At 50.2% G+C, this 68,093-nt stretch overlaps 1 protein-coding gene across 1 annotated transcript; it reads left to right on the top strand.

The window, feature by feature from the left end:
* The first annotated feature begins 7,781 nt into the window (after positions 1–7,781).
* On the top strand, positions 7,782–64,082 carry PTPA (protein phosphatase 2 phosphatase activator). Its single transcript, XM_038745206.1, has 10 exons — positions 7,782–7,943; positions 15,160–15,257; positions 18,979–19,065; positions 21,321–21,446; positions 30,608–30,725; positions 38,034–38,133; positions 40,199–40,323; positions 42,399–42,499; positions 55,773–55,880; positions 62,668–64,082. The coding sequence occupies exons 1-10, from the start codon at positions 7,922–7,924 to the stop codon at positions 62,740–62,742; spliced, it is 960 nt and encodes a 319-aa protein (XP_038601134.1). The 5' UTR covers positions 7,782–7,921; the 3' UTR covers positions 62,743–64,082.
* The last annotated feature ends 4,011 nt before the right edge of the window (positions 64,083–68,093 follow it).

Here is a 68,093-nt window from a genome sequence, read left to right as displayed (position 1 = left end):
ACTGGACTAAGCGCTTGGGAAGTCCAAGTCGGCAACATATAGAGACGGTCCCTTCCCAACAGTGGGCTCACAGTCTAGAAGGGGGAGACAGACAAAACAAAACATATTAACAAAATAAAATAGAATAAATATGTACATGTAAAGTAAATAAATAGAGTAATAAATATGTACAAACATATATACAAATATACAGGTGCTGTGGGGAGGGGAAGGAGGGGGAGTGGAAGGAGGGGGCTCAGTCTGGGAAGGCCTTTCAAGAGAAAACCTTTTTTTCCTACACCTTTTCTGATTCCAGTCTATTTTGACCCAGACACAAGTCCGAAACCAGCTCATACATGAATTGATGCATCCTGTTTTAAATGGAGAACTTCAACCAAAGTCCATTTTAGTCGAAGGGAGCTCACTGCTAATTGGAGCCTCAAATAGCTTGATGACAGATCATCTCTGCAGCTGTGGTTGTGAATATTCACTTTCCGTTTTCTTCCCAGAGCTTGTACAGAGCTTGTTCATTCAATCGTATTCATTCATTCATTTGAGCGTATTAATTCATTCATTCAATCGTATTTATTGAGTGCTTACTGTGTGTGCAGAGCACTGGACTAAGAGCTTGGGCCCAGACTGAGCCCCTTCCTTCCTCTCCTCCTCGTCCCCCTCTCCATCCCCCCCCATCATACCTCCTTCCCTTCCCCACAGCACCTGTATATATGTATATATGTTTGTACATATTTATTACTCTATTTATTTTACTTGTACATATCTATTCTATTTATTTTATTTTGTTAGTATGTTTGGTTTTGTTCTCTTTCTCCCCCTTTTAGACTGTGAGCCCACTGGTGGGTAGGGACTGTCTCTATATGTTGCCAACTTGTACTTCCCAAGCACTTAGTACAGTGCTCTGCACACAGTAAGTGCTCAATAAATATGATTGATTGATTGATTGACAAGTTGGCAACAATTAATAATAATAATGATGATGCCACTTATTAAGTGCTTACTATGTGCAGAGCACTGTTCTAAGCGCTGGGGAGGTTACAAGGTGATCAGGTTGTCCCACGGGGGGCTCACAGTCTTAATCCCCGTTTTCCAGATGAGGGAACTGAGGCCCAGTGAATAATAATAATAATAATGATGATAATGGCATTTTTATTAAGCGCCTACTATGCGCAAAGCACTGTTCTAAGTGCTGGGGAGATACAAGGTGATCAGGTGGTCCCACGGGGGGGCTCACAGTCTTCATCCCCATTTGACAGATGAGGTGACTGAGGCCCAGAGAAGTGAAGTGACTTGCCCAAAGTCACACAGCTGACAATTGGCAGAGCCGGGATTTGAACCCATGACCTCTGACTCCAAAGCCCGGGCTCTTTCCTACTGAGCCACACTGCTTCTCTGGTATTCATTGACCACTGTGCGCAGAGCACTGGACTAAGCGCTTGGGAAGTCCAAGTTGGCAACAGATTCATTCATTCATTTGTATTTATTGAGCGCTTACTGTGTGCAGAGCACTGGACTAAGCGCTTGGGAAGTCCAAGTCGGCCACAGATAGAGATGGTCCCTACCCAACAATTCTGTTTCTAATTCTATCTAGATTGTGAGCCCACTGTCGGCTAGGGATCGTCTCTATCTGTGGCCAACTTGGACTTCCCAAGCGCTTAGTACAGTGCTCTGCACACAGTAAGGGCTCAATAAATACGATTGAATGAATGAATTTGTTCTGACGAGTTGACACCTGTCCACGTGTTTTATTTTGTCGTCTGTCTCCCCCTTCTAGACTGGGAGCCCGCTGTTGGGTAGGGACCGTCTCTATCTGTTGCCAACTTGGACTTCCCAAGCGCTTAGTCCAGTGCTCTGCACACAGTCAGCGCTCAATAAATACGATAGAATGAATAAATGAATGAACAACAGGCTCCCAGTCTAGAAGGGGGAGACAGACAACAAAACAAAACATGGAGACAGTTGTCAAAATCGTCAGAACAAATAGAATTAATTCATTCAATCGTATTAATTGAGCGCTGACTGTGTGCAGAGCACTGGACTAAGCACTTGGAAGCTACAATTTGGCAACAGAGACAGTCCCTACAGATATATTACTCTATTTTACTTGTACATATTTACTATTCTATTTATTTTGTTAATGATGTGCATCTGGCGTGGCTCAGTGGAAAGAGCTTGGGCTTTGGAGTCAGAGGTCATGGGTTCAAATCCCGGCTCCTCCAACTGTCAGCTGTGTGACTTTGGGCAAGTCACTTCACTTCTCTGGGCCTCAGTCACCTCATCTGTAAAATTGGGGTTAAAACTGTGAGCCCCCCGTGGGACAACCTGATCACCTTGTAACCTCCCCAGCGCTTAGAACAGTGCTTTGCACAGAGTAAGAGCTTAACAAATACCATCTAGCTTTACTTCTATTTATTCTGAAGACTTGACACCCGTCCACATGTTTTGTTTTGTCGTCTGTCTCCCCCTTCTAGACTGGGAGCCTGTTGTTGGGTAGGGACCGTCTTTATATGTTGCCAACTTGGACTTCCCAAGCGCTTAGTACAGTGCTCTGCACACAGTCAGTGCTCAATAAATATGAATGAATGAATAAATGAATGAACAACGGGCTCCCAGTCTGGAATGGGGAGACAGACACCAAAACAAAACCAGCAGGCAGGCGTCAATGCCATCATTCATTTATTCATTCAGTCGTATTTATTGAACACTTACTGTGTGCAGAGCACTGTACTAAGCGCTTGGTTAGTGCAAATCGGCAACATCAAAATAGGGGGCAAAGGGATGGACATGATCCCTTTCCCTCAGGGGGCTCACCGTCTAAGATAGCTTTAGAATGGGAGTCCCACGTGGGAAAGGGACTGTGTCTGATCTAATTATATAATAATTATGGTATTTGATAAGCGCCCACCATGTGCCAAGCACTGTGTATTTATTGAGCGCTTACTGGGTGCAGAGCACTGTACTAAGGGCTTGGAAAGTACAATTTGGCAACAGGTAGAGACAATCCTTACCCCAACAATGGGCCAGTTGTCAATAGCTTAGAACAGTGCTTGGCACATAGTAAGCATTTAACAAATACCATTATATTATTATTATTATTATTATTATTAATAGCGCCCTTCCCCATCCCTCCGACGGGGTGTGTGTGTGTGTGTAGGGGGATATCATCTCCACCTCAGTTCATTCACTCAATTCATTCAATCGTATTTATTGAGCGCTTACTGTGTGCAGAGCACTGTACTAAGCGCTTGGGAAGTATAAGTTGGCAACATTCCCTCACTGTTCCAAAGAGGGAATTCCAAAGCCTTACAGAAATATGGGAGCCTAGGGCTCCTGGAGGGGAAGTCCCTACCCCCTTCCTCTCCCCACAGCACTTGTGTATATTTGTACATGTTTATTACTCTATTTTTTGTATTAATGATGTGTCTATATCTCTAATTCTATTGATCTATTTTGATTGACACCTGTCTATTTGTTTTGTTGTCTGTCTCCCCTTTCTAGACTGTGAGCCCGTTGTTGGGTAATAATAATAATATTACCCCACAGCTCCCCACAGCACCTGTATATATGTATATATGTTTGTACGTATTTATTACTCTATTTATTTATTTGTTTTATTTGTACATATTTATTCTATTTATTTTATTTTGTTAATATGTTTTGTTTTGTTCTCTGTCTCCCCCTTCTAGACTGTGAGCCCACTGTTGGGTAGGGACCGTCTCTAGATGTTGCCAACTTGTCCTTCCCAAGCTCTTAGTCCAGTGCTCTGCACACAGTAAGCGCTCCATAAATACGATTGAATGACTGAATGAATGAATAGCATTTATTAAGCGCAAGTCACTTAACTTCTCTGTGCCTCAGTTACCTCATCTGTAAAATGGGGATTAAGGCTGTGAGCCCCACCAAGGGACAACCTGATCACCTTGTAACCTCCCCAGCGCTTAGAACGGTGCTTTGCACATAGTAAGCGCTTAATAAAGGCCATTATTATTCTTATTACTATGTGTAAAGCACTGTTCTAAGCGCTGGGGAGGTTACAAGGTGATCAGGTTGTCCCACGTGGGGCTTACAGGGTAAGGACTGTCTCTGTCTGTTGCCAAACTTCCAAGTACAAGTTGGCAACATATAGAGACAGTCCCTACCCACCAGTGGGCTCACAGTCTAAAAGACTTCTAACATCTTGTAAATGGGAATTTTAACACTAACCAAACCATGGCAAACGGTTGTACTTTAACTTGGGATCTGGGAATGCCAAGGCCTCACGTAGGGCACTACTCCCGGGAATCCTTTGTGTAGCTCGGATTTGAAACCCAATAAAAGGGGAAGACAATCGGGGCTGCTTGTCACTCATACAGCCACTTTCCTTCTTTACAGCTCTATCTGAACTCATGTCTCCGAGTCATTTTTCCTATCTGCATCACTACCTTGGGTACACGAACCCTGCGGCCGATTTACACCGATTTTGCACCCTACTTGTCGATAACAATCTGTAAAATGGGGATTAAGACTGTGAGCCCCCCGAGGGACAACCTGATCACTTTGTAACCTCCCCAGCGCTTAGAACAGTGCTTTGCACATAGTAAGCGTTTAATAAAGGCCATTATTATTATTATTACTACGTGTAAAGCACTGTTCTAAGCGCTGGGGAGGTTACAAGGTGATCAGCTTGTCCCACTTGGGGCTCACAGGGTAAGGACTGTCTCTGTTGCCGAATTTCCAAGCGCTTAGTCCAGTGCTCAGCGCAGAGTCGGCGCTCAATAAATACGATTGAACAACTGACTGAACGACTGCCCGCCACCCCCCTCCATCCTCCCTCCGCCTTACCTCCTTCCCTTCCCCACAGCACCTGTATATATGTATATATGTTTGTACGTATTTATTACTCTATTTATTTTACTTGTACATATTTATTCTATTCATTTTATTTTATTAATATGTTTTGTTTTGTTCTCTGTCTCCCCCTTCTAGACTGTGAGCCCACTGTTGGGTAGGGACCGTCTCTATATGTTGCCAACGTGGACTTCCCGAGCGCTTAGTCCAGTGCTCTGCACACAGTAAGCGCTCAATAAATACGATTGAATGAATGAATAGCAGTTATTAAGCGCTTACAATTGTCAGCTGTGTGACTTTGGGCAAGTCACTTCACTTCTCTGTGCCTCAGTTCCCTCATCTGTAAAATAGGGATTAAGACTGTGAGCCCCCCCGAGGGACAACCTGATCACTTTGTAACCTCCCCAGCGCTTAGAACAGTGCTTTGCACATAGTAAGCGCTTAATAAAGGCCATTATTATTATTATTAGGGGAAGCAGCGTGGCTCAGTGGAAAGAGCCCGGGCTTTGGAGTCAGAGGTCATAGGTTCAAATCCCGGCTCCGCCACTTTGTCAGCTGTGTGACTTTGGGCAAGTCACTTAACTTCTCTGTGCCTCAGTTCCCTCATCTGTAAAACGGGGATTAAGACTGTGAGCCCGCCCCGAGGGACAACCTGATCACTTTGTAACCTCCCCAGCGCTTAGAACAGTGCTTTGCACATAGTAAGCGCTTAATAAATGCCATTATTATTATTATTATTTATTAAGCGCTTACAATTGTCAGCTGTGTGACTTTGGGCAAGTCACTTAACTTCTCTGTGCCTCAGTTCCCTCATCTGTAAAATGGGGATGAAGACTGTGAGCCCGCCCCGAGGGACAACCTGATCACTTTGTAACCTCCCTAGCGCTTAGAACAGTGCTTTGCACATAGTAAGCGCTTAATAAAGGCCATTATTATTATTATTATTATTATTATCACTTTGTAACCTCCCCAGCACTTAGAACAGTGCTTTGCACGTAGTAAGCGCTTAAGAAAGGCCATTATTCTTATTATTACTATTTGTAAAGCACTGTTCTAAGCGCTGGGGAGGTTACAGGTTGTCCCACGCGGGGACAGGGTAAAGACTGTGTCTGCTGCCGAGTTCCCAAGCGCTCAGTCCAGTGCTCAATAAATTGATTGATTGATTGATTGATTCCCTTGGCATGAATCATTTGTGTGAAAAATTTATCTTCTTTTCTGGACTTTCCTCCCTTTCATTTACCTTGGTTAATCTACCACTATTTATAACCCCATTTAGATGATCAAACTTCCCAGACTGAGCCCCCTTTTTCCTCTCCTCCTCCCCATCCCCCCACCCTCCCTCTTTCCCCTCCCCGCAGCACCTGTATATATATTTGTGCAGATTTATTACTCTATTTTACTTGAACATATTTACTATTCTATTTATTTTGCTAATGATGTGCATCTAGATTTATTTCTACTTGTTCTGATAACTTGACTTGTAGACTGTGAGCCCACTGTTGGGTAGGGACTGTCTCTCTATGTTGCCAACTTGTACTTCCCAAGCGCTTAGTAGAGTGCTCTGCACACAGTAAGCGCTCAATAAATACGATTGATTGATTGATTGACACCTGTCCACATGTTTTGTTTTGTCGTCTGTCTCCCCCCTTCTAGACTGTGAGCCCGCTGTTGAGTAGGGACCGTGTCTAGATGTTGCCAACTTGGACTTCCCAAGCGCTTAGTACAGTGCTCTGCACACAGTAAGCGCTCAATAAATACGATTGAATGAATGAATGAATACGATTGAAGGACTGACTGAACGACTGCCCTAATCCAAAATGGTCGCGGCCCTTCCCCAAGATGGCCGCCGCTGAGGCGTTTCCCGAGCGCTCTTTACCAAGATGGCCGCCCCTGAGGCGTTTCCCGAGCGCTCTTTACCAAGATGGCCGGCCCTGAGGCGTTTCCCGAGCGCTCTTTACCAAGATGGCCGGCCCTGAGGCGTTTCCCGAGCGCTCTTTAATCATCAATCATCATCATCAATCGTATTTATTGAGCGCTTACTATGTGCAGAGCACTGTACTAAGCGCTTGGGAAGTACAAATTGGCAACATACAGAGACAGTCCCTACCCAACAGTGGGCTCACAGTCTAAAAGGGGGAGACAGAGAACAAAACCAAACATACTAACAAAATAAAATAAATAGAATAGATATGTACAAGTAAAATCAATCAATCAATCGTATTTATTGAGCGCTTACTATGTGCAGAGCACTGTACTAAGCGCTTGGGAAGTACAAATTGGCAACATACAGAGACAGTCCCTACCCAACAGTGGGCTCACAGTCTAAAAGGGGGAGACAGAGAACAAAACCAAACATACTAACAAAATAAAATAAATAGAATAGATATGTACGAGTAAAATAAATAGATAAATAAATAAATATGTACAAACATATATACATATATACAGGTGCTGTGGGGAAGGGAAGGAGGTAAGATGGGGGAATAATGATGGCATAGCCCACTGTTGGGTAGGGACTGTCTCTATATGTTGCCAATTTGTACTTCCCAAGCGCTTAGTACAGTGCTCTGCACATAGTAAGCGCTCAATAAATACGATTGATGATGATGATGATTTATTAAGCGCTTACTACGTGCAAAGCACCGTTCTAAGCGCTGGGGGGTTACAAGGTGATCAGGTTGTCCCACGGGGGTCTCACAGTCAACCCCCATTTTACAGATGAGGGAACTGAGGCCCAGCGAAGTGAAGTGACTTGTCCAAGGTCACACAGCTGACAATTGGCAGGGTCGGAATTTGAACCCACGACCACCGACTCCAAAGCCCGGGCTCTTTCCGCCGAGCCACGCTGCTTCTCTTTACCAAGATGGCCGCCCCTGAGGCGTTTCCCGAACGCTCTTTACCAAGATGGCCGTCCCCCCCCGCACAAATATGGCCGCCGCGCGGGCCGTTGGGGGAAACGTGGGTCATTTTCGGTTGCCGTCGGCGGGCTCGGTTTCCCTTCGGAAGATTCCCGCCATTCCCGCGGGAAGGGACGGGAAGGAGACGGGAAAGGCGAGAGGGGAAAACGGCCGCCCTCGGCCTGACCGGCTCCAGGAGGAAGATGGCAGAGAGCCTGCCTCCAGGTAAATCAAGGGCCCGGGCCCAGGGAAGTGCCAACCTGGGGACACACCATATGCTGCCAACTTGGACTTCCCAAGCGCTTAGTACAGTGCCCTGCACACAGTAAGCGCTCAATAAATACGATTGATGATGATGATCCCCATTTTCCAGATGAGGTCACTGAGGCCCTGAGAGGTGAAGTGACTTGCCCAAAGTCACCCAGCTCTCCACCCCCCCCATCTTACCTCCTTCCCGTACATATTTATTACTCTTTATTTTACTTGTACATATCTATTCTATTTATTTTATTTTGTTAGTATGTTTGGTTTTGTTCTCCGTCTCCCCCTTTTAGACTGTGAGCCCACTGTTGGGGAGGGACTGTCTCTATAGGTTGCCAACTTGGACTTCCCAAGCGCTTAGTACAGTGCTCTGCACACAGTAAGCGCTCAATAGATACGATTGATGATGATGATCCCCATTTTCCAGATGAGGTCACTGAGGCCCTGAGAGGTGAAGTGGCTTGCCCAAAGTCACCCAGCTCTCCACCCCCCCATCTTACCTCCTTCCCTTCCCCACAGCACCTGTATATATGTTTGTACATATTTATTACTCTTTATTTTACTTGTACATATCTATTCTATTTATTTTATTTTGTTAGTATGTTTGGTTTTGTTCTCCGTCTCCCCCTTTTAGACTGTGAGCCCACTGTTGGGGAGGGACCGTCTCTATATGTTGCCAACTTGGACTTCCCAAGCGCTTAGTACAGTGCCCTGCACACAGTAAGCGCTCAATAGATACGATTGATGATGATGATCCCCATTTTCCAGATGAGGTCACTGAGGCCCTGAGAGGTGAAGTGGCTTGCCCAAAGTCACCCAGCTCTCCACCCCCCCATCTTACCTCCTTCCCTTCCCCACAGCACCTGTATATATGTTTGCACATTTTTATTACTCTATTTATTTATTTTACTTTTATCTATCTATTCTATTTATTTTATTTTGTTAGTATGTTTGGTTTTGTTCTCCGTCTCCCCCTTTTAGACTGTGAGCCCACTGTTGGGGAGGGACTGTCTCTATAGGTTGCCAACTTGGACTTCCCAAGCGCTTAGTACAGTGCTCTGCGGGTGTGTGTGTTTGTGTGTGTGTGTGTGCGTGCCTATTTTTAGACTGTGAGCCCACTCTTTTAGACTGTGAGCCCACTGTTGGGTAGGGACTGTCTCTATATGCTGCCAACTTGGACTTCCCAAGCGCTTAGTACAGTGCCCTGCACACAGTAAGCGCTCAGTAAATACGATTGATCGATTGTGGGCCCGTTTGTACTTCCCCAGCGCTTAGTCCAGTGCTCAGCACACAGTCAGCCCTCACGATTGAGTGAGTGGATGAAGAGGACGGGGGTAATAATAATAATAATGGTGGGATTTGTTAGGCGCTTACTATGTGCAACGCACTGTTCTAAGCGCTGGGGGGGATACAAGGTGATCCCACTGTGGGGCTCACTGTCTTCATCCCCCTATGTTGCCAACTTGTACTTCCCAAGCGCTTAGTACAGTGCTCTGCACACTCAATAAATACGATTGATGATGATGATCCCCATTTTCCAGATGAGGTCACTGAGGCCCTGAGAGGTGAAGTGGCTTGCCCAAAGTCACCCAGCTCTCCACCCCCCCATCTTACCTCCTTCCCTTCCCCACAGCACCTGTATATATGTTTGTACATATTTATTACTCTCTATTTTGCTTGTACATATCTATTCTATTTATTTTATTTTGTTAGTATGTTTGGTTTTGTTCTCTGTCTCCCCCTTTTAGACTGTGAGCCCACTGTTGGGGAGGGACTGTCTCTAGAGGTTGCCAACTTGGACTTCCCAAGCGCTTAGTACAGTGCTCTGCGGGTATGTGTGTGTTTGTGTGTGTGTGTGCGTGCCCATTTTTAGACTGTGAGCCTACTGTTGGGTAGGGACTGTCTCTCTATGTTGCCAACTTGGACTTCCCAAGCGCTTAGTACAGTGCCCTGCACACAGTAAGCGCTCAGTAAATACGATTGATCGATTGTGGGCCCGTTTGTACTTCCCCAGCGCTTAGTCCAGTGCTCAGCGCACAGTCAGCGCTCCCGATTGAGTGAGTGGATGAAGAGGACCGGGGTAATAATAATAATAATAATGATGGGATTTGTTAGGCGCTTACTATGTGCAACGCACTGTTCTAAGCGCTGGGGGGGATACAAGGTGATCCCACTGTGGGGCTCACAGTCTTCATCCCCCTGTGTTGCCAACTTGTACTTCCCAAGCGCTTAGTACAGTGCTCTGCACACTCAATAAATACGACTGATGATGATGACCCCCATTTTCCAGATGAGGTCACTGAGGCCCTGAGAGGTGAAGTGGCTTGCCCAAAGTCACCCAGCTCTCCACCCCACCCCATCTTACCTCCTTCCCTTCCCCACAGCACCTGTATATATGTTTGTACATATTTATTACTCTTTATTTTACTTGGACATATCTATTCTATTTATTTTATTTTGTTAGTATGTCTGGTTTTGTTCTCTGTCTCCCCCGTTTAGACTGTGAGCCCACTGTTGGGGAGGGACTGTCTCTATAGGTTGCCAACTTGTACTTCCCAAGCGCTTAGTACAGTGCTCTGCACACAGTAAGCGCTCAATAGATGCGATTGATGATGATGATCCCCATTTTCCAGATGAGGTCACTGAGGCCCTGAGAGGTGAAGTGGCTTGCCCAAAGTCACCCAGCTCTCCACCCCCCCCATCTTACCTCCTTCCCTTCCCCACAGCACCTGTATATATGTTTGTACATATTTATTACTCTTTATTTATTTTACTTGTACATAGCTATTCTATTTATTTTATTTTGTTAGTATGTTTGGTTTTGTTCTCTGTCTCCCCCCTTTAGACTGTGAGCCCACTGTTGGGGAGGGACTGTCTCTATAGGTTGCCAACTTGGACTTCCCAAGCGCTTAGTACAGTGCTCTGCGGGTATGTGTGTGTTTGTGTGTGTGTGTGCGTGCCCATTTTTAGACTGTGAGCCTACTGTTGGGTAGGGACTGTCTCTCTATGTTGCCAACTTGGACTTCCCAAGCGCTTAGTACAGTGCCCTGCACACAGTAAGCGCTCAGTAAATACGATTGATCGATTGTGGGCCCGTTTGTACTTCCCCAGCGCTTAGTCCAGTGCTCAGCGCACAGTCAGCGCTCCCGATTGAGTGAGTGGATGAAGAGGACCGGGGTAATAATAATAATAATAATGATGGGATTTGTTAGGCGCTTACTATGTGCAACGCACTGTTCTAAGCGCTGGGGGGGATACAAGGTGATCCCACTGTGGGGCTCACAGTCTTCATCCCCCTGTGTTGCCAACTTGTCCTTCCCAAGCGCTTAGTACAGTGCTCTGCACACTCAATAAATACGATTGATGATGATGATCCCCATTTTCCAGATGAGGTCACTGAGGCCCTGAGAGGTGAAGTGGCTTGCCCAAAGTCACCCAGCTCTCCACCCCCCCATCTTACCTCCTTCCCTTCCCCACAGCACCTGTATATATGTTTGTACATATTTATTACTCTTTATTTATTTTACTTGTACATATCTATTCTATTTATTTTATTTTGTTAGTATGTTTGGTTCTGTTCTCAGTCTCCCCCGTTTAGACTGTGAGCCCACTGTTGGGTAGGGACTGACTGTCTCTAGATGTTGCCAACTTGGACTTCCCAAGCGCTTAGTACAGTGCTCTGCACACAGTAAGCGCTCAATAAATATGATTGATTGATTGATTAATGGGCGGAGCCGGGATTTGAACTTCCCAAGCGCTTAGTACAGTGCTCTGCACATAGTAAGCGCTCAATAAATACGATTGATGATGATGATGATGATGATTTGAACCCATGACCTCGGACTCCAAAGCCCGAGTTCTTTCCACTGAGCCATGAGGGGTGTGTGTGTGTGTGTGTGTGAGCCCACTTTTAGACTGTGAGCCCACTCTTTTAGACTGTGAGCCCACTGTTGGGTAGGGACTGGCTCTATATGTTGCCAACTTGGATTTCCCAAGCGCTTAGTATAGTGCTCTGCACACAGTAAGCGCTCAATAAATACGATTGATTGATTGTGTGTGTGTCCACAGTCTTTGTGACTTGGCGAGGGGGAAGTTGCCCTCCCTGTCATGGAGGTGGGGGGAAGGGGTGTGTTTGTGTGTCTATGGGTGTGTTGTCTGTGTGTATGTGCTGTTATAATAAACGTTTATGGCGCGTCCACCGTGTGGGCATGATGCTCCTCGAGCCCGGGGGGTTGGCAACTTGTACTTCCCATTCATTCAATCGTATTTATTGGGCGCCTACTGTGTGCAGAGCACTGTACTAAGCGCTTGGGAAGTACAAGCACCTGTATATATGTATATATGCTGTGGGACCACCTGATCACCTTGTAACCTCCCCAGCGCTTAGAACAGTGCTTTGCACATAGTAAGCGCTTAACAAATACCATCATTATTATTATTTATTTATTTATTTATTTTGCTTGTACATATCTATTCTATTTATTTTATTTTGTTAGTATGTTTGGTTTTGTTCTCTGTCTCCCCCTTTTAGACTGTGAGCCCACTGGTGGGTAGGGACTGTCTCTAGATGTTGCCAACTTGGACTTCCCAAGCGCTTAGTACAGTGCTCTGCACACAGTAAGTGCTCAATAAATATGATTGATTGATTGATAGTCCAGTGCTCTGCACACGGTAAGCGCCCAATAAATACGATTAAATGAATAAATGAATGAATGGCAGCCTCACCCAGAGGCCCTTTGAGACAGGGCCTCGCCACCTGGCTTCGTTGCCTGCCAGCCCATCCTGCCAGGGCCGGGCCCGCCGCCCTCCCCCTCGAGCTCCAATCAATCAATCGTATTTATTGAGCGCTTACTGTGTGCAGAGCACTGTACTAAGCGCTTGGGAAGTACAAGTCGGCAACACATAGAGGCAGTCCCTACCCAACGGCGGGCTCCAGTTGTGGAGCGTTTCTGGAGAGGGGTTGCCCACTGTGTTATAAAAAGGTGGGTGGTGCCAGGAAGATCGGGTTGGGATCCCCCGCCAACCACTTAGAACAGTGCTTTGCACATAGTAAGCGCTTAATAAATGCTAAAAAAAAAAAAAAACCCATGCTATTCAGCGTACTTGCTGGGTCCAGGTTGGCGAAAATAACGTGGAACCCCTCAGAGAAGGATGGTAGGTAAAAGCGTCTTGGAGAGAGAAGAGATTTTCCCACCTCGATTCCAAATTCCTGTTGCGGGGCGGTCTGGAGGTAGGGCAAGAGCAGGTGGTACGAGGAGCTTCCCCTTTTGCCGGCTTTGTCCGAACCCCAGAAATCTGGGACGCTGCCGGGGACCCAGCAGAAAGTAACCCCACGGCTTCCGAGTTTGAGGAGCCGGTCGTAGCTGCAAAACGAGTGGTTTCTCATCATTACCTGCCCCAGTAATTGCCCGTCTCTCTGGTGATTCCCCTGTGGGTGTGAAGAGTGAGGTGTGTAGGTGTGTATGTCTGTCGGTATGTAGCTGCACCTGTCTGGGGGAGTGGGGCTGGAGCTGAGGAGATAGTTCAGGTGAAATTACTAAAAAAAAGTTACAATTACAGAGAGTTTCCTTAAGAAAGACTCACTCTCTAGCCATGAGGTGAGAAGTGCTGGGAGTAATATGGATCAATCAATCAATCAATCAATCGTATTTATTGAGCGCTTACTATGTGCAGAGCACTGTACTAAGCGCTTGGGAAGTACAAATTGGCATCACATAGAGACAGTCCCTACCCAACAGTGGATGGTCTGACTGGGGATGAAATATCCCATGCTTTGTGCACAGAATGAACTCAAGGCCCTTAAAGGGCTGTTAAGAGTAAGGTGAAAACCAGCTGGTCTGGTTTTCCCCTTCATCTCCCCCCGCCCTTTACCTCCTTCCCTTCCCCACAGCACCTGTATATATGTTTGTACATGTTTATTACTTTATTTATTTATTTTACTTGTACATATCTATTCTATTTATTTTATTTTGTTAATATGTTTGGTTTTATTCTCTGTCTCCCCCTTCTAGACTGTGAGCCCACTGTTGGGTAGGGACTGGCTCTATATGATGCCAACTTGTGCTTTCCAAGCGCTTAGTACAGTGCTCTGCACACAGTAAGCGCTCAAATACGATTGATTGATTGGTATTAATGCAGCTCCAGAAGCCCTTACGTCGGATGTTTTTATTTTAAACACCCAGTCGTACTCTTCCGCGCCATCCACCCCTGAGTCTTGTCGAGCGGAAGCGGCGTTTCGGTCTAAAGGGGCCCGGGAGGGCAGTCGATCAGTGGTATTTATTGGGCACTTACTGTGTGCAGGGCACTGTACTAAGTGCTAGGGGGAGAGTACAATGCAGCGGAGTTGATAGGCAAGTTTCCTGCCCACAGTGAGCTTACAGCCTGAAGGGAAACAATAACTTTGGGGCAGGATGGGGGTAGAGCCTCTCTTCCTCTTCCCCCACAAGAGACCCACTGTGGGTTATACCGTGGACTGTAGTATACGTCTTGTACTTCTGGATCAAGGAAGGAGAAGGCTGTGTTTGCAAGTGCCTTCACTGGCACCATACGAAGGAGAGAGGAAATTTTAAGGCTCAAATTCTGTGCCAAAGTATGTCTCGCTTACCTGGTGCCTCGTGTCTGGTGTCACGTTTGTCACACGACCTTGTGGTAGTGTCCCTTGTTGTCTTCACCAGGACTTTTAGACTGCGAGCCCACTGTTGGGTAGGGACTGTCTCTATATGTTGCCAACTTGTACTTCCCAAGCGCTTAGTACAGTGCTCTGCACACAGTAAGCGCTCAATAAATACGATTGATGGATTGACTGCAGCTGAGACGGGCCCTTTCCTATCGATGGAAGGATTCATTCATTCGGTCGTATTTGAGTGCTCCCAATGTGTAAAGCACTCAAGTGTTTGGGAGAGTACGATAGAACAGCAGACAGATTCCCTCCCCACAACGAGCTCACAGTCTAGATGCCTTGGGAGAGGAGACTCCACAAATGGAGTAGCTCTTTTTCTAGTCAGAGGAACCGATGGAAAGTGGGACGTTGGCATAAACTCTCATTTTGGGTTTGGAAGTAGGTTACCTCCCGTTTCGGGAGAGTGGGGTGGGGAGGTGGGTAGTGATGGAAGAGGAAAGGGTTGGGGGAAATGGTCCTGCTGCTGTGAAGGATGTTTACCTTTTCTTTCTCCTTGGCCAGACTCCTCTGAGGAGGCCCTTCTGGTCACTCAAAACTTCAAGATCCCAAAGAAGGAGATAAACATGGTTCCAGACATGGGGAAGTGGAAACGTTCTCAGGTATGTGACCAGCAGGCCAGGCCGCCTGCTTTTAAGCGTGCCCTGCCTTTTAGGGCTGGGAGGGGACAGGAGCAGGTCTTCTCTCCTCTGCCCTAAGAGAGTCGGGGTTTTCCTCCGGAGAGGGGTGTGACCAAAGCTGCTGAATTATTGCCAGATACAGATGTGGCCCGGTCTCCTCCTCAGCCCCTAAAGCTTCTGGGTCTCAGTCATGTCTGTGGAGCTGCAGACATCCACGCTTTAAGGAGGAAATGAGTGAGTCCGCAGTTTCCCATCTCTACAGCAAGCAGCCCTCAGTCACAGACAGATGTTTGTTTCAAACAGCCCCATTGGATTTGAGCCAAAGGTGACTACTGCTGCCTCAGAACAAGAGCGGAGATAATCTCTCGTTCTGCTGCACTCACTGGAGGACTGCGTCTTATTGAATTTTCCTATTTAATAATGATGGAGGGTCAGGCACTAAAAGCCCAGCTGTAGTCCTTGATTCTCTCCGTGGCTGTTGGCATTGAAGCAGAAGTGCCCCGAAACCTCAGTCTTAACCCAGGCAGGAATTTGAACTCTTACTAAGGCTTTCCAGGGGAAACATCCCAAAGTCTTCCTTTAAGGGAGGAGGGAGTGTTCCCTAGCTGTCAGGCCTTGGAGCACCTGAAGATCTTGGAGGAGCTGATTGATAGACAATAGGTGAGCTCAGTTCTTTGTCAATGTTTTTTGGTCCGGGTATTTAAGGACCGCTTGTTTGGAGGAAAAAAACCAAATAAGAGAAGGGTGTTTATTGTTCAGAAGGAGAAATCTCCCGGGGTGTTGAAAACAATTCTTGCATCTCCTGGTCTGATGTACTTGAGCCTGTGTTTATTGGAGCCTGTTTTCAGCTTACCCAGTACTTTAATTCTCGGCACCTACCCAACCTGTCAGCTTTTCCCTAGTCTAGGAGCCTGATTGACATGCCTCGATCCTGCTGGCATGGATTCTGATTGTCGGAGTTGACTCCAGGGCTGGTTCTTATGCTGCCGAACCCTTCGGACCAAGCAGTTCTTAAAAACTGCTCATCTCCCAGATTTGGAAAGATCGAGAGTTTGGGAGAGCAGAGAAGGAACATTTCCTTTTTTTTTTAATGGTACTTTCATGTGTCAAACTATGTCAAACACTGTTTTAAGCGCTGGGCCCGATGCAAGTTAATTAGGTTGGACACAGTCCTTCCCCTACATGGGCTTGCAGTCTTAAGTAGGAGAACTGAGGGACAGAGAAGTTGCCCAAGTAACTGGCTGAGCTGGGATTAGAACCCAGGCCCTCTGACTCCCAGATTCTTTCCACAAGGCCATGCTGCTCTTCAGCAGTGTGTGGTTGGATCTGGTCTTGTCCTTGTGTTTCTTTTCACTCTTAGTTCCCTGTCACCTTCCAGTCATCCCCGCGCTCTTTGCATCCTAAAGAGGATGTGGAGACTGAGGCCCGGCCCAGGCTGGGAACTTTCCCGGGATCACTCCTGCCAGTCAGGGAGTGAGCTAGGATCCAAGATTGCCTTTCCTCCTGAGTGTAGGCCTCCCAGGGAAGGAGGCCTGAGTAGGTTGAAAAAAGCCGGCTGCCCAGATGCGACCCGACTTGCTGCTTCTCCTTGGGGACTGTTGGAGCCGGTCTTGGGGGAGGATCCCGCAGAGGAGCACTCTGGCCACCTCCAGGGGATCGAGGTTGTCAGTTCAGTCCTGAAGGGGCGGGAGCCAGGGCAGGGACACGTGAGCTGAGAGGAGGGTCCTACAGGGTCTCAAGAACGAGGGCTTGGGATGGTAAGGCAATAAGAAGAGATGCAAAGATTATCTTGCACGCCAGAGGCTCCTCTACCCAACTCGGGGCCAGTTTGTGGGGTTGGACGGAGGACCAGGTTGCAGGACACAGCCGACGGGCAGCGGAGGCGAGGGAAAAGGGGCCTGTGTTCTGCCAAAGTTGCAGAGCCACTGGCTTTTAGTTTTTACCGGGGAAATAAGTGCCCAGCGGAATAGGAAGGGTGCGCTGATGGTAGGATCGGCGCAGTGCCTTCTCTCTCCTCCTCACCCACCATGCTCCCTGGAGCGCTTCCTGCTCCCACCTGTGCCCTTCGCCCCACTCTTTGCCCACCCCCACCTGCCGCCATCCTGCTTGCTGTTGCTCCTCCAGCTCCAGTCTTGGGAAAATTGAGGAAGAGCAGTGGCAGTGGCGGTTCGGGTGGCCGTTCGAGTGGCCAGCCCGGGGCTGATGTGGCTCCAGGCGCTTTTATATTTCAGGGTTTTTGTTTGAAATGCCCGGCTTCCCTCTGCTGTGGCTTCCGCTGCCGAGCCCTGCAGCTTGGAAGCAGTGCCGGGGTTCCCGGGGACCTGGTAGGGAAGCACAATGGCTCTGGAGGGGGAAAGCAGCGAGGGTGGTGGGGAAGGGGATCAGATCCTCCCCCACCCCCCCACGCAATACACCTGAGTGACCTGTTACTTCCCAGGTAGCAGTAATAATAATAACTGTGGTATTATTGTTAAGCACTTACTATGTGCCAAACACCATTCTAAATGCTGGGATAGATACAAGCTAATCGGGTTGGACACAATCTTTGTCCCACGTGGGGCTCACAGTCTTCACCCCCATTTTACAGATGAGGGAAATGAGGCATAGAGAAGGGAAGTGACTTGCCCAGGGTCACACAGCAGGCAAGTGGCAGAGCCGGGATTAGAATCTAGGACCTTCTGATTCCCAGGTCCGGGCTCTATCCATTAGGCCGTGCTGCTTCTCTAATAAGCCACACTGCTGTTTCTCTGGGTGTATTCATTCATTCAATCGTATTTATTGAGCACTTACTGTGTGCAGAGCACTGTGCTAAGCGCTTGGGAAGTACAGGTTTGCAACATACCCAACAGCGGGCTCACAGTCTCCGTCGGTGGCCATCCTAGTAAGGCTCGGAATAATGGAGGAGGGGGAGGGTTGGTCTTAGGGGGGATGGAAGAGGGCTATCGGAGGGGCAGGGTGAGTGTTGGGGAGGTGTGGGGCGCCGGGGTACCGACTCCACTTCTTGAGGGGGAATAGTACTGTTACCCCTGTGAAACTTAGACCCATGCCCATTTGAGGATTTCCAGGTGTTTTTTTAAAAAATGGTATTTGTTAAGCGCTTACTATGTGCCAGGCACTGTACTAAGGGCTGGGGCAGAGGCAAGATATTCAGGTTAGACCCAGCCTGGGCCTCACAGTCTTAAGCCCCGTTTTCCAGGTGAGGTAAGTGAGGCACGAGGCGGTGAAGTGACTCGCCCAGGGTCACGCAGCAGAAAAGCGGTGGAGCCGGGATTAGACGCTGGATCCTTCTGACTGTCAGCCTCATGCCCTGTGCGCTAGGCTAAGCTGCTTTTTGCCACCTGGTTCCGGGGTCATTAGGAACAGGTTTGATGGCCTGCCTCGCCTCCTCACTGCTACTAAGGCTGGCAGCTTTTGAGGGCCGGTGGTGCTTCCTGAGTAAGTTCTCTGCTGCCAGAGCAAGTCCCCGGAGAGGCTGCTATCATCATCATCATCATCATCAATCGTATTTATTGGCGCTTACTATGTGCAGAGCACTGTACTAAGCGCTTGGGAAGTACAAATTGGCAACATATAGAGACAGTCCCTACCCAACAGTGGGCTCACAGTCTAAAAGGGGGCTCACAGTCTAAAAGGGCTGGCCAGGAAGCCGGGAGTGTGGTGCTGACTGGAACTGACTCCATCTTCTTCTTCTGTTTGTTTGCAGGCCTATGCAGATTACATTGGCTTCATCCTCACCTTAAACGAAGGGGTGAAAGGGAAGAAGTTGACCTGTGATTACAAAGTCTCCGAGGTAGGCGAAGTCGCGTAAGCCCCCGCATCCCGTCAAGGGCCTCCCGACGTGGTCTTTGAGTACGTTTGTCTTTTTAGTCGGGGGGGTAGAGTGGATTGGGGATGTCCCGGAGAGCTGGTGAACAGTGAGGGGTCCCCGCGGACCTGAGCTGCCCTCCTCGCTCCGAGGCTTGGGGTCCCGGAGGCAGTTTTTCCCCGAGGGGGCCTGTCTGTTGGCCTCTGCCTCCCGCCGTCGTGTTGGGCCCTCAGCAGCCTCTCTGGTCGCGATACCCCAGTTCGGCTTCACTTGTTCAGTTCAGTTCAACTTCACTTCAGAGCACTGTACTAAGTGCTCTAAGCGCTTGGGAAGTAGGGAAGCAGCGTGATTCAGGGGAAAGAGCCCCGGCTTTGAAGTCAGAGGTCATCGGTTCAAATCCCGGCTCTGCCACTTGTCAGCTGTGTGACTTCGGGCAAGTCACTCCATCATCATCATCAATCGTATTTATTGAGGGCTTACTATGTGCAGAGCACTGTACCAAGCGCTTCACTTCTCTGGGCCTCAGTTACCTCCTCTGTAAAGTGGGGGTTAAGACTGTGAGCCCCACGTGGGACAACCTGATCACCTTGTAAATTCCCCAGCGCTTAGAACGGTGCTTGGCACATAGTAAGGGCTTAATAAATGCCAGCATTATTATTATTATTATAGGTGTCAGGCCTCTCGGGTGTTGGCAGCCGGGTCCGAGTTGAGGTTAGAACTAGCTGGCGTCACCCGACTCTGCGGCAGAGGCATTGGGCAAATCCTGCCCCTCCCTGTGGCCCAGTTTTGTGTTTTTTTTTCCCTCCTCCTCGCTTGTTCCCACAGAGAGAACAATTGCCCCTTGCTGTGGGGCGGGGTGGCCCGGCCTGATTGCCCGGCACACATGCTAAACTGTGGCAACTTTGAGTCTGGGCTGGAGTGAGAAGGGCCGGACGGGCTGCTGGGAAGCCCACCTGGGCCCATCCCGCTACCCGCTTCCATGGAAGGGCTGGTGGTGGAGGGAAGAAGCCTTTTCCACCCACCCTGGTTCAGGAGCCGGGGCCGTGGATGAAGGCCTGGAGGGGACGGTCAGAAGAGGGCTTTTGTTCTCGGTGGGCCAGGGTGGCGGTGGGGACGGGGGTTAATTAGAGGGGAGCCGTCTAATTACCCGAGCCAATCCTCGGTTACCGAAGCTCTTCCCGACTCTGTAATTGTCTCGGAAACTTCTGCGTTAGACGCTCCCGCCTACGAGGTATTTTCTTACCTCAGAATGTCCTTGAGTCTTGGCGACAGGGGCCTCCTGAGCAGGCGGAGGTGACCTGCACCCTAACTTGCACCCTCTTCCAGGTAGTTGCTCTTTAGCTTGGGGCCTTGGGTGCCCTAACCCCCTGTGCCCAGGATGGCCACAGGAGCTCCTTCCAGAGAGGGTGTCCTGGTGAAGGACTCCTTCCTGGAGTTGTCCATTTCTCCCTGCCCTCCAGGATGGGAGGACCAACCGGCTCAGGGTGAGCTCCTCTTTACGACATTGTCTAGGCTTGGAAGTGTCCGGGCTTTAGAATCCAGCCCTAATGGGCAGGTGAGGAGTAACCCACAACCTGTCACTTCTCTTCCCAAGAGCTAGTAATAGTAATAATGATTGTGATCAATCAATCAATCGTATTTATTGAGCGCTTACCGTGTGCAGAGCACTGGACTAAGCGCTTGGGAAGTACAAGCTGGCAACATATACAGTCCCTACCCAACAGTGGGCTCACAGTCTAGAAGGGGGAGACAGAGAACAAAACCAAACATACTAACAAAATAAAATAGATAGAAGAGATAGGTACAAGTAAAATAAATAGAGTAATAAATATGTACAAACATATATGCAGGTGCTGTGGGGAAGGGAAGGAGGTAAGATGCGGGGGATGGAGAGGAAGGAAGGGGCTCAGTCTGGGAAGGCCTCCTGGAGGAGATGAGCTCTCAGTAGGGCCTTGAAGGGTAGAAGAGAGGGATGGGCAGAGGGAGTGATATTCGTTAAGTGCTTACTATGCATCAGGCACTGTACTAAGCACCGGGGTAGCTACAAGGTAGTGAAGTTGGACACAGAGCTCACCACATCGTCTTACCTTTGGCCCCACTCATTCTCATAAATGCCCTAAGAAACTGAAGAGACGGTTGGGCGATGCCCCGAGGAGTCCAGGGCCCTTTGACCCGCTAGCGTCGGGGGCTGGTCTGCCGATCGCTCCCTCTCTGCTCTCTGTCTCTTCTTGCCGTCACAGTCCATCGACAAGCTGATCGCGCTTCTGAACACCCTGGACCAGTGGATCGATGAGACCCCTCCAATGGACCAGCCTTCCCGGTTCGGCAACAAGGCCTTCAGGACCTGGTATTCCAAGCTGGATCAGGTGAGGGGCCCCTGGCTCTTTTTCAGGCCTGGCGGATGGTGTCTTCTTAGCTCTGGGGGCCGGTGGCGGAAGTCGGAGGACCTGGGTTCTAATCCTGGCTCGGCTACTTGCCTGCTGCGTGACCTTAATTAAGTCACTTAACTTCTGGGCTTGGGAGTCAGAGGTCATGGGTTCAAATTTGGGCACCGCCAATTGTCAGCTGTGTGACCTTGGGCAAGTCACTTAACTTCTCTGGGCCTCAGTTACCTCATCTGTAAAGTGGGGATTAAGACTGTATATATGGTTGTACATATTTATTACTCTATTTGTTTATTTTACTTGTACATATCTATCCTATTTATTTTATTTTGTTGGTATGTTTGGTTTTGTTCTCTGTCTCCCCCTTTTAGACTGTGAGCCCACTGTTGGGTAGGGACTGTTTCTATGTGTTGCCAATTTGTACTTCCCAAGCGCTTAGTACAGTGCTCTGCACATAGTAAGTGCTCAATAAATATGATTGATGATGATGATGATGATGATGTGAGCCCCCCCCCATGGGACAACCTGATCATCTTGTAGTCTCCCCAGCACTTAAAACAGTGCTTTGCACATAGTAAGTGCTTAATAAATGCCATCATTATTATTATTCTCTGCGCTTCAGTTTCCTCATCTGTAAAATGGAGATTCAATTCTAGTTCTCCTTCTTACTTAGAGTGGGAACCCCATGTGGGATAAGGACTGTGCCTGATCCAGTTATCTTGGATCTGTCTCAGTGCGTAGGACAAGGTTTGGCACAGAGTCAGCACTTACCTCAGAGAGGCATCACGGCCTAACGGCAAGAAGAAGAATGGTATTTATTAAGCGCTCATTATGTGCTGAGCACTGTTCTAAGTGCTGGGATAATAATAATAATAATAATGTCGGCATTTGTTAAGCGCTTACTATGTGCAAAGCACTGTTCTAAGCGCTGGGGGGGATACAGAGTGATCAGGTTGTCCCACGTGGGCCTCACAGTCTTAGTCCCCACTTTACAGATGAGGTCACTGAGGCACAGGGAAGTGAAGTGACTTGCCCAAAGTCACACAGCTGACAAGTGGCTAGAGGTGGGATTAGAACCCATGACCTCTGACTCCCAAGCCCGGGCTCTTTCCACTAAGCCACGCTGTTTCTCAAGAGCACGATCTCGGGAGTCAGAAGATGTGGGTTCAGCCCCGGCTCTGGCACTTGTCCGCTTTATGACGTGGGGTAAGTCACTTAACTTGTCTGTGCCTCATTTATCTTATCTGTAAAATGGGGCTGAAGACTGCGAGCTCCACATGGGACAACCCGATTTCCCTGTATCTGCTCCCTTCATTCAGTCGTATTTATTGAGCGCTTACTGTGTGCAGAGCACTGTACTAAGCGCTTGGGAAGTACAAATCGGCAACAAATAGAGATCATCCCTACCCAACAACGGGCTCACAGTCTAGGAGAGAATAATAAGTGCAAATTCAAGTGGAAGGGTGACGCCGTAGGGAGAGGGAGAGGAGATAACAAGGGCTTAGGGAAGCCTCTTGGTGGGGACGCGCCTTCAATAGGGCTTTGAGGGTGGGGAGGGTGATCATCTGCTGGATATGGAGAGGAAGGGCGTGCCAGGCCATGGGGGGCAAGATAGATGAGTCTCAGGTACAGTGAGTACACTGATATTAGAGGAGTGAAGTGTGTAGGCAGGGTTGTAGTAGGAAAGCACCAAAGAAGAGTAGGAAGGGGCAAGATAATTGAATGGTTCAGAGCCAGTAGTAAGGAGTTTCTGTTAGGTGCACAGGTGGATGGGCAACCACTGGAGCTTCTTAAGGAATGGGGAAATTCGGATGGGATGTGTTTGCAGGAAAATGAGTGTAGTCTGGCTTACAGGCAGGGAGATTCAGCAAGGACGCCGTACGCAGCAATCAAAGTGGGAAAAGCTTGGATTAATGTGACGGCGATGGAGAGGAACAGGAGGATATTAGCCATACTGTGAAAGTTTAACCTCCAGAATTTAGTAACAGATTAAGTGGGTTAAACTTCAGAAGATTCCCGCCACTCCCGCGGGAAAGGACGGGAAGGAGAGGGGAGAGGTGAGAGGGAAAACGGCCGCCCTCGGCCTGACCGGCTCCAGGAGGAAGATGGCAGAGAGCCTGCCGCCAGGTAAATCAAGGGCTCGGGCCCAGGGAAGTGCCAACCTGGGGACACACGACTGTCTACTTGTGGTGTTGTCCGTCTCCCCCTTCTAGACTGTGTTCTGTATGCTGCCAACTTGTACTTCCCAAGCGCTTAGTACAGTGCTCTGCACACAGTAAGCGCTCAATAAACATGATTGATTGATTGAATGAGAGATGAGTAAAGGGTAACGCCAAGGTTATGGGCTTGTGAGACACGAAGGATGGTGGGGCTGTCTTCAGTGATGGGAAAGTCAAGGGGAAGACAGAGTTTGGGTGGGATGATGAGGGGTTCTGTTTTGGACACGTGAAAGTTGAGACGTCGGTGAGACATCCAACTAGAGGTAACCTGAAGGCAGGAGGAACTGTGAGACTGCAGAGCAGAAGAGCCATCAGGGCTGGAGAAGTAGATTTGGGAATCAACTGCATACAAGACGGTAATTGAAGCCATGGGAGCGGAGTGAGTTCTCCAAAAGAGTGGGTGTAAATGGAGAATAGGAATAGATTAGACTGGACTAGATAGACTACCATAGAATAGATACAGGGTGATCAGGTTGTCCCACGGGGGGCTCACAGTCTTAATCCCCATTTTCCAGATGAGGGGACTGAGGCACAGAGAAGTTAAGTGACTTGCCCAAAGTCACACAGCTGACAAGTGGCAGAGTTGGGATTTAAACCCGTGACCTCTGACTCCGAAGCCGGGCCTCTTTCCACTGAGCCACGCTACTTCTCTAAGTAAGGGATAACGTTTTTCCCTCACTGCTCGATGCTACAATTTCCCCTCAGATCCTTCCCTCCCGTCAGTGTCCCATGGATATGAGAAGCAGCGTGGCTCAGTGGGAAGAGCCCGGGCTTTGGAGTCCGAGGTCGTGGGTTCAAATCCGGGCGCCGCCAGTTGTCGGCTGTGTGACTTTGGGCAAGTCACTTCTCTGGGCCTCAGTTCCCTCATCTGGAAAATGGGGATTTACTGTGAGCCCCCCCCCCGCCCCCCCTCCCCCCCCCAGGTGGGACAACCGGATCACTTTGTAACCTCCCCAGCGCTTAGGACAGTGCTTTGCACATAGTAAGCGCTTAATAAATGCCATTATTATTATTATTATTATTATTATTATTATTATTATTCTCCACAGGAGCAGGGGAATGGAATCCCTGACAGGTCTCTGCTGCCCCCTCCTGGTCGGCACCAGTCTCTGGCTTTTGAATTTGGATAATAATAATAATCAATCAGTCAATCAATCAATCGTATTTATTGAGCGCTTACTGTGTGCAGAGCACTGTACTAAGCACTTGGGAAGTCCAAGTTGGCAACATAGAGAGACAGTCCCTACCCAACAGTGGGCTCACAGTCTAAAAAGGGGGAGACAGAGAACAAAACCAAACATACTAACAAAATAAAATAAATAGAATAGATATGTACAAGTAAAATAAATAAATAAATAGAGTAATAAATATGTACAAACACATATACATATATGCAGGTGCTGTGGGGAAGGGAAGGAGGTAAGATGGGGGGGATGGAAAGGGGGACGAGGGGGAGAGGAAGGAATAATAATAATAATGATGGTATTTGTTCAGCGCTTACTATATGCCAAGCACTGTTCCGAGCGCTAGGGTAGATGCAAGGTAATCAGGTTGTCCCACGTGGGGCTCACAGTCTTAATCCACATTTTACAGATGAGGGAACTGTCTTGCCCTAGGCCATCAGCGGGGTTTGGTCCTTCCAGTCAGGCAATTGGTGATATTTATTGAGCGCTCACTGTGTGCAGAGCACTGTACTAAGTGCTTGGAAGAGTACAATATAACAGATTTGGTAGACACGTACCCTGCCCACAACAGCTGTACAGTCCATTCACTCATTCAGTTGTATTCACCTGTATATATGTATATACGTTTGTACATATTTATTGCTCTATTTCACTTGTACATATTTATTCTATTTATTTTATTTTGTTGATATGTTTTGTTTTGTTGTCTGTCTCCCACTTCTAGACTGTGAGCTCGCTGTTGGGTAGGGACTGTCTCTAGATGTTGCCAGCTTGTACTTCCCAAGCGCTTAGTACAGTGCTCTGCACACAGTCAGTGCTCAATAAATACGATTGAGTGAATGAATGAATTTATCGAGTGCTCACTGTGTGCAAAGAACCTGTATATGTGTATATATGTTTGTACGTATTTATTACTCTATTTATTTTACTTGTACATATCTATTCTATTTATTTTATTTTGTTAATATGTTTTGTTTTGTTCTCTGTCTCCCCCTTATAGACTGTGAGCCCACTGTTGGGTAGGGACCGTCTCTATATGTTGCCAACTTGGACTTCCCAAGCGCTTAGTACGGTGCTCTGCACACAGTAAGCGCTCAATAAATACGATTGATTGATTGATTGAACCGTACAGCACAATTGAGTTGGTTGACACCCTCTCTGCCCTCAAGAAGCTTACAGTCTAGTGGGTGTTTAATCCCCATTTTACAGAAGAGGAAACCAAGACCCACAGAAGTTAGGTGACTCGCCCAAGATCACACAACAGGCAAGTGACAAACCTCCCTCCCCCCACCTGTAATTTATTATAATGTCCATTTCCTCCACTAGTTTATAAGCTCTTCGAGGGCAAGGCTCATGTCTTCTAATTTGGTTGTACTCTCCCAAGTGCTTAGTACAGTGCCCTGACCACTCAGTGAATTCATTCATTCAATCGTATTTGTTGAGCGCTTACTGAGCACTGTACTAAGCACTTGGGAAGTACAATTTGGTGATATATAGGCTCACTGTTGGGTAGGGACCGTCTCTATATGTGGCCAACTTGTACTTCCCAAGCGCTTAGTACAGTGCTCTGCACACATTAAGCGCTCAATAAATACGATTGATTGATTGATTGATATAGAGACAGTCCGTACCCAACAACGGGCTCGCAGTCTAGAAGGGGGAGACAGACAACGAAACATGTGGACAGGTGTCAAGTCGTCAGAACAAATAGAATTAAAGCTAAATGCACATCATTAACAAAATAAATAGTATAGTAAATATGTACAAGTAAAATAGAGTTGGTAAATAATACAATTGGTGGGTTGGTAATTATTTAATTTATTAAGTGCACCCAAGGTGTGAAGGTGGAATTCTGGTCAGGGGAAGGGAGTTGAGAAGGGCGTATGTCAGTCCTCCTCCCCCTGGTCTGGACTATCGATCTCCCACGACGTTTACTGTGTGTAGAGCACTGTGCTAAGCACTTGGGAGAGTACAGTACAACAGAGTTGATATATGTTGCCAGCTTGTACTTCCCAAGCGCTTAGTACAGTGCTCTGCACACAGTAAGCGCTCAATAAATACGATTGATTGATTGATAGACACGTTCCCTGCCCTCAGAAAGCTTTAACATCACCTGCGTCAATCATGCGGAAGAAGGACCGTGTAGTGAAATTTCCAAGTTCTTCCGGGTAGTGAAATTCCCTGCAGATGATAATGAGACTATAAGAAGACCTTCATAGACTACGTGGGCTGGAAAATGGCAGGCAAGCGTCAGTGTGAGAAGGGCCAAAAAAAATTCACTTTAAGAAAAATATTCCAGATCACGTCTGGAGATATCGGACTCATCTCGGGAAGGGCATTTTGGAGACATTTTTGACTTTTCAGTCATTGGTCCGAGGTGCAGCAACAGGTGCATCAAGAAGGGAATAGAAAAGAAGCAGCGTGGCTCAGTGGAAAGAGCCTGGGCTTTGGAGTCAGAGGTCATGGGTTCAAATCCCAGCTCTGCTAGTTGTCAGCTGTGTGACTTTGGGCAAGTCACTTCACTTCTCTGGGCCTCAGTTCCCTCATCTGTCAAATGGGGATGAAGAGTGTGAGCCCCCTGATTGCCTTGTAACCTCCCCAGCGCTTAGAACAGTGCTCTGCACATAGTAAGCGCTTAATAAATGCCATCGTTATTATTTTTAAAACCAAGCAAAACGCAGAGGAGTTTCACCACCGTATAAAACCACTGTTCTCCTACACCCAGAGTAGTAATAATAATAATAATAATGTTGGCATTTGTTAAGCGCTTACTATGTGCAAAGCACTGTTCTAAGCACTGGGGGGGATACAAAGTGATCAGGTCCCATGTGGGGCTCTCAGTCTTAATCCCCGTTTTACAGATGAGGTAACTGAGGCTCAGAGAAGTTAGGTGACTTGCCCAAGGTCACACAGCAGACGTGGCAGAGCCAGGATTCGAATCCATGACCTCTGACTCCAAAGCCCGTGCTCTTTCCACCGAGCCACGCTGCTTCGTTTGCAACTGCTCACGTGTGCAGCTCCTCACTTAAAAACCAAAAAATTATGGTATTAAGTATTACCATGTGTCAAACAATGTTCTAAGTGTTGGGGCAGGCCCGAGTTCATTAGGTCAAACACGGTCCCTGACCCTCATGGGGCTCACATTTTGAGTAGACGGGAGAACAGGTATTCCCGTTTTGCAGTTGAGGAAACTGAGGCACAGAGAAATGAAGCGCCTTGCCCAGGATTAGAACCCAGGTCCTCCGACTCCCGAGCCTGGACTCCTTCTGGGAGGCCACGCTGCTTCTCTGAGGAAGGGCAGCAAGTGAAGTGACCCGCATAAAGAGGGTCCAGGGAAGGGCAACGAAGGGATTGGAAAATCTTCTTGACGAGCGTAAATGGGAAGGGTCAGGAGCCTGGAAGGACACCGGCTGAGAGCGAGGGATGTGATCGAAGTCTACAAAATCAAGAAGGGGGAGGATGGGGTGAGCATGGAATCGTTCTTCACCGAACCCCCTGAAGCCAGAGAGAGGGAACGGGTGCCCTTTTATTACTGCTGGGAAGAGGGAAGTTTCCCTGGCCACGCGCGGGCTTGGCAGTCTGAGGTGGTGAGTTCTAATCCTGGCTCCGCCACTTATCGGCTGCGTGACCTCGGGCAAGTCACTTAACTTCTAACTTTACTAACTTAACTCCCATGTGGGACAACCTGATGTATCATCATCACCAATCGGATTTATTGAGCGCTTACTGTGTGCAGAGCACTGGACTAAGCGCTTGGGAAGTACAAGTTGGCAACATATACAGTCCCTACCCAACAGTGGGCTTACAGTCTAAAAGGGGGAGACAGAGAACAAAACCAGACATATTAACAAAATAAAATAAATAGAATAGATATGTACAAGTAAAATAAATAGAGTAACAAATATGTACAAACATATATACATATATGCAGGTGCTGTGGGGAAGGGAAGGAGGTAAGATGGGGAGGATGGAGAGGGGCACGAGGGGGAGAGGAAGGAAGGGGCTCAGTGTGGGAAGGCCTCCTGGAGGAGGTGAGCTCTCAGCAGGGCCTTGAAGGGAGGAAGAGAGCTAGCTTGGCGGGCATGCGGAGGGAGGGCATTCCAGGCCTGGGGGAGGACGTGGGCCGGGGGTCGATGGCGGGACAGGCGAGAGCGAGGCCTAACGGTGAGGAGATCAGCGGCAGAGGAGCGGAGGGTGCGGGCTGGGCTGGAGAAGGAGAGAAGGGAGGTGAGGTAGGAGGGGGCGAGGGGATGGACAGCCTGGAAGCCCAGGGTGAGGAGTTTCTGCCTGATGCGCAGATTGATTGGTAGCCGCCGGAGATTTTTGAGGAGGGGAGTAACATGCCCAGAGCGATTCTGGACAGAGATAATCCGGGCAGCAGCATGAAGTATGGATTGAAGTGGAGAGAGACACGAGGATGGGAGATCAGAAAGAAGGCTGATGCAGTAGTCCAGACGGGATAGGATGAGAGCTTGAATGAGCAGGGTAGCGGTTGGGATGGAGAGGAAAGGGCGGATCTTGGCGATGTTGCGGAACTGAGACCGGCAGGTTTTGGTGACGGCTTGGATGTGAGGGGTGAATGAGAGAGCGGAGTCGAGGATGACACCAAGGTTGCGGGCTTGTGAGACGGGAAGGATGGTAGTGCCGTCAACAGAGATGGGAAAGTCAGGGAGAGGGCAGGGTTTGGGAGGGAAGACAAGGAGTTCAGTCTTCGACATGTTGAGGTCGTGAGTTCTAATCCCGGCTCCGCCACTTATCGGCTGCATGACCTCAGGCAAATCACTTAACTAACTAACTTAACTTAGCTCCCATGTGGGACAACCTGATGTATCTACCCCAGCGCTTAGAACAGTGTTTGACACATAGTAAGTGCTTAACAAATACCATGATTATTATTATTGTGCAAGTGGTAGCTTCAAAGCCAACAAACAAAAAGGAAGCATTTCCCCGCACAACGGTAGCAGGCCCAAGAAGGGTTTGGATAAACTCATGGACGAACAGTCCGTGATGGGTCACCGCAGAAAATGTTAAAGGATGTCACCGCAGGAAATGTTAAGGATGTAGAGGGGAGGCTTGGGGTGTTAACTGTGGGTTCGGATGGGTTCCGGTTATTTAGTTAGCTTCAGGTCCGTCTCCCCCTCTAGACTGTAAGCTCGTTGTGGGCAGGGAATGTATCCGTTTATGGTTATATCGTACTCTCCCAAGTGCTTAGTACAGTGCTTTGCACATAGTAAGTGCTCTGTAAATTCAGTTAAATGAATGAATGCAAGTGGGGGTTCAGGAGCGCCACTGGCAGCAGAGCAGAGTACTGGTGTCATTGGTGTCACCCGGGATTGGGGGGCACACACTGCCATCCATACAGTGGAAAGAGCCCGGGCTTTGGAGTCAGAGGTCATGGGTTCAAATCCCGGCTCTGACAGTTGTCAGCTGTGTGACTTTGGGCAAGTCACTTCACTTCTCTGGGCCTCAGTTCCCTCATCTGTAAAATGAGGATGAAGACTGTGAGCCCCCCGTGGGCCAACCTGATCACCTTGTATCCTCCCCAGCGCTTAGAATAGTGCTTTGCACGTAGTAAGCGCTTAATAAATGCCATCACTATTATTATTATTATTATTTAGACCCTGTGTCCGACCTGATTACCTTGTATCTGCCCCAGCGTTACACATAGTAGGCGCTCAACAAATACCCTAATTTTTTTTCTTATGGCCTTCCGACTGTCAGCGTATTTTTTTTTTTCCAGGAAGCAGAAAGGTTAGTGGCCGCCGTCGTCCCCAAACATCTGGAGGCAGCGGTACCCGAAGTGGCCGTTTACCTGAAGGAGTCGGTGGGGAACTCCACCCGCATCGACTACGGCACAGGTAACCGAGCCCCCCCGGAGCTGGCCGCGCTCTGTGATGGAGGCGTTGGGTGCGGGAAGCTGCGTGACCTGGTGGCCCCGGGAGTCGGAAGGTCCTGGGTTCTAATCCCGGCTCCGCCACCCGTCCGCTGTGTGACCGTGGGCAAGTCGGGGTACATGCAGGGTAATCAGGTTGCCCCACATGGGGCTCACGGTCTTAATCCCCATTTTACAGATGAGGGAACTGTCTTGCCCTAGGCCATCAGCGGGGTTTGGTCCTTCCAGTCAGGCAATTGGTGATATTTATTGAGCGCTCACCGTGTGCAGAGCACTGTACTAAGTGCTTGAAAGAGCACAATATAATATGGGCCACGAGCTAGAAATCATTTTGGCCAGTGATCATCCTTGAAAAGCCACAGGTTGTGGGCAGCCCAATGTTGGGTAGGGACTGTCTCTATATGTTGCCAATTTGTACTTCCCAAGCGCTTAGTACAGTGCTCTGCACATAGTAAGCGCTCAATAAATATGATTGATGATGATGATGATGATGATAACAGATTTGGTAGACACGTACCCTGCCCACAACAGCTGTACAGTCCATTCACTCTTTCAATCGTATTCACCTGTATATATGTATAGACGTTTGATATTTATTACTCTATTTCACTTGTACATATTTATTCTATTTATTTTATTTTGTTAATATGTTTTGTTGTCTGTCTCCCCCTTCTAGACTGTGAGCCCGCTGTTGGGTAGGGACCGTCTCTAGATGTTGCCAGCTTGTACTTCCCAGGCGCCTAGTACAGTGCCCTGCACACAGTCAGCGCTCAATAAATACGATTGAATGAATGAAGTCACTTCATTTCTCTGGGCCTCAGTTGCCTCACCTGCAAAATCTACAGCTCTGCCTGCTAAGATCAGCAGACCTGTCCGTCCGGACAGCGGAAGGGAAGACGCGGGATTTGGAGAGGGGAGGAATCGTTCCAAGTGTGAAGCTCCGGAGCCCCACGTATCCCTGGTCTGCTCCGTGTCTAACTCCCCGCACCCCGGGCCCGTCCTTGGGTTTTCCCAACTCGTCACCATCTGTAGGGAATTCCGCGATGGAGCCGTGAGGATGTCGATCTTGGATCGAATCCTCCTTCCAGGTGAAGTCATTTGCAGGGAAGGGGAGGAGGTCTCAAAACTTCACCTCTAAAGTTAGGAAAGCACAGTCTACCACCCTATATCAGCTCCAGTTCTGGAGAAGCAGCGTGGCTCCGTGGAAAGAGCATGGGCTTTGGAGTGAGAGGTCATGGGTTCAAATCCCGGCTCTGCCAACTGTCAGCTGGGTGACTTTGGGCAAGTCACTTCGCTTCTCTGGGCCTCAGTTACCTCATCTGTGAAATGGGGATGAAAACTGTGAGCCCCCCGTGGGACAACTTGATCACCTTGTAACCTCCCCCAGCGCTTAGAACAGTGCTTTGCACATAGTAAGCGCTTAACAAATGCCATTATCATCATCATCAAAGCAGACAGGACTCCAAGGGGGTCTCACCGTGGTCACGGGACCTCTAAGTGAATGTGCTTTAATAATAATAATAGTAATAATGGTATTTGTTAAGCGCTTACTATGTGCAAAGCACTGTTCTAAGCACTGGGGGGTAGAAGGTGATTAGGTTGTCCCACCTGGGGCTCACAGTCTTACTCCCCATTTTACAGATGAGGTCACTCATGGTGGCATTTGTTAACCGCCTACTATGTTCCAAGCACTGTTCTAAGTGCTGGGGAGGCTACAAGGTGATCAGGTTGTCCCACGTGGGGCTGGAGAAGCAGCGTGGCTCAGTGGGAAGAGCCCGGGCTTTGGAGTCAGAGGTCATGGGTTCAAATGCCGGCGCCGCCACTTGTCAGCTGTGTGGCTTTGGGCAAGTCACTTCACTTCTCTGTGCCTCAGTTCCCTCATCTGTAAAATGGGGATTAAAAACTGTGAGCCCCCCGTGGGACAACCTGATCACCTTGTAATCTCCCCAGCGCTTAGAACGGTGCTTTGCACATAGTAAGCGCTTAAGAAATACCATTATTATTATTATTACTATTGCAGTCTTAACCCCCATTTTACAGATGAGGTAACTGAGGCTCAGAGAAGTTAAGTGACTTGCCCAAGGTCACACAGCAGAGATGTGGCGGTGCCGGGACCCATGACCTCTGACTCCCAAGCCCGGGCTCTTTCCACTGAGCCACGCTGCTTCTCGAAGGTGCTATGAGATCACCATGTGTAGTAGAGCAGGAATTTGACTGAGTTGGCTACTCGCTGCCTCCTCCCACTAATCAGTCAATCAATCAATCAATTGTATTTATTGAGCGCTTACTGTGCGCAGAGCACTGTACTAAGCGCTTGGGAAGTACAAGTTGGCAACATATAGAGACAGTCCCTAGCAGTCAATCAAGAAATGGTATTTCTTGAGTGCTCATCACTACCTAATCCATCAATCTTAGGTCCATATCTTTTAGACCGTGAGCCCACTGTTGGGTAGGGACTGTCTCTATATGTTGCCAGTTTGTGCTTCCCAAGCGCTTAGTACAGTGCTCTGTACACAGTAAGCGCTCAATAAATACGATTGATGATGATGATGATATCTTTGGATCAGGGAACGGGCCAGCTAATTCTGTTGTACTCTCCCAGGTGTTTAGTACGGTGCTCTGCACAAAGCCAGCACCCAACAAGTGCCATTAACCGATCGACTGATCTTTAAACTCTTCCTTCCCCCTATTTGTAATTTATTTTGGTGTTTTTTCTCCTCCACTAGATTGGAAGTTCCACGAGGGCAGGGATCGCATCTAATTATTGCAGTCCCCCAAGCGCTTAGTTCAGTGCTGCACACACAGTAAGCACTCAGTTAATACTGGCAATATTGGCTGATGAACCACCCAGGAGCAAAATCGTAATAATAATAATAATAATGGCATTTATTAAGCGCTTACTATGTGCACAGCACTGTTCTAAGCGCTGGGGAGGTTACAGGGTGATCAGGTTGTCCCACGGGGGGCTCACAGTCTTACAACTCTGTGAGAGGTACAACTCTGCTGTCCTCTCTCTTGAGTGTTTAATATAGGGCTCTGCGCAGAGTGAATGCTGTTGATTGATTGCACTGGGGGCATATTAAGTGCTAAGCACCTTCCTGGATATTTAAAAGGGATATGCCTTGCTGTTGATTGCATTGGGGGCATATTAATCAATCAATCGTATTTATTGAGCGCTTACTGTGTGCAGAGCACTGTACCAAGCGCTTGGGAAGTGCAAGTTGGCAACATCTAGAGACAGTCCCGACCCAACAGTGGGCTCACAGTCTAAAAGGGGGAGACAGAGAACAAAACCAAACATACTAACAAAATGAAATAAATAGAATAGATATGTACAGGTAAAATAAATAAATAGAGTAATAAATGCGTACAAACATATATACATATATGCTAAGCACCTTCCTGGATATTTAAAAGGGATATGCCCGGCCCTCTAGCAGCCTATGTTCTACTGAAACAAACCTCCACGGGAGCCAGAATTTACAAATGGCCTGTATTTAACTTTACCATGTACTTTTCTTCCTCCTTAGACTTTTAGCCCCTTGTGGGACAGAGATTGGGTCCAATCGGATTATTTTGCGTGGCCCCCCAGCACAGCACTTATTGTGTCAATAATAATAATAATAATAATAGCATTTATTAAGTGCTTACTATGTGCAAAGCACTGGGGAGATTACAAGGTGATCGAACCCATGACCTCTGACTCCAAAGCCCGGGCTCTTTCCACTGAGCCATGCTGCTTCGCACAGTTCTATGTGCTGGGGAGGTTACAAGGTGATCAGGTTGTCCCATGGGGGGCTCACAGTCTTCATCCCCATTTTACAGATGAGGGAACTGAGGCCCGGAGAATCAATCAATCAAGTGTTTCATTCATTCATTCAATCGTATTTATTGAGCGCTTACTGTGCGCAGAGCACCGTACTGAGCGCTTGGGAAGGACAAGTTGGCAACATATAGAGACGGCCCCTACCCAACAGCGGGCTGTCAGTCTAGAAGTGTTTGACGCAGAGTGAGCGCTTAGCAGATACCTCACAGTCCAAAGTTGTACACTTCAGTTTTGCCTATTTTGTTTGGAAACTCTAGTGGCAGTGTATCATTGAGGCTGAGCCTCATTGGGCTGGGCTATCCCAACCTGACATTTATTCATTCAGTTGTATTTATTGAGCGCTTAACGGTGTGCAAAACAGTGCTTTGGGAGAGTACAGTATCATCATCATCCTCATCAATCGTATTTATTGAGCGCTTACTATGTGCAGACTGTGAGCCCACTGTTGGGTAGGGACTGCCTCTATATGTTGCCAATTTGTACTTCCCAAGCGCTTAGTACAGTGCTCTGCACATAGTAAGCGCTCAATAAATACGATTGATGATTGATGAGGATGCAGAGCACTGTACTAAGCGCTTGGGAAGTACAAATTGGCAACGTAGAGAGACAGTCCCTACCCAACAGTGGGCTCACAGTCTAAAAGGGGGGAGACAGAGAACAAAACCAAACAGACTAACAAAATAAAATAAATAGAATGGATATGTACAAGTAAAATAAATAAATAAATAGAGTAATAAATATGTACAAACGATAAACAGACACATTCCCTGCCCACAACAAGCTTACAGGTCAGAAGACCAGCTTATACCGGAGACTTGTAGGGTGGGGGGAGAAAGGAAAGGGTGTAGAGGATTTTGGTGCATTTTGATGTTAATACTGTGAGCCCACTGTTGGGTAGGGACCGTCTCTATATGTTGCCAACTTGTACTTCCCAAGCGCTTAGTCCAGCGCTCTGCACACAGTAAGCGCTCAATAAATACGAATAAATGAATGAATGAATCTTTCTGAATCAATAGCTTGTACCTGGCATGTACAGCGTGGCTCAGTGGAAAGAGCCCGGGCTTTGGAGTCAGAGGTCATGGGTTCAAATCCCGGCTCCGCCAGTTGTCAGCTGTGTGACTTTGGACAAGTCACTTCACTTCTCTGGGCCTCAGTTCCCTCATCTGTAAAATGGGGATTAAGACTGTGAGCCCCCCGTGGGACAACCTGATCACCTTGTAACCTCCCCAGCACATAGAACTGTGCGAAGCAGCGTGGCTCAGTGGAAAGAGCCCGGGCTTTGGAGTCAGAGGTCATGGGTTCGAATCCTGGCTCCGCCACATGTCTGCTGTGTGACCTTGGGCAAGTCACTTCACTTCTCTGAGCCTCAGTTATCTCATCTGTAAAATGGGGATTAAGACTGTGAGCCCCACGTGGATCAACTTGATCACCTTGTAACCTCCCCAGCACATAGAACTGTGTGAAGCAGCATGGCTCAGTGGAAAGAGCCCGGGCTTTGGAGTCAGAGTCAGAGGTCTCTGAGCCTCAGTTATCTCATCTGTAAAATGGGGATTAAGACTGTGAGCCCCACGTGGGTCAACTTGATCACCTTGTATCCCCCCCAGCGCTGAGAACAGTGCTCTGCACATAGTAAGCGCTTAACAAATGCCATCCTTATTATTATTATTTGCACATAGTAAGCGCTTAAGAAATGCCATCATTATTATTATTATTTGCACATAGTAAGCGCTTAATAAATACCATCATTATTATTATGTGTCCGTCAGCCCCCAGGGCCTGAACTGGCCCAATGGATCCAGGCAGGGAAATGTTCAGTCTGTTCCTAGACTGGAAGTTCCCTGAGGGGCAGGGACCGTGTCTAATTCCCACCAGTTTCATTCTCTCCCAGCGCTCAGTACAGTGCTCTGCACGGAGTAAGCGTTTAAATACCATTACCGTCGCTCTTACTCAGTTGTGCTCTCCCAAGTATATATGCACCCATCATCATCATCATCAGTCGTATTTATTGAGCGCTTACTGTGTGCAGAGCACTGTACTAAGCGCTTGGGAAGGACAAATTGGAAACATATAAACCCGCAGTGGAGCTCAGTAAGAGCTGCTGACGGATTGATTACTAGGACCGCAGCACCGGTAGGGCCAGGAGGACTCTGAGAGTTGTGGGTGGGGAAGGGTCCCTCGGGTTACGGCCGTAGGAGAAGCAGTGTGGCGTAGTGGACAGAGCACGGGCCTGGGAATCAGAAGGTCATGGGTTCTAATCCTGCCTCCGCCACGTGTATGCTGTGTGACCTAGGGCGAGTCAGTTCACTTCTCTGGGCCTCAGTTACCGCATCTGTGAAAAATGAGGATTAAGAGTGTGAGTCCTATCTAACTTGTATCTACCCCAGCACTTAGAGCAGTGTGCGGCACATAATAAGCACTTAAAAAGTACCATTATTATTATTATTATTATTATTATAGACATGGTTTGGTTTCCTTACCCTCCCAGGGGTATCCTGGGTCAGCATCTTTCTCCCCTCCACAAGCCGATCATCAGCTCCCCTAACCTGGGATTGTAGTTGAGAAACAGCGTAGCTCAGTGGAGAGAGCATGGACTTTGGAGTCCGAGGTCGTGGGTTCGAATCCCGGCTTTGCCAACTGTCGGCTGTGTGACTTTGGGCAAGTCACTTCACTTCTCTGGGCCTCAGTTCCCCCATCTGTAAAATGGGGATTAAGGCTGTGAGCCCCCCGTGGGACAACCTGATCACCTTGTAGCCTCCCCAGCGCTTAGAACAGGGCTCTGCGCGTAGTAAGCATTTAATAAATAGAGAAGCAGCGTGGCTCAGTGGTAAGAGCACGGGCTTTGGAGTCAGAGGTCATGGGTTTGAATGCCGACTCCACCACAGGTCTGCTGTGTGATCTTGGGCAAGTCACTTCACTTCTCTGGGCCTCAGTTCCCTCATCTGTCAAATGGGGATTAAGACTGTGAGCCCCCCGTGGGACAACCTGATCACCTTGTAGCCTCCCCAGCGCTTAGAACAGGGCTTTGCGCGTAGTAAGCATTTAATAAATAGAGAAGCAGCGTGGCTCAGTGGAAAGAGCCCGGGCTTTGGAGTCAGAGGTCATGGGTTCGAATCCCGACTCCGCCACATGTCTGCTGTATGATATTGGGCAAGTCACTTCACTTCTCTGGGCCTCAGTTCCCCCATCTGTCAAATGGGGATTAAGGCTGTGAGACCCATGTGGGCCAACCTGATCAGCCTGTATCCTCCCCAGCGCTTAGAACAGTGCTTTGCACATAGTAAGCGCTTAACAAATGCCAATTATTATTATTATTATTATATATGCCATTATTATTATTTCTTCTCCCCCCAGGGCACGAAGCTTACATAGTAAGTACATAGTAAGCACTTAACAAATGCCAATTATTATTATTATAAATGCCATTATTATTATTTCTTCTCCCCCCAGGGCACGAAGCTGCCTTTGCCGCCTTCCTCTGCTGCCTCTGCAAGATTGGAGTCCTCCGATCTGAGGACCAAATGGCCATCGTCTTCAAAGTGTTTAACCGGTGAGGAAGAGAGGGAGGAAGGCAGGCGGGCAGAGTGGAGGAGTTGGGCCTAGCTAGGGCAGGGTGGAGTTGGCATCTGTGAAGCCGGTACGAGGGGAAGTGTGGAATCATCAATCGTATTTATTGAGCGCTTACTGTGTGCAGAGCACTGTACTAAGCGCTTGGGAAGTACAAATTGGCAACATATAGAGACAGTCCCTACCCAACAGTGGGAAAGGAGCTGATCTAGCCATTTCTCTCCCGCTCATCCTAGTCTGGTTAACCGTTGGATATCCTCAGGCCAGCAGCAGCATGGCTCAGGGGAAAGAGCCCGGGCTTTGGTGTCAGAGGTCATGGGTTCGAATCCCGGCTCCACCACAAGTCTGCTGTGTGGCCTTGGGCAAGTCACTTAAGTCCTCTGAGCCCCAGTTACCTCATCTGTAAAAATGGGGATTAAGACTGGGAGCCCCCCCGTGGGACAACTTGATCTCATTGTATCCCCCCCAGCGCTTAGAACAGTGCTTTGCACATAGTAAACCCTTAACAAATGCCATTATTATTATTATTATTAAAGAGCACGAGCTTTGGAGTCAGAGGTCATGGGTTCAAATCCCGGCTCCGCCAACTGTCAGCTCTGTGACTCTGGGCAAGTCACTTCACTTCTCTGGGCCTCAGTTACCTCATCTGTAAAACGGGGATTAAAACTGTGAGCCCCCCGTGGGACCACCTGATCACCTTGTAACCTCCCCAGCGCTTAGAACAGTGCTTTGCACATAGTAAGCGCTTAACAAATACCATCATTATTATTATTACCCCTCCCTGCCCTCAGTTTCTGCGCCTCTGGGGATCAGTTCACATACAAATTAACCTAAAACCACACCCATGCTATGGGAAGCAGCATGGCCTAGTGGAAAGAGCCCGGGCCTGGGACTCAGAGGACCTGAATTCTAATCTCGGCTCCGCCACTTGTCTGCCGTGTGACCTTGAGCAAGTCACTTCACTTCTCTGTCTCCCCCTTTTAGACTGTCTCCCCCTTTTAGACTGTGAGCCCACTGTTGGGTAGGGACTGTCTCTATATGTTGCCAATTTGTACTTCCCATGCGCTTAGTACAGTGCTCTGCACACAGTAAGCGCTCAATAAATACGATTGATCGATTGATTGATTGATTCTCTGACTCAGGTTCTTCAGTCTGCCTCAGATTCTGTCTCCGAATCCACCTCAGATTCTTCAACTGTAAATCGGGAACTCCTTAACGGTTCTCCGTCCTACTAAGACTGTGAGCCCCATGTGGGACCGAGTCGGTATCTACCCCAGCACTCGGAACTGTGCTTTGCCACATAGTAAGCGCTTAACTAATATCATTAAAAAGCAAAAAAAAAAACCTTTGGAAACTGCAGCGTTGGGCTGCGGGTTCTGGGCTCAGGCCTTTTTCCTGGCAGCGGTCTGTGTCATTGTTCACAGATCTCTCTGCTGCCCTCATTCATTCATTCAATCGTATTTATTGAGCGCTTACTGTGTGCAGAGCACTGTACTAAGCACTTACGCCAGACACCAGGAGGGGAAGAGGGTGGAGTGGGAGGTTGCCGGGGGAGAAGGAAAGGAAGAAAGGGATAGTGTCCCTTCCTGCTGACTTTAAAGATAGCAAGGTGATTTGGAGCCTAAATGCGTAAGAAGAGTACCAACTGATGCTTAACTTATGCAGATTTCTGCACATGCCTCGTGTATGCAGATGAACTGGGTAACTTGCAGAGACCAATCAATCAATCAGTCAATCGTATTTATTGAGCGCTTACTGTGTGCAGAGCACTGTACTAAGCGCTTGGGAAGTACAAGTTGGCAACATATAGAGACAGTCCCTACCCAACAGTGGGCTCACAGTCTAAAAGGGGGAGACGGAGAACAAAACCAAACATACTAACAAAATAAAATAAGTAGAATAGATATGTACAAGTAAAATGAATAATAGAGTAATAAATATGTACAAACACCCGAGCTGTTCTGTGAGTCCTGCTCTCGCGGTTGAGGGGTTGAAAATCCACCCCTGTTTGAATGTGCCCCTGACCCCATCCCTGATCTCCTCCCCAGGTACCTGGAGATCATGAGGAAGCTCCAGAAAACCTACCGGATGGAGCCGGCCGGAAGCCAAGGAGTGTGGGGTCTGGATGATTTCCAGTTTCTGCCCTTCATCTGGGGCAGTTCTCAGCTGATAGGTACGGGAGGGGTTCCCCCGACCCCCTCACCCTAATCCTCCCGCTCCCATCCTGCGGTCTCCGGGCACCCTTCCCACCCCCTTTCCCATCCTTCCCCCTTTCAAGAGTCCGGCAGACAGGCTCCCATCCTGCGGTTCGTCTCCAGGCACCCTTCCCACCCCCTTTCCCTTCCTTCCCCCTTTCGAGAGCCCCGCAGACGGTGACAGCTTGTAAACTGGGGCATTAAACCGGCTGTTGACTGAGGCTGTTTGTTGCTGACCTTCCTCCGTGAGCCAGTGTGGCGGAGCTGGGGGGAGGCAGCAGGGAGAGCACGGAGGAGATAATGGGAAGCGACGTGAGTTGGGGCCGGGCTTCTTGTTTAGCAGGCTAGCGTGACATCCAAGCCCGGTGTGGGCTCCTTGTATGACAGGCTAGTGTGAGATCCAGAGCCAGAGTGGGCTGCTGGATTTAGAATGGGCTTCCTGTATATCAGGCCAGCGGAGATCCAGCGCTCCAGAGGATCGTTTTATGTCGAAGAAGAGGCCTTCCACCAAGTCAGTTGTCGCCAGCTTTGTTGAGCGGGCCACCGCGTGGAGGCAAGTGGCCCCCGCGAGACAGCCAGGAACGGGAAGAAGGCTCTTGCTTCCATTAGGAGAGGCATCAGCGGGTGGCCTGGATGGGAACATTTCAAGCCAAGCCATCCTGGCAGTGGGGAGTGCGGGAGGTGGAGGTGAAGAGGACAGGGGCTGAGTGACTCACCTGCCAATTTTGCAAAACGACATGCATTTACAAAAAGGAGGTGAGCGTGTGTAGTAGGGGTAGCAACTCAAAACCAGTAAATTCATCAGTTACTGGCACTTACTGAGTCCCTGCTGAAAGCAGAGTGCTGTAGTGAGCGCTTGGGAAAGCAAAATGGAAGCAAAACACAGGTTTCCTGCCCACAAGTGTAACTTCCGATCCAACCGGGGAGGCAGACGTACCAAGTGATTTACACACCCGTGAGTGCTGTGTGACCTTGGGTAAGTCACTTAATCAATCAATCGTATTTATTGAGCGCTTACTGTGTGCAGAGCACTGTACTAAGCGCTTGGGAAGTACAAGTTGGCAACATATAGAGACAGTCCCTACCCAACAGTGGTATGTGCTAGGCATTGTACTAAGCATTGCGGTAGATACAAGATAACTTCTCTGGGCCTCAGTTACCTCATCTGTAGAACAAGGATTCAGACTGTGAGCCCCACGGGGGACCCGGAGTGTGTCCAACCCGATTAGTTAGTATCTACCCCAGCGCTTTAGTACAGCACCAGCACACAGTAAGCGCTTAATCAATAGCATAATAAAAGAAGCAGTTGGAGCAGGAGGTAGGAGAGCAGATACGGAGTGGATATGCCAGGATGAAATAGCGGAATGAGCGTGGATGGGTGTCCACTGCCAGAATTGGCAGGGGCGGAGTACCCGGCTACTGCCGGGCAATGACGGAGGGGCGTGAGGTGTACGAGGGCATTGTGGCCGCACGGATGGGATGGGACGGGAGGGGGGCGGCGCTGGCCCCAATCAGTCAATCAGTCAATCAATCAATCATATTTATTGAGCGCTTACTGGGTGCAGAGCCCTGTACTAAGCACTTGGGAAGTACAAGTTGGCAACATATAGAGACAGTCCCTACCCAGCAGTGGGCTCACAGTCTAAAAGGGGGAGACAGAGAACAAAACCAAACAATTCTAATAATAATAGTAATAATAATACTATTATTATTGTACTCAGCCCAGACTGAGCCCCCTCGTTCCTCTCCCCCTCCTTCCCCTCTCCATCCCCCCCGCCTTGCCTCCTTCCCTTCCCCACAGTACCTGTATATATGTGTGTGTGTGTACGCATTTATTACTCTATTTATTTTACTTGTACATAACTATTCCATTTATTTTATTTTGTTAGTATGTTTTGCTATGTTCTCTGCCTCCCCCTTCAAGACTGTGAGCCCGCTGTTGGGTAGGGACCGTCTCTAGATGTTGCCAACTTGGACTTCCCCATAAATACGATTGATTGATTGATTGATTGATTGACTGTCTCTACTATGTCTCTCTGCGTGCCTTTCCCAGAGCACCCAAACCTGGAGCCCCGCCACTTTGTGGATGAGAAGGCCGTGAATGAGAACCACAAGGACTACATGTTCCTGGAGTGTATCCTGTTCATAACCCAGGTGAGGGGGCTCGCGAAGGGAGGGCGGCGGCCAGCACCTGGCGATGCCCCCACGGGCGTTGCCCAGCCTGGCGTGGCCGGGACAGGGTCCGGAATACCGACGAGCTAAGCCCGGAGCGGCTTTCCCTGAGGTGTTCGGAGGAGAGATGGTGAAGGGAGCACTGGCGACCGTAGAGGTTCTGGCTACGTCCCTCAGTAGGTCTGATGTTGCCCCGTGGCCCCCACAAAACTGAACTGGAAAGCTGGGGCGGGTGGATGGGGAGTGAACTGACACCCCCAGGGAGACACTGTCCTCTTTTTTTGACTCTTTTAATGGTATTCGTTTAGCGCTTATTGTGTGTTCTAAACGCTAAGTTAAATTAGATTCTTCTAGACTGTGAGCCCATCGTTGGGTAGGGACCGTCCCTATATGTTGCCAAATTGTCCTTCCCAAGCGCTTAGTCCAGTGCTCTGCACACAGTAAGCGCTCAATAAAGACGATCGACTGACTGAATGAATGAATTGGATTAATTAGAGAAGCAGCGTGGCTCAGTGGAAAGAGCCCGGGCTTTGGAGTCAGACGTCGTGGGTTCGAATGCCGACTCCACCACAAGTCTGCTGTGTGACCTTGGGCAAGTCACTTAACTTCCCTGGGCCTCAGTTCCCTCGTCTGTAAAAATGGGGATTAAGACTGTAAGCCCCACGTGGGACAACTTGATCACATTGTATCCCCCCTGCGCTTAGAACAGTGCTTTGCACATAGTAAGCGCTTAACAAATGCCATCATTATTATTATTATTATTAATTAGAGAAGCAGCCTGGCATAGTGGATAGAGCATGGGCCTGGGGGGGGGCAGAAGGTCATGGGTTCATTCATTCATTCAGTGGTATTTATTGAGCACTTACTGTGTGCAGAGCACTGTACTAAGCGCTCGGGAAGTCCAAGTTGGCAACATACAGAGACGGTCCCTACCCAGAAGCGGGCTCACAGTCTAGAAGGGGGAGACAGGCGACAAAACAAAACATATTAACAAAATAAAATAGAATAAATAAGTACAAGTAAAATAAATAGAGTAATAAATCTGTACAAACATATATACATATATACAGGTGCTGTGGGGAGGGGAAGGAGGTAAGGCAGGGGGGATGGGGAGGATGGGGAGAGGAAGGAGGGGGCTCATTCTAATCCCAGCCCTGCCACATGTCGGCTGTTTGACCTCTGGCATTGACTTCCCTTCTCTGTGACTCAGATACCTCATCTGTAAAATGGGGTTGGAGGCTGTGATCCCCAGGTGGGACAGGGACCGTGTCCAACCCGATTTGCTTGTATCCACCCCAGTGCTTAGTACAGCGTCTGACACACAGTCAGCGATTACGAAATACCATTATCATCGTTGTCATCGTTAGGTTGGACACAGTCCCTGTCTGCCATGAGGCTCGCAGTCTAAGTAGGAGGGAGAACAGGGACCCCCGTTTTTGCAGTTGAGGAAACTGAGGCAAGTGAAGTGACTTGCCCAAGGTCATACAGCAGACAAGCAGGAGAGTCGGGATTAGAACCCAGACCCTTGCTTTCTCCATTAGGCCACACTGCTTCTCCATGCTATTAATAAATAAATATAAATATATAAATAAAAATAAATATAAATAAATAATATTTATTTTATTTTGTTAGTATGTTTGGTTTTGTTCTCTGTCTCCCCGTTTTAGACTGTGAGCCCACTGCTGGGTAGGGACTGTCTCTATATGTTGCCAACTTGTACTTCCCAAGCGCTTAGTACAGTGCTCTGCACACAGTAAGCGCTCAATAAATACGATTGATGATGATGATGCTGCCTCTTCTTCCCCAGCTTCCAGGCCTTTTCCCTTGCATACATTTCTTAGGGCAGCGTCCCCCTGGACTGTAGTCCCGAGGGCGGCCAACGTACTTCCACTGCCTGTTCCCACCCAGCAATCCTAGGAGACTTCTCCCCCCTGGCCCTCCCCTGCTTTTGGAAATGGCTTTGTTCCACTGAAGTATTTCCAGGATCTCTATATGTATATATGTTTGTACATATTTATTATTCTATTTATTTATTTATTTTACTTGTACCTATCTATTCTATTTATTTTATTTTGTTAGTATGTTTGGTTTTGTTCTCTGTCTCCCCCTTTTAGACTGTGAGCCCACTATTGGGTAGGGACCGTCTCTATATGTTGCCAACTTGGACTTCCCAAGCGCTTAGTCCAGTGCTCTGCACACAGTAAGCGCTCAATAAATACGATTGATTGATTGATTGATCTCTCTTGTAGGACTCCAAGGTCAGAACTTTCTCCCACCTCAGGGGGTTCTCCAGTCTCAGCCCCAACTTGGGGGAGTCCCGCTCAGCGGTAAGCTGCGGCGGTCGAAGTCGACAGCGGGCTGTGAAATAGCCGTGTGCCCCAGTGGATACATCACGGGCCTGGGAACCAGAGGACCTGGGTTCTAATCCCAACCCTGCCACTTTGGTGACCTTGGGCAAGTCACTTTTCTCTTCTTTGCCTCAGTTTCCTCCACGGCAAAATGGGGATTCAGATCCTGATCTGCCTCCTACCCAGACTGTGAACCCCATGAGGGACAGGGACTATATTTGGCCTGATTAGCTTATATCTGCCCCAGCGCTTAGAACATCATCATCAGTCGTACTTATTGAGCGCTTACTGTGTGCAGAGCACTGTACTAAGCGCTTGGGAAGTTCAAATTGGCAACATATAGAGACAGTCCCTACCCAACAGTGGGCTCACAGTCTAAAAGGGGAGACAAAACCAAACATACTACAAAATAAAATAGAATAGATATGTACAAGTAAAATAAATAAATAAATAGAGTAATACATATGTACGAACATATATACATATATACAGAACAGTGCATGACATATAGGCCCTACTGAGAGCTCACCTCCTCCAGGAGGCCTTCCCAGACTGAGCCCCCTCCTTCGTCTCCCCCTCCTCCCCTTCCCCATCCCCCCGCCTTACCTCCTTCCCCTCCCCACAGCACCTATATATATGTTTGTACGTATTTATTACTCGATTGATTGATTTTATTCGTACATGTTTATTCTATTTATTTTATTTTGTTAATATGTTTTGTTTTGTTCTCTGTCTCCCCCTTCTAGACTGTGAGCCCACTGTTGGGTAGGGACTGTCTCTATATGTTGCCAACTTGGACTTCCCAAGCGCTTAGTACAGTGCTCTGCGCACAGTAAGCGCTCAATAAATACCATTAAATGAATGAATGACTATAGTAAGTGCTTAACAAATACCATTAAAAAAAAACCCAAACTGCAAGGAGAGCTAGAATGGGTACTGCTTCTGAGGCTCAGCATCCTTCAGCGGGTTAATTCCCTCCCTCCCTCCCGACCAAGGTTGGGCAGAAGACCGTAAGCTCGTTGTGGGCAGGGAATGTATTCATTCATTCAATTCAATCGTATTTATTGAGCGCTTACTGTGTGCAGAGCACTGTACTAAGCGCTTGGGAGAGTACAAATCGGCAACGTATAAGCTGTTTATTGTTGTATCGCACTCTCCCAAGTGCTTAGTATAGTGCTCTGCATACACTAAGCACTCGGTAAATACGATTGAATGAATAAATATTTGGCTGGATGTAGACCACTCTTCTAAAATAGTTGTAAGAAAAGAAAGCACATGGTTACCGTGTGCCCTAAGACTGGTTTCTCTAGCAATCTATCAATCAATCGTATTTGTTGAGCGCTTACTGTGTGCAGAGCACTGTACTAAGCGCTTGGGAAGTCCAAGTTGGCAACATATAGAGACAGTCCCTACCCAACAGTGGGCTTACAGTCTAAAAGGGGCACTACTGGGGGCAGAGGGAAGCCAGGTGGGAGAGGAATCAGCAGGCAGAAGCAAGGGTTGTCATTTTAACTATTATATGAGCACCCTCTCTAGCTGGACCCGGAACGGCAAACTCATTTGATCCGGAGCTGCCGTCAGGCCTTCCGTTTCTCGGGGCTTGCCCGCACTCCGCTTAGCCAGGATCAGCCCTGGGTCGGGAGGAGCAGCCTAGAGCCCAGGGCCGGCCCGGCCTAGCCCGCCACTCCAAATCAATCAATCAATCGTATTTATTGAGCGCTTACTGTGTGCAGAGCACTGGACTAAGCGCTTGGGAATTACAAGTTGTACAAATCCAGTGAGACCGCGTCAGGCCAGCCCTTAGCTAAATCCATCTCGGACGGGCTGGGCTCGGATGCCCGTCTGGTGTCCCCAGTTGGGCATCGGGTGTTCTTTCTGATATTCTTTCTGATGTTCTGAATTCGCGAGGGGGTGGTGAGACAGTGCCGTTAGACCGAATCTAGCCCCAGGTCACACCAGAGGTAGCCTGGCCTTGGCTTTAAGGAGGCCCATCCGTTCATTCATTCATTCATTCATTCATTCAATCAATCGTATTGAGCGCTTACTGTGTGCAGAGCACTGTACTAAGCACTTGGGAAGGACAAGTTGGCAACATATAGTGCGAGGGCAGTTCCCTGCAGCTTCCAGGGTCAGCTGCGTGCACATGGCGACCCTGCCTTGGTTCATGGGAACATAATAATAATAATAATATTGGTATTTAAGTGCTTACTATGTGCCAAACACCGTTCTAAGCTTTAGGGTAGATATAATAATAATAATAATAATAATAATGGTATTTGTTAAGCGCTTACTATGTGCAAAGCACTGTTCTAAGCGCTGGGGGGGCTACAAGGTGATCAGGTTGGCCCACGTGGGGCTCACAGTCTTAACCCCCATTTTACAGGTGAGGTAACTGAGGCACAGAGGAGTGAAGTGACTTGCCCAAGTTCACACAGCTGACAAGACCAAAGTGTCCATGTATCCAGTACTGGATGTCTGGGGCACCAAGGAATACCTGGGAGAAGAAGCAGTGTGGCCTAGTGGAAAGAGCTTGGGCCTGGCAGTTAGAGGACCTGGCTTTTCCCCCCCCGGCTCTCTCACTTGCCTGCTGTGTGACCTTGGGCAAGTCACTTCACTTCACTGGGCCTAGTTACCTCATCCCTGTATATATGTTTGTACATATTTATTACTCTGTTTTACTTGTACATGTCTATTCCATTTATTTTATTTTGTTAGTATGCTTGGTTTTGTTCTCTGTCTCCCCCTTCTAGACTGTGAGCCCACTGTTGGGTAGGGACCGTCTCTATATGTTGCCAACTTGGACTTCCCAAGCGCTTAGTACAGTGCTCTGCACACAGTAAGCGCTCAATAAATACGATTGATTGATTGATCTCTAAAAAGGGGAATAAAGTACATGTTCTCCCTTCTCCTTAGACTGTGAGCCCCAAGTCAGACTGTGCCCAACCTAATTATCTTGCATTTACCCCCGTGCTTAGCACCTAGTAAGTACTTAACAAATACCACAGTGTGATGGCTGCCCCTCTTGGCTTCCATCTCCGTTTCTAGGGATGCACTTTCAAACATCCCTAACTTTTCCCCTGAAACCTGTTTTGGGCCATCCCCCATGAATTCATCCATACCCTGTTTGAACTGTTACTTTCAGCCTGCGCGACCATTTGAGGTAACCAATTTCCTGGGCTTATTCCCGGCTCTGGGAACAGGTGTTCCCTCGTGTTGGTATTGAACCTACCATTTTCCAGCAACGGTAGGTGCCCTCCCTCCTGCTGTTGGGCGATTTTGGTTAGTGCCAATTCCACGTTCCCCCCCCGCCCACGCCCTTCATGATTTTGTCATCAGCATCATCAGTCGTATTTATTGAGCGCTTACTATGTGCAGAGCACTGTACTAAGCGCTTGGGAAGTACAAATTGGCAATCTATAGAGACAGTCCCTACCCAACAGTGGGCTCACAGTCTAAAAGGGGGAGACAGAGAACAAAACCAAACATACTAACAAAATAAAATAAATAAATAAATAAATAGAGTAATAAATATGTACAGACATATATACATATATACAGGTTTTTATCAACTTTGTCCCATCCCCCCCCAGCCGCGTCTTTCCCGGCAGATGAGTTTTCCTGGGGAAGTTGCTGCATCCCTCTGGCCCTCTTAATTGCCCTTCTCAATTCTGGCCCGGACCTAAGGTGGCGTCTGGCCTTCTGGCATTGGCCGTGCTCCAGATCTGGGGCGATTCCACCCGATCGAAGCCCTGGGAACCTCCATGAAGGCCTCTTATTGGACTCCCCCTGGAATGTTGCAGTCTTTTAGACTGTGAGCCCAGTGTTGGGTAGGGACTGTCTCTATATGTTGCCAATTTGTACTTCCCAAGCGCTTAGTACAGTGCTCTGCACACAGTAAGCGCTCAATAAATATGATTGATTGATTTCTAGAGCCCCGGCTGTTCCCATGACCTGTGACCCTTGCATCCTCACTACGCTCCCCTGCTCCGCCGGCCTAGGAGAGCCTCACTGCTCTGGCGCCTCGGGGGTGAGGCCGCTTTGAGGGAGCCGAGACTCTAGAGGAATAATAATGGTATGTGTTAATAATAATAAATAAGGTATTTGTTCATCAATCGTATTTATTGAGCGCTTACTCTGTGCAGAGCACTGTACTAAGCGCTTGGGAAGTACAAGTTGGCAACATATAGAGACAGTCCCTACCCAACAGTGGGCTCACAGTCTAAAAGGGGGAGACAGAGGACAAAACCAAGCATACTAACAAAATAGAATAAATAGAATAGATATGTACAAGTAAAATGAATAAATAAATAAATAGAGTAATAAATATGTACAAACATATATACATATATGTTAAGCGCTTACTATATGTCCAGTGCCGGGGGAGATTCAAGGTAGTCAGATGGTCCCAGGTGGGGCTCACAGTCTCAATCCCCATTTTACAGATGAGGTAACTGAAGCACGAAGTTCATTCATTCATTCCATTGTATTTATTGAGCGCTTACTGTGTGCAGAGCACCGTACTAAGCGCTTGGGAAGTCCAAGTTGGCAACATATAGAGACGGTCCCTACCCAACAGCGGGCTCACAGTCTAGAAGGGGGAGACAGATGACAGAACAAAGACCTGCCCAAGGTCACCACACAGCAGACATGTGACAGAACCGGGATTAGAACCCATGACCTCTGGCTCCCAAGCCCATGCTCTTTCCACTAGGACATGCTGCTTCTCAAAGCGCTTACTATGTTAAGCGCTTTATTATGTACCAGGCACCGTACTAAGCGCCGGGGTGGATACAAGCAAATCAAATTGGACACAGTCCCTGTGGGGCTCACGGTTTCAATCCCCGTTTTAAAGATGAGGTAAATTCATTTATTCAGTCGTATTTATCGAGCGCTTACTGTGTGCAGAGCACTGTACTAAGCGCTTGGAAAGTACAATTCGGCCACAGATAGAGACGGTCCCTACCCAACAGCTGGCTCACAGTCTAGAAGTGGGGAGACAGACAACAAAACAAGTAGACAAGCAGCGAGGCCCAGAGAAGTGAAGTGAGTTGCCCGAGGTCACACAGCAGACAGATGGCGGAGCCTGAATTGCTTCTTCCCAAAGTCAGCAAGTGGATTCCCGCCACTCCCGCGGGGAGGGACTGCGGGCAAGGACGGGAAGGAGAGGGGAAAGGTGAGAGGGAAAACGGCCGCCCTCGGCCTGACCGGCTCCAGGAGGAAGATGGCAGAGAGCCTGCCGCCAGGTAAATCAAGGGCTCGGGCCCATGGAGGTGCCAACCTGGTCTACTTGTTTTGTGGTGGTGTCTGTCTGCTATTCTGTGTATTTTATTTTGTTAATATGTTTCGTTTTGTTGTCTGTCTCCCCCTTCTAGACTGTGAGCCCGCCGTTGGGTAGGGACCGTCTCTATAGGTTGCCAACTTGGACTTCCCAAGCGCTTAGTACAGTGCTCTGTAGGGGAAGCAGCGTGGCTCAGTGGAAAGAGCCCAGGCTTTGGAGTCAGAGGTCAGGGGTTCAAATCCCGGCTCCGCCACTTGTCAGCTGTGTGACTTTGGGCAAGTCACTTAAGTTCTCTGTGCCTCAGTTCCCTCATCTGTAAAATGGGGATTAAGACTGTGAGCCCCCCGTGGGACAACATCACTTTGTAACCTCCCCAGCGCTTAGAACAGTGCTTTGCAATCAATCAATCGTATTTATTGAGCGCTTAACTGTGTGCAGAGCACTGTACTAAGCACTTGGGAAGTACAAGTGTGCACATAGTAAGCGCTTAATAAATGCCATTATTATTATTATTATTATCAGTAATCAGTTGTATTTATTGAGCACTTACTGTGTGCAGAGCACTGTACTAAGCGCTTGGGAAGTACAAGTTGGCAACATATAGAGACAGTCCCTACCCAACAGTGGGCTCACAGTCTAAATGGGCTCACAGTGTAAAAGACAAGTTGGCAACATCTAGAGACAGTCCCTACCCAACAGTGGGCTCACAGTCCAAAAGGGCTCACAGTCTAAAAGACAGTCTAATCGCTCAATAAATACGATTGAATGAATCGGCTAAGCCGTTGGCTGTTTCCCAGCACAGAGGGATGGCTGTCTGGGAGAAGCGGATGGAAACTGGGGTTCCCGGCCCCGCCAGCCCCAGCTCCGTCCCCGGCTCCAGGAGCCTGGCCGTAATGTGGAGGGCGAGGGTGGGGGTAAAGTGCTTGGCTGCTCCCAGGAGGAAAGGGCTGGAAGAGGGAAGGAAGAGCTCCCGTCTCCAGCTAGGAAAACTCAGCCGTTCCTTGATTTTTCCCTTTGCCCTTCCTTCCTCTCCCCCTTGTCCCCCTCTCCATCCCCCCCACCTTACCTCCTTCCCTTCCCCACAGCACCTGTATATATGTATATATGTTTGTACATATTTATTACTCTATTTATTTTACTTGTACATATCTATTCTATTTATTTTATTTTGTTAGTCTGTTTGGTTTGTTCTCTGTCTCCCCCTTTTAGACTGTGAGCCCACTGTTGGGTAGGGACCGTCTCTATATGTTGCCAACTTGGACTTCCCAAGCGCTTAGCACAGTGCTCTGCACACAGTAAGTGCTCAATAAATACGATTGATTGATTGATTGATTTTGCCATCCCAGGGGTCCAAAAGCTTTGGAGGAGCGGCTGTTCGAGCACCCCTTGACGGCAGGCAGGGCAGCCCGGGGGCCTGCTGGGCAAGGCCGGGAGTGAACTGGGCCAAACTGGCGATTGCTGGTCGAAAGTGGCGCACCGTATCTTTGTGACACTGTTTAAAAATTGACTTTTTCCCCGAAATTTGAGGTTTCCCCGGCTTCGTGGGCCTTTGAGCGGCCCTGCCTGTGATCGCCACTAGGTGGCACTGTGGGCATTTTGAACCTGAGCATTATTTTTTTTTTTTGCGGGGGGGGGGAGATGGTAAAAAAAAAACAAACGAAAAAGGGCTTTAAAGTTGCTCGTTTTTTTCCTGTTTGCCCCTTAACGAGGCTCCGGTTTCCCCCTCTTTAAAAAAAAAAAACAACTTCGAAGTGTGGAAAGAGGAGCAGTGTGGGTCTGGGAATTTTGTCTGCAGGAGGTGGCAGTTGGGGGCCTTCCTGGGTCCCCTTGCCCAGTACGTTTGAGCTGGTGCGGTGGACTGATCATCGTCAATCGCATTTATTGAGCGCTTACTGTGTGCAGAGCACTGTACTAAGCGCTTGGGAAGTCCAAGTTGGCAACATACAGAGACAGTCCCTACCCAACAGTGGGCTCACAGTCTAAAATGTTGCTGGGGGGTATAGGATGCCTAGTAGTTCCCATGCTGGGCTGTAATCTGTTCATGTTTTGTTTTGAGAGAGAGAGAGGACCCTTCCCCACTTGGTCCCGACCCCCGCGGGCAGCGGGCCCACGCACGGGCCCGAGAAGCGGGGGACCTGGGTTCTAATCCCGGCCGCTTGTCTGCTGTGTGACTTGCCCAAGGTCACACCTCACTTTTCGGGCCCTCAGTTCGGTCACCTGTGAAATGGGTATTTAGACTGGGCCCCATGTGGGACAGGGACTGTGTCCAACCCGATGACTTTGTGGAGAAGCAGCGGGGCTCAGCGGAAGGAGCCCGGGCTTTGGAGTCAGAGGTCGTGGGTTCAAGTCCCGGCTCCGCCAGTTGTCAGCTGTGTGACTGTGGGCAAGTCACTTCACTTCTCTGCGCCTTAGTAAAATGGGGATTAAGACTGTGAGCCCCCGTGGGACAACCTGATCACCCTGTAATCTCCCCAGCGCTTAGAACAGTGCTTTGCACATAGTAAGCGCTTAATAAATGCTGTCATTATTATTAGAGAGAGAGAGAGAGTTTCAGATTAGGCTTTTGGTATTGTTGTGTGCTTTACCTGAGCTTATTCACCCCAACCGAAGGGAAAACTCAAGCTGAGGGGAGAGTCGAGTCCAGCCTGGGGCCCATGAAAGCCCCAGTTGAGGAGGAGTGGGGTGGAAGAAGGAGTGTGTCAGAGACCCCGGAGGAGTTCAGGGCCAACAAGCTGCGGTCGAAGCTCAGGAACCTCGGGAGGTGATGCAGTTCTGCCGTTTATGGCCCAGCATACGTTGGAGGGGGTGACATCCCACCCCTTCTGCCCAAAAGGAGTTTTGGGGTCTCCTCCGGTAGCCTGTGTTTCAGGGGACCCAGAGGAAATGCGGCCCCGGTGCCTTTAAGAGCCCAAGGCAGGCAGGAAAAGAATTTCAGTTTCAATCTGGCTTCTAAATTTGGAGTTTTGGGAAGGGAGGGATCGGATTTCAGCTGGAAGGGAAGGAGCTGACAGGAAGGCGCTGCACAGAGCCTTCCCTCCCTCCTCCCCCCTACCCCAGCCTGCCTCCCCCCCCAACCCCCCTCTTCTCCCCCCCCCCCCCCCCCCCAGTTACTGACAGAGGAACCATTTACAAAAGGCCGATTCTCTTGGGAGTGGAGAGGCAGGAACGCAGCGTCTGTGAGTAATTTCCTGCTCAATATGGCTGCTCTGACTCACTCGATTCCCCTGGGGTCACTGCGGGACTGCAGCTTGCTTGCTCGTTCACGCTCTCTCTCTCTCTCTCTCTCTTCTCCCTTTGTGGCTAGAATGAGCTAATTTTTTCTTCTCACCCTCAATTCCTTCTCTACGTCTCTCTCCCTTTCTTTCTCCTTCTCTCTCTCCCTCCCTCTGTCCTTCCAAACAATGGCAGAGTCTCCTCCTGGCCTTCTTGCAGTGACCTAGCAACACTCAGACACATGTCAGAGCCTCCAGGCCTCCGGATTCTGGCTATCTTACACTTGTCTTCCAGTCCCTCCTCTGAACCAACCTTTCCCTTCCGGGCAGGGGGATCAGTTTGGATCAGGGAGGGGGTGTCCCCTCCCCCTGAGACTTTCGGGGGACACAGGGACCATCCGGGAGTCCAAGGAGGATATTGGGAGTGTTTCACAACCAGACAGCATCCTCTGGTGAGGGAGTCACTTTCCAGCAGGCTGGACTGGGGATGGGACCGGCCTCCTCCTCTTCCAAAGCAGCCCACTGTGGCACTCCGCACAAGCGAGGAGAATGAGGATGTGACCCCCCTGACCCAACTCTGCTCCAACGCCGGGGCTCTGGCTGACCTGTGGAACCCCTTCACCACCAGGCACGGCTGGAGGTCAGCTAAGATCCTTCTTGGCCAGAGAGAACAGCCGGGGAGGGGACGAGCCAAGGCCCGGGAACCTGGGGTGGTCTCTACAGGGCCTCGGCCGGAGAGGACGACAGGGTAAGGAACCCTGGCGTTCCCACCCACCCGCCTACATCTTTGTTGTCCTGGGAGCCAGGGAAGGTTGGGACGAGCCACTTTCAGAGGGTGAAGTGGGTTGCAGCCACTGGACTAGAGAAGATCAGTCGCTCTTCCACAAAAACTCTTGTATCCCTGAGGGCGGCAGAGTCCCGGAGAGAAACGGCTTCTTCAGCCAGGCCCAAGCCAGCCGGGTGGCCGAAGGGGAGGGTGGAGAGGACAGAGCGGAGCGACCACCTGGCAGAGGTCCTGATCCCGGCTCGGCCGCTCCGTCGGTCCCCGGAGCCCGAGCCCGTCCGCGGGTGAAACAGGCTTGAAAGCCCGGCCTCCACGTCAGCAGGCAGAGTAAACAAATGACCAGTTCGTCAGTCCCCTCCCTCTCAGGGGCCGGGAGCGAAGGCGACGCAGGCAGCCGTAAGGAAAAGGCCTCGCTCGGCTCGTCGGCCTTAAAAGCGAACTCGCCCTCAACAGACGAGCGGATCTGGGTGCTTCTCCCTCATCCCTGGAAACCCCGAGTTGAGGGATAAAGCCCGAGCGGGCTTGGCCAGTTAAAGGATCCTCCGTCTCTTCCCTCCCTCCCCTGCCCAACCCAGCTGTGATCTGGCCCGTCCAGCGGGGCTGAGCTCTATGCTTTGGCACTTTGACCTTGTGCTTCTTGCTCTCGAGTGCCTGAAGACCGGATGGCTAAACCCCAGGCCTCTGGCATAAAGGCAGGACGCCCTGGCCGTCCCAGCCCAGCCACGAGGCGATGGGTGGGGCTTTGGGGACCAGGTCAGTCAGTAAACCCAAATGCGTCTGCTTCGTGGTAGGAGCGGGATCTCCTCGGGGCAATAAACCATCTTCACTCTCCTCTTCAGTGCCGGGCTGTGGTTTGTAATGTCACGGGAACCTCGTCCAGCGAAGCAGATGGAAGCTTTTTGTTTTTTCCTCCCCACCGAGGGTCCAGATGAGGGTGAGGTATTAGAGTTTGCCGCGTCCATGCCTCTGATTGTGGCTGCTGGAGAAAAGTCACCCCAGACCGCCACGACCCTCCTCCCCTTCTCCTACGCCACCGTACCCAGCTAACACTCCCTGCCCTTGTAGGTGAAATATAATATCTGTCGGGTTTCTCACCCACCTCCGTCTCCAAAACAGGCTCCTTCCCCTCCCACCTCTCTCCCCACCCCGGACTCTGGCTGTGGCAGGTGCCGACATGATGTTACCGCTGAGGGGGTTGTGGGGGGCTGCCTTTATATTGGAGAGGGGTGGAGATGGAGGTGGTGGGGTGCTGTTGTTGTTTATCTGTGGGTCACAGCCACGGAAAACGTGTCACCGTTGACCCCAGAGAGTTGGGGGAAGTTGCCCCGAGAGTGGGAATGGGGATCTGATTCCCACCTCTCTGCAGGGTAGATGGACGTTGGGGACTGAAGGGGCATACGGGTGGTTTTTGGCGGGGTCGCGGAGGTGGGGAGGGGATTGAGGGGGGGTCTTCGGGCCCGGCTTGGCGAGGGGGAGCCGCGTGGTACGCGTCTGCGCAGGCGTTGCGGAGGGCCAGGGCCCCGGGTCACACAGAATGTTTGTTCGAAACGAGTGTGACCGTGAGTCATGGTGGCGGTGGATAAACTTCCCCGCTGACTTGGCTCCCCCAGCGCTCTTCCTCTGTCCTTTCCAGATGAAGACCGGCCCCTTTGCCGAGCACTCCAACCAGCTGTGGAACATCAGCGCGGTACCCTCCTGGTCCAAAGTGAACCAGGGCCTCATCCGCATGTACAAAGCCGAGGTGAGTCGTGCGAGTCCCGGCCGGCCACCCCGGCTCCTCCTCCCGCACACTGGTCCCCTCACAGCCCTGGGGACTTGAGTACTCACCTCCAATTCGTACTTCCCAAGCGCTTAGTACAGTGCTCTGCACGTAGTAAGCGCTCAAGAAATACGATTGATGACGATGATGGAATTGGGACCTGACCTTCGAGGGGCCCGAGAGCCCCGAACTGGGCGTTGAGGGAGCAGAGGTGTGGTCCGCGAGGGTCCTTGACATAAGCCGTCGCCTCTCCGGGCTTCGCTTTCTCCCCCCTGTAAAATAGGGCTGATCAGGGCTCCCCTGGCATGGGGAAAGATCACCGGAGACTAGACGTGGCTAAGAGCCCATGTGGAGAAAAGTGCCATCTAACCCCAGGATGATGGCAGTGGTGAAGGTGGTTGGCAGAGAAGCAGCGTGGCTCAGTGGAAAGAGCCTGGGCTTTGGAGGCAGGTCATGGGTTCAAATCCCGGCTCTGCCAATTGTCAGCTGTGTGACTTTGGGCAACTCACTTCACTTCTCTGGGCCTCAGTTCCCTCATCTGTAAAATGGGGATTAAGACTGTGAGCCCCCCGTGGGACAACCTGATCACCTTGTACCTCCCCAGCGCTTAGAACAGTGATGATGATGATGATGGCACTTATTAAGCGCTTACTATGTACAAAGCACTGTGCTAAGCGCTGGGGAGGTTACAAGGTGATCAGGTTATCCCACAGGGGGGCTCACAGTCTGAATCTGCGAGCCTGCTGTTGGGTAGGGACCGTCTCAATACGTTCCCAAGCGCTTAGTACAGTGCTCTGCACACAGTAAGCGCTCAATAAATACGATTGAATGAATGAATGAATCCCCATTTTACAGATGAGGTAACTGGGGCACAGAGAAAAATAATAATAATAATGCTGGTATTAGGCAAGTGTCCACTATGCGCCAAGCCCTGCTGTAAGCGCTGGGGATGATACAAGGTCATCAGGTTGTCCCACGTGGGGCTCTCAGTGCTTTGCACATAGTAAGCGCTTAATAAATGCCATTATTATTATTATTATTATTATTACACCTGGGGGCTTCCTTCCGGCCAGCTTCTCCTAGCTCCCCCTGCTGGGAAAACGATTCCCTACTCTGCTCTGCAGAGGGGATTCAGAGCATTCCCTGCCCGCCCAGAATTCCCGGGGGCCGGAGAGGCCTACCGTGTGTCGAAGGAGCGGGCGGCGGAGGAGGCCGGAGCGATCTCCACTGCCCCCTTCGTGCGCGCAAACCAGACCCGGCACTTCCTGAGGGGGCCTTAGGGAAGCTTCGCGGGGGGGAGGAGGGGGCGGGAGGAAGGGAAGCAAAAAGGTTTGGGAACTGCGGTTCCAGTTGGTGAGGGGCCAGAGAGGGAGTGGGACCGGGTCCCGGCCTCAGATTAGAGAAGGGAGGAAAAAGAGTCACTCCTCGATCCCCCTTTCTAGTAGCCTGCTGGCACCGGGTTCCCGCATTCAGAGCGCACCTACCGTGCATTTCCCTGTTCCCAAGGGCCCCCGGGACTTCATTCCTCGGTGCAGAAGGAGTTAATCCTACTTTTCCATCCCCTTGGAACCCCTGGGGCAGGGCCTGCCCTCCGGTTGGCCCTGTGCGAGGTTGTGAGGTCCTCCCTGTCCACCCCCCAAGGCCTCCTGAAGGAGTTAATAAAGTTGCTGGAACTGACCAGGCCGAGCCTCCTTTTGCTCCCGTCCTTCCCTTCACCCCTCCCCCTCCCCTTCCTCTGAACTTCACATCCTGTGTTTAGGTTCCAGCCCACATACCTCTCTAATCTGTGAGGCGTCATTCGAGGGGACTGTGCTGGCTCCTTCCGGCTGGAGCTCCGCTTTCTGCACTCCCTTTCCCTTCTCTCCAACTGGGATCGCCAAATAACAGGGTCACCTCCCCATCCCCTCCCTCCCCCCCCGGCCTCCCGGGTACCCCCGAGGGGTCAGTCTGGGGCAATCTTCCGCCCACCCACGAGGGTCTTTGTGCAAATGCCCAGGGTGGAAAATGTTCTCTCCCAACCCTACCACTTCCTTTCCGCTGCCCAACATGTGGGACTTGTGGCCCTTCCACCATTTATCTCTATTAACTTTCTTCTTCCCCTCCCCACTCAGGGGTGCCTTCCCCCCAACCTTGTCTTCCCAAACTGGGATGTCTATAAGGGTAGCCTAGACAACGGTCCCAAAGCCGACTGGCCTCCCAGGGGCACGAAGACCAGCAGTGTATTGGTATTTGCCAAGTGCTTACTATGTGCCAGACATTGTTCTATAAGCAGTGGGGCAGATACAAGGTAATTGGGTTGGACACAGTCTCTGTTCCACAGTCTTTTACAGGTGAGGGAACTGAGGCCCAGAGAAGTTAAGTTTCTTGCCCAAGGTTACTCAGCAGAAAAGTGGCGGAGGCAAGATTAGAACCCAGGTCCTTCTGACTCTCAGAGTCTCTGTCCACTAGGCCACATTGGGCCGGGAACCAGACTCTCTGCCCTCGGCCAGGAGTAAGAAAGGAAGAGGATTAGGACCCAGGCTTGGGTCTGGATAAGACTGTGCCCTTGGATCCCTTGGCATTACCTCTCTCCCTGGCATTCCTGGGCCCGGCGGGAGGGTCAGTTTGGTGCGGTTATAGTGTTGGACCTCCCCAAATGAAGACTTGTTGAACCCAAAAAGGTCAAGTGAGATGGGGAGTTCCCTTCCAGAGGAGCTGGCCTGGCCTTCTCTGAACTGAGAACAAAGCATCTTTCATGCCCTCTTGGTTTAAACTCGTATTTATTGAGCGCTTACTGGGTGCAGAGCACTGTACTAAGCGCTCGGGAAGTGGGTGAACCGGTTTGGGTGCCGGGGGGCGGGAAGGAAGACGGCGGGGGGCGGAGGGGCAGGGGAGGAGAAAGGAGTTTGGTAGAAGTAGCAGCCTCTGTAGCTCCTCTGGCCACCCCGAGCCTGTTCTGTCTGTCCTCATCTCCGTGGCCTTAATCACCAGAACTCAGAAAAGCCGCTTAGGGTCCCCTGATCCAGCTTCCCGGGGTGGGAGAGTCAATCGGTCAATTAGATTTATTGAGTGCTTACTGTCTGCAGAGCACTGTATTGAGCGCTTGGGAGAATACAGTATAACAGAGTTGGTAGACATGTTCCCTGCCCACAGTGAACTTACAGTCTAGAGGGGGTGTCAGGGAATGTGTCCGTTTCCTGTTATATTGTACTCTTCGAAGCGCTTAATAAATACCATTGAATGAATGACTGTTAATAGAAATAAATTACCAACATTGACATAAGTGCTGTGGGGCTGAGGGAGGGGTGGCTGGGCCCCCCCCCGGGTCCACCTTCTCAGACCTTGTGTGTTGTATTGGCGTGGTTCCTGCCGCTGACACAACAGAACCAGTGTGGTTTCAGTGGAAAGAGCACCGGCTTGGGAGTCGGAAGACCTGGGTTCTAATCCCGGCTCTGCCACTTGCCTGCCTGTGTGACCTTGAGGAAATCGCTAAACCGCTCGGTGCCTCGGTTTCCCCATCTGCCAAATGGGGGTTAAGACTGTGAGCCCCATATGGGACAGGGACTGTGTCTAACCCATAAACCTCGTATCTACCCCAGTCCTCAGAACAGTGCCTGACACACAGCGGAAGGTGGTGGGAAGGAGAATTTCCCCAGCCGAGGATGGACTTCTTCTTACCTTGGTTGTCTGGCTCCAGCAAGACAGAGGCAGATCCTGTCTCCCCGGGGTTGCTATATTAGCTGAAGACTAGGCAGCCCCATTGGCCTTTGGGCTGTGAGTGGTCCCGATTCCCCTGTCCCCCCGAGTTTCAGACCTTCCCGCTCCCTGGTTCCTTCTCCCCACCTCACTCTCCTCCCTCAAGCCCCTCCCGGTCTGTTTCCACCTTCTGAAGCCATAACTGACCTGCAGATTTAAGCAACAGGGAAATGAACGTGGCCATGGGGAACAAGAGGGCCTCTGGATTTCTTCCCGTCTCGTTGCCTCAGCCCCCTTCCCTCCCCAAAGGCAGGATCCAGGCCGAAGCTGCGGGTTTGGGACCGGGGGACTGACCCCTCTCATCCCCACGGCTGTCTCTCTTGACTGAGTGTTGGAAGCAGGGTGACCTTTGACCCCGGCTGGAATTCCAGGGGCCCCTCTGAGCTCCCACTGCTTCCTTGATGACATCAGCACGGTGGCAGCTAGCTGCCTGTGGCTTCAGCCCTTCTCCTCAGCCAGCCCCCAGCCGCCTGCCCTCCTCAGTCGCCCACCTCGGCTCTGCCTGAACCTCCGGGCCTGGTCCCACCCCCCTGGCGCTCTGGGGCCACCCTTCTGAGGCCTTCTCGCCGAATAGTAATAATAAGTACGGTGTCCGTTAAGCGGTTACTCTGTGCCAGGCCCCGTACTAAGCACTGGGGTGAATTCAAGCGGGTCGGACGCAGTCCCTGTCCCACGTGGGGCTCACAGTCTCAATCCTCATTTTGGGAACTGAGATACAGAGGAGTGAAGTGACATATCCACAGTCACCCAGCGGACAAGTGGCGGGGCTGCGATAAGAACCCATGACCTTCTGATTCCTAGAGGGTCTATCCACTACTCCGTGCTGCTTCCCTGCACCTGTATATGTCTTTCCTCCTTTTGGGACAACCGGGTTGTCGTGAGGAGAAAGTTCCACCCTAACCTAAGTGTAATCAATCAATCAATCGTATTTATTGAGCGCTTACTATGTGCAGAGCACTGTACTAAGCGCTGGTGCCAGGGCCATTGCTTGGGTCCTCTGGGGCCTTCCCCTCCAACCTCTGGGCTGAGTCAGGTCTGCTCTTGTTCTCTCTTGAACCCTTCCCCTTCTGGGGAGCCAGCCAGCCAGCCCCGGCGCTAGTCACGGTTTCTAACGGGGAGACTTGATCTGGCTGACTGGGCAGCTGGAGGATGGGGAGAGGAGAGAAAATCTGGTAAGACCAGGTCAGCAGGCTGGTAACTATTTATGCTTATCTCCAAGATTCAACCGGCTTAGCAGGGAGGGGGTCTGACATTTTCCTTAGGTTCCCCTGCGCTGGAGGGAAGGAAGACTCCGAGTCTGCTTTCCAAAATCTGGCCGAATGTGGGGAGGGGAAGGGAGAGGATGCTGCTCTGTGGCCTGACTGATTTGGGGGACCCCTGGCCCCTTTTCAGCCTCCCGCCTGCCCCGTGAAGCCCCCAGGACTGGGGTCTGGCTTGGGTTTGGCTTGCCGACGGTCTGTAACTCCCTTGCTCCGCTCCTTTCTTGTTGCTGGGAACTGGCTCCCGGGGAGGCGGGGAAGTTTCAGCTGGTTCCTATTGTCTCAGTCTGCGGTGCCAAGTCGCCTCCTTCAGTTCAGAGAGCCGGAGAGCTGGACGGTTTGCCGTCGTTCCTGTGTGAAAACAGCTCCCTGGGCCCCGGCTTCCTTCGGATCCGGGAGACATCTGTGGGGTTGTCGCCGACGGCCGCAGGCAGTATATCAGGGGGTGCAGGAGCGGTGGTGGCAGGCGCACCACAGCCCGGATTTGGGTTTCTCCCATCCCAGCGGGAAGCTTTTGGGGCTGGGGTGGACATCTGCCTCTGCTCTCCTCCGGGGCCCCTGCCTTGCCGACTTGCCGTGGCCCCAAGCAGCAGTGATTCAGGGCCATGGGTTCGCCCCACCCGGGGGGTCTTTCGGCTCTGGGTACTGAGGAGACTGGATGAACGGACTGAAGGAACCGGGGTACTCCCCCGGGCCCCACTTCCTTCTCCCCGCCACCTCCTTTCCAGGTGCTTGTGTGGGTGGGTTGGAGGGAGATCTCTTGGGCCTATCCTGAATAGCTGTTGGTCACGTTGGACCTCTGATCACTAAACTCAACATTAAACTAAGCTGGGCTCACCTGCTAGTTCTAGCGCGGTGGCACATCCGTGGGTTTGAGGGCTATTCCAAGCTCTATAACCCCTTTGCCCCATGTTCCCCTTGTCTCCCTCGCCCTGGATGTGCCCATTCCGATCAAATTGTGTCTACTAACTTTGAGCATTCGGTAACAAACACCACAGTTATTATTGTTATTATACTGTGCTCTACAGTAAGCTCTCAATAGCTACTGTTGACCGATGGATTATTGTTGGCAGGGAATGTGTCTGTTGTATTGTCCTCTCCCAAGCGCTTAGGACAGTGCTCTGCGCACAGTAAGCACTCAATAAATACGATTGAATGAATGATGGAATGAACCCGGGCTTGGTGTGGAGCAAACCCTCGTTCACTGAAGGCCCTGTCTGGGCTCGGGATGAGGGTAGCTTGGCCTAGGCTTGACTGCTGGATTGTAAGCTCCATTTGACCCTAAGCTCCTTGAATAATAAAAATAATAACGATGGCATTTGTTAAGCGCTTACTATGTGCGAACCACTGTTCTAAGCACTGGGGAGGATACGAGGTGATCACGTTGTCCCGTGTGGGGCTCCCAGTCTTCATCCCCATTTTACTGGTGAGGGAACCGAGGCTCAGAGAAGCTAAGTGACTTGCCCAAGGTCACACAGCAGACACGTGGGGGAGGCCGGGATTAGAACCCGTGACCTCTGACTCCCAAGTCTGTGCTCTTTCCACTGAGCCACGCTGCTTCTCGAGGGGAATGAGTCTACTTACTCTTCGGTACTCTCCCAGGCTCTCTGCAGTGCTCCGGACCCAGGTAGTCCCAATAAATACCACCGGTCGATTGATTGATTGATGGATCCAGCGCCTCGATCGTCGTCGTTACTGATTCCAATGCCTGTCCTGACCTTTCCACGCTCTGTGTCTCTCTCTCTCTCTCTCCCCCCAACCCCCGGCTGCTGCAGTGCCTGGAGAAGTTCCCCGTGATCCAGCACTTTAAGTTCGGCAGCCTGCTGCCCATCCAGCCCGTGTCATCCTAAGAGAGGCCGGGACCAGCGCCCGCCATCCGGGAGGCGACCAGCTCATCACCCGCCCTGCTCCGGTGCCACGGCCCCCTCCGCCCCTTCTGTTTTCTCTCTTTCCACGGGTCGGTCGGTTCGAGGCGGGGGATAGGGGCCCCAGCACGAGGGCTACAGGACCCCGGCGGGAGAAGCGTCCGAAGTTCGACCGGTCGTACGGCTCTGGCGGCAGGGTCTCTGAGGCCTCCATCCCCTCCCCTTGACCACCCTGCCTCGCCTCTCCGGGAGGGTCCGCACCCCTACCCCGTTTCACGTGCTGAGCCCTCTCTGGGCCGTGCGGGCGGGGAGTGACCCGTTCTGCTTTTCCAATCAGTTTCTCCCCGTCTCCCGTTGCCGTCCCGAGTGTTGAGGAGCGGTTTCTCACGCTAGGGTGGGAAAGCCTTTGGTCATGCCTGGAAGCCAACACCTCAGAGTGCCCGGGGACCAGGGTTTTCCTAGGGCACAAGAACGAGGAATATTAGCGGGGAAGGAGAAACCCCGGCTAGCCCAGGCCCCCTGTTCCCACGACTGCTGCCGGAGATGAGCCGTTTGCCGTCCCTGTGAGAATCCGTCGCTGGCGAGCACTAAGGTGCGTTCTTAGCTCCTTCCTCTGGGCAGAGGGAGGGCTTCCTGCTCACCCTCCTCCTGGCCCCTGCACTGTCTCCTCACTCTCTTCGCCGGCTCCCCGTAGAGCAGCCCAGCCATTGCCCTGGCTTTAGCAATTTCCCTTAGGGAGAGGGAGTTGGCATTTAGGGGGCAAGGAAGGCTCTGCCCTGGCCTTCCTCTCCTCAGACCTGACCGTCAACCACACAGGAGATGGTACCACGCTTACAGTACAACATCTTTCCCTTTGCCAGAGGGGCAGGGCAGAGCCAAACGGGATCACCGGAGGCCCAGGCTCCACTTTTCCATGAGTGGCACCCTGGTCTAGCTCCAGCCTCCTTACAGCTAGTACTCTGATAACCCAGCTCTGTCTCTCTCGTAGCCCGGCAGGAGAGAGGGCTAGGGGTGGGTACGGCCTCCCTTTGGGTCTAGAGTGAGGGAGGGGACCACAACCAGGAGTCTTTCTGCCATGCCCTCCCCCGAGGAGGCGGTGCTGGGGAGAGGGCAGGTATTCAGCTCTGCCAACTGGCTTTTGGTGGGGGAAAGGGAAAGGCTCTTCAGGGGTTCAGTGCTTGGGTTTCCGGTCTGGAACAAGCGAGGTGGGCACAGGGTGGGAGCAGGCTGAGTTCCAAGTTTCCTTCCAGTGCTCTTTCTGGAGCTGGGCTTCCCAGTCTTTCCCTCACCAGCGCCCCTTCTCCATTAAACTATTTAAAAGTGTTTTTCTGCCGCCCCTGCGATCAGGTTTATTTCTGGATCTTCTCTGGCTTCCTGCCGCAGCCCCGCGGGTCCCGACCCCTATTGAGGCAGAGGAGCCCTCTGAGAAGCCCGGGACGAAGGACGGACACTCCCCTTCTTAGAGCCCAGCGGCCGTGGGTCGGGAGAGACGAGTCTCGTGGAGGTCCGGGGTCCGGGTGGCTGTGGCAGGTTTTAGCTCGGCGGGTGGGCCGGGCTGCTGCCGAGGGGCTGGGATGTGGTTATCGCGTTCAGCCGCCTAGACGGTTCCGGTGGTGAGTCGGGGTCTGATGCAGAAGGGTTGGCGGGAGGAGAAGAGGGCCCACTCAGGTGCGTGCCGCCTGTCTGCCCAGGGTTTGACCGACGGGTCTGGTCTGGGAAGCTGCGATTGGGGGGAAGGGGAATCCTTGGCACTGAGTACCCCCTGGCCAGAGGGGTGACATTGCACTGGAAGCCCTCAGTTTGGCCTCAACTAGGGGCAAAACCAGTCCGGCGAGCCAAGATCCGGGCAGGAAAGGGGATCCAGCAGGCCTGGCGAGGTGGGGGACCGCAGACTCCGGCTCGGCCCGTTCCGTCCGCGCTGGGAGGCGTTCACCCCGAGATTAGGGTCTGGAGTGGCCTGGGAAGGGTTAAATAATGGTGCTTGTTAAGCGCTTACTCTGGGCCAAGCACCGTTCTGAGCACTGGGGTAGGTACAGGTTAATCAGGTTGAACACAATCCCTGTCCCACATGAGGCTCCCAGTCGTAATCCCCGTTTCACAGATGAGGTAACCGAGGCCCAGAGAAGTGAAGCACACAGTAGACGTGGCGGAGGCAGGATTAGAACCCAGATCCTTCTAACTCCCAGGCCCGTGTTCTACCCACTTAGCCACGCTGCTTCTCATGTTAGCCCACCCTTACTCAAGTGGGAAATTTCCCCCCCTGCTCACCTGCCAACCAGCCACCATGTGTACTGGGGCCTATTCCCACCCTGTCGACTTCTCTCTTCTCCGCACGCCGCACCCCCAGGCACGTGAACAGCGGCACATTGGCAGAGATCCACCCACCCCACTACCCTGTCTCAGACAGGGACCTCAGGATGTCTGGAGGAACTGGGAAGCCTTTGGCTGTTCTGGGCATCTCCAAAATGAAATCCAGAGTGGGAGGGGAGGAGGTTCGAGGGCCTGCCGGACTGTTGTAGCCCAAACCTGGAGGAAAGCAAACCAAATTTAAGGCAGCCCCATTGTTCTTGAAGCCTTGAGGGGAAAGCTTCGGTGTCTGGTGTCCTGAGTCTGTCGGGAGGGGTGGTGGAGTGGGAGATAGGGTGTGGGTGTTCCTCTGGCCAGCGCCTTTGAGTGCCCGCTGAGCTGTGGTACGGTATTTCGGAGATTTCACACCTGTGTAGTCTCCCCCAGCATTCAAGAAATACCACTGCTAGAGAGATTTCCCCTGGTGCAGTCTTCTCCTAGATCCCGGGGCGAGCACTGGTCCCCCAGTCACTTGTGGTTGGTGGTGAGGGGCGGAGGGGAACCGTGAAAGGGCAAGATCTGGCCCTGCGGAGTGTGTGAAGGGCCGGTCTCCACCGGTGTGTTAGTCTTTTTGAGAAGCAGTGTGGTTCAGTGGAAAGAGCCCGGGCTTTGGAGTCAGAGGTCATGGGTTCAAATGCCGGCCCCGCCAATTGTCAGCTGGGTGACTTTGGGCAAGTCACTTCACTTCTCTGGGCCTCAGTTACCTCATCTGTAAAATGGGGATTAAGACTGTGAGCCCCCTGTGGGACAACCTGATCCCCTTGTAACCGCCCCAGCGCTTAGAACAGTGCTTTGCACATAGTAAGCGCTTAATAAATGCCATTATTATTATTTCTAGCCACCTTCACCGCCCTTCCTCTCCCTAGTCACCTTTAATATGACCCAAACTTCTACTTTAGGCAAGGCGTTCACTGATTTGGGGGCTCTGCCCTGACTTCCAAAACATCTCCAAGAGGACTCCATCGGAGCCGCCGCTCAAGGTAAGGTCAGAGGAGAAGAGGCCTGACTGGGCTGCGGAGTAAGGAAGTGGTCGGGAGAGCGAAAGCTGGCAGAACTAACAGCAGTGTCGGTGGAAAGGCCAAGGATTAGCTGCAGGACCCTGACTGACCCCGAGGAGCTGAGAGGACAGGATGGATACACGTTTGGCAGCAAGAATGGTATCTGTTCAAATGAATTAGGTAAAGCATAAATGATAGACGCACACACAAGTGAAGAACGCATAAAACTGGATGGTAAGCTCCTTGAGGACAGGGATCACGATTGTGGCCGTCAATCGTACTTACTACTGTGTGCAGTGCATTTTACCAAGGGTTTGGGAGAAGACAGAGTAATATGGATGATCCCTGCCATTAATGAACTTGTAATCTGACATTAAATTATAGGTAGGAAGAAATAATGTGTGTAAAGATAAGTACATAAATGCTATAAGGGGTTTGGGAGTCATTCAAGTGACACAGAAGTGCTGAAGGGGAAGTTTGGGGGTGTAAAGTGGGGAGATTGGAAACCAATCATATTTTTTGAGCACTTACTATGTGCAGAGCACTGTACTAAGCTCTTGGCAGAGTACAATAATAATAATGATGGCATTTATTAAGCGCTTACTATGTGCAAAGCACTGTTCTAAGCGCTGGGGAGGTTACAAGGTGATCAGGTTGTCCCACGGGGGGCTCATAGTCTTAATCCTCATTTTCCAGATGAGGTAACTGAGGCCCGGAGAAGTGAAGTGACTTGCCCAAAGTCACACAGCTGACAATTGTCGGATCTGGGATTTGAACCCATGACCTCTGACTCCAAAGCCCGTGCTCTTTTTACTGAGCCACGCTGCTTCTCATGTAACAGAGTCAGTAGACGCGTTACGTACTCAACAGGAGCTTACAGATTAGATGGAGAGACAGATATTAATATAAATAAATAAATTACAGGCATTTATGTATGTGCTCTGGGGCTGAGGATGGGGGTTGAATAAAGGGAGCAAATCGGCGATGCAGGAGGGAGTGGGAGAAGAGGAAAAGACTTCTTGGAGGAGATGTGCCTTTAATAGGCTTTGACTGTGGAGGGTAACTGTCGGCTATTAAGAGGGCGGGCATTCCAGGCCGGAGGCAGACGTTTGTGAGAGGTCAGTGGTGAGACGAGATAGAGATACAGTAAGTAGGTTGGCATTAAAAGGCGAAGTGTAAGGGCTGCGTTGTAGTACGAGAGATACAAGGTGAGGTAGGAGGGGCCTAGGTGATGAGTGCTTTAAAGCCTAAGATAAGGCTTTCCTGTTTGATCGTAGCTCAGTGGAAAGAGCACGGGCTTTGGAGTCAGAGGTCATGGGTTGAAATCCTGGCTCTGCCAATTGTCAGCTGTGTGACTTTGGGCCGGTCACTTCACTTCTCTGTGCCTCAGGTACCTCATCTGGAAAATGGGGATTGACTGTGAGCCCCCTGTGGGACAACCCGATCACCTTGTAATCTCCCCAGCGCTTTGAATAGTGCTTTGCCTGTAGTAAGCGCTTAATAAATGCCATTATTATTATTATGCGGAGGTGGATGGACAACCACTGGAGTTTCTTGAGGAGTGGGGAAACACAGATGGAACGTTTTTATAGAAAAATGATCCGGGCAGCAGAGTGAAGTGTGGACTGAATAGGGGAGAGACAGGAGGCAGGGAATTCAGCAAGCAGGTTGATGCAGCAATCAAGGCAGGATAGGATAAGTGCTTGGATTAAAGTGGTAGCAGTTTGGATAAAAAGGAAAGGGCAGATTTTAGAGATGTTGTGAAGGTTGAACTGACAGGATTTAGTGATGGATTGAATATGTGAGTTGAATGAGAGAGAGGAGTCAAAGATAACGCCAAAGTCACCGGCTTGTGGGACAGGAAGGATGGTGGTGCTGTCTACAGTGATGGGAAAATTGGGGGAGGACAGGGTTGGGGTGGGAAGGTAAGGAGTTTGGTTTTGGACGTGTTAAGTTTGAGTTGGTGGTGAGACGTCCAAGTAGAAATGTCCT

Source organism: Tachyglossus aculeatus, chromosome 4 (assembly GCF_015852505.1).
Source record: "Tachyglossus aculeatus isolate mTacAcu1 chromosome 4, mTacAcu1.pri, whole genome shotgun sequence".
Lineage (NCBI taxonomy): Eukaryota > Metazoa > Chordata > Mammalia > Monotremata > Tachyglossidae > Tachyglossus > Tachyglossus aculeatus.
This window is presented reverse-complemented; position numbering and strand designations above follow the sequence as displayed.

Excerpts from the sequence above, each read along its gene's own strand:
- PTPA (XM_038745206.1), top strand. The coding sequence starts at position 7,922 with ATGGCAGAGAGCCTGCCTCCAG. Across the intron at positions 38,134-40,198 it reads GTCTTCAAAGTGTTTAACCG|GTACCTGGAGATCATGAGGA; the intron begins GTGAGGAAGAGA and ends TCTCCTCCCCAG. Across the intron at positions 55,881-62,667 it reads TCCGCATGTACAAAGCCGAG|TGCCTGGAGAAGTTCCCCGT; the intron begins GTGAGTCGTGCG and ends CGGCTGCTGCAG.